Source organism: Triticum aestivum, chromosome 6D, assembly GCF_018294505.1.
Source record: "Triticum aestivum cultivar Chinese Spring chromosome 6D, IWGSC CS RefSeq v2.1, whole genome shotgun sequence".
Classification (NCBI taxonomy): domain Eukaryota; kingdom Viridiplantae; phylum Streptophyta; class Magnoliopsida; order Poales; family Poaceae; genus Triticum; species Triticum aestivum.
This window is the reverse complement of record NC_057811.1, coordinates 26980496-27050804: the sequence shown is the minus strand read 5'-3', so window position 1 is coordinate 27050804 and position 70309 is coordinate 26980496. Positions and strand designations below refer to the sequence as shown.

Sequence of the window (70309 nt, the reverse complement as noted above, 5' to 3'; positions counted from 1 at the left end):
TGCATCCCGAGAGCATGTATGGGTTGCATGCGACCTACCAAATATGACTTGAGTGGGCACAAGGTAGTTGCTATGACGAGAGATTCGAAGTATGTAATCATATAAATTATATCAGCAATTCATAGAATATATCGGGTGTGCACCATCGTTATAGTTTACATACAATTGACCTTTTTGTAACTTGTAGGTTCTATAACAAGTCATTCTCAGAGCCAAGGTATTTTCTCTACGTTGTTCCAAAGGCCCTTAGGTTGCAATGTCCATAACAATGGAACAAACAATAGGGAGGTGGCAAGCATGCATTATTGAACTTTCTGGGAGGGCCAAGCAATATTTTGTTTAATATGAACTTTTTTGGGGTATGTGGGTTTTTCTCAAAATCGGGGGAGGGGAGGGGGGGCATGGGTCCCCCCTCCCATGGCTCCATCCATGAGATTGCCCTCCGATGGGCCCTTTTCGTTGTGTAGAAACAATATTAAAAAAAAATCGATGAGTTAATTATTATAGTTATATTTTTCTTTACATAATAGTAATATATTTTTAAATCCTTCATATTTTTGATTTGATTATTCTTCTTATGCGCACTACGGTTGGTTCTGCCTTACCCTTTAAGCTAGATATATAGGGAGTCAGATGTTGGAGAAAATTGTGAGACTATGGGTACATACCATATGTCTGCCATTTCTGATAGATGACCGCTCATCGTTCATCGCAACATCACTTTGAACATTATCCTGCTTGAATCTGACTTTGAGCCACAGTTGTGTGATTTTGGCATCGCAAAGTTGCTTGGCTCTGCTTCGACAAATTGGACTCTTGTGGCAGGATCGTATGTCTACATAGGATAATCCCCCTCCTAACAGTAACAATTTTCCTGCTCATCTGGGTTGAACATCAACTATTACTCTAACTATTGGCGTCGTGGGCGCCGATATGTACCTGCGAGAATACATGGTTCTCTCCGTAGGCAGAGCTGCAAACTTGATCGTAAGTGTACAAATACAGCTCAATCAATCACTCTCACTGACTGGCCCAACCAACAATCTCTGATTAGGAGGGGGATTATCCTATGCCTTTGTGTTCCGGTACTAGGAACACGACCGCCGCATCACAATGTGGGCTTTCTTGTTGTCAGTTTAATATTCACGTCCATCGGTGCTCAGCAAACTAGGTCACGAGAAGTTGCCGGTCGAAAGAGGGGCGAAAGAAAGCACGAGAAGCTTATTTTAGTGCTTATCACAGTTGCATAGGCGCAACGTTCATTATTGCCACCGTGTCCATCGACGTGGTGAACATGTTCAGACTGACCACCTGGTTCACCGCGTCGATCATGCTCATGGCATTCTCCACAACAAACTTCATCCTGGGATCAGGCTTGTATGTTAGGGACAAGGGGTCACAAACAATATTCTTTGGGATGAGTGTTGCCTTTCTGGTGGCAATAAAGAAGTGGAGGATTCGGTCTGTGTTGGGAGGGTTGGCCGACGCAGTCAGTGCTGTGATTAGTGATGATGATGGAGTTCATACACACTGAGCATATTTTTATTGCTTAACTATGAAGGTGAGTGTGTGTGTGTGTGGTGTGTGTGTGGGGGGGGGGGGGGACTCCGTGCAATGAAAATGAATAGGACACAAAAGTGATTAGAGGAAAAAGGTGTCTGAAGTAAAAGGTAATGAAAGAAAGATGAATGATTAAAAGATCCAGTAGTCTTCATTAAAATGGCGTATTTATATCGGGGCAGAGGTACACATATTGCTTGAGAGCCAAGTAAACACATAGTTACTTGAAAGCCAAGGAGGTACTCCCTCCGTTCGGAATTACTTGTCTCGGAAATGGATGTATCTAGACCTCCGTTCGGAATTAATTGTCGCAGAAATGGATGTATCTAGACGTATTTTAGTTCTAGATACATCCATTTCCGAGACAAGTAATTCCGAACGGAGGGAGTACATGGTTGGCTTAAGAGAAGGAAGTACATGGTTGCTTGAGAATCAAGCAACCTATCTAACAACTAATAATTATTCCAATTAGCTTAAGCAACTATTCTATTCTTAACACCCCCCTTCTACAATGCCTCTTCTTGGTTATATGCATCATCTTGATAAATCCTTTGAATAATAGAAAACGGCCTCAAACTCATTTACACTATTGGAGAGTCTGTAGGTCCGCATGGAGGGTGTCACGTCACCTTTTTTTGTTGAAAACGAGAGCTTCCTCTCTGATTTCATATATCAGATACCCATTGACTTTCTTACAAACTACAAGCAAAAAAATAAAAACGCAACAGAACAACTAAAATATCCAAGAGCACATAAAGCCCCATGATCTTTGGGCATCCACAAACCGGACCCTCGAAACATCACCGGTAAACACCCCAGGAACTCCAATCAATAGTTAAGACGCTACCTTGAAAGACAACCAACTAGGACCAACAAAAACAAACTACACTATAATTGACCCGAAGACCAAAATACCTCGAACACTAGACCGCCTTCAAAAGAGATAACCACTCACTTCAGTGCTTGATTCTATTCAAATCAACTTGCTAGCCATGTACCATGGGGAACACCTCACTTGCTACTAGCCGTCCTCTGAGATTATGGTTATAACAAGGGTGAGTACATGACGTACTCAGCAAGACTTGCACGGACCTAAACTATTGTATGCAACATGGTTCAAAGGAAGGGGTAAAGGGGTTTAGCGGCGCAAGCACCTAAGTGTTCTAATACACGCTACAACGTCCGTTACAGAAGAGAAGAGAGAGCGTGTAAAAGTAAAGGCATGGTCAACTACTCTACTAAAAGTAAAGACACGCTACATGTTGGACTTACGGGCTGATTTTGGGCTGCCAACACACCTTCCTTGTGGAGGGACTTAGCCCAACAGTTTGAAATCCCACAGACAGTCCTCAAACTCAGGGGAGTTCTAGGGGAGTCGGGACATGGCCCAGGCACTACCAACTCTGCCTCAAACCTCACCACAAACCCAGTTTTTCCTCTCTCTTCCTTCTCTCTCCTCTGTCTGTTGGACAATGGACATACATTTGATGGATATGGTTGGATGACCGATGCCCTCCCGGCTGGACGTGTTTGTGAGCATTTGATGGTCTGCGTTGAAGATGCCCTCATTTGTTTTCTATGCACCTTATAAGTTACTATACAGATGTCCTCAATCAGCTGGGCTTAAATTGAAAACACCATCGGTTTTTGAAAAAAACTTCTACTGTTGATTGGTTTGTTCACAAACAGAATTCAGTCTCACCTCTTCCTAGGCTGCGTCGACCAAGAACTAGACAGATGTTGGGCGCGTTGCGTATGGTCACTTGTTGTGTGTTTGTCACTGACTTGCTGGTTATGCCGCCCCGTCCAGCGATGTGTTACTATTAATGCATACTGTACTCGGAAACAAGTCCAGATTATCACTCTCTTTAGGCTCATTATTTAGGAAAAAAATACTTTGTTATTGTCGATTCTCAAATGCTTTGATCGCCTCACAAAGAAAAAATATTTCTTCAAAAAACCTTTGAAGTTATCTGGCTATGTTGAGGAAGCCCTCGAAATCTCTGGCTCAGATCTGTTTCAGATATTTCTTGAACCAGACCCCCATGTTGAGGAAGCTCTCAAAATCCGACCGCGGTCTGCAAACCAAATTAATCCGAACCAAGGTGAAACGACAATGACAAGAATCCCAAAATGAGAGGGGGAATCAGTTTAGTCTGGCTTACATGTCGATTTCGTGCGTGTCCTCTGGGAACATGATGGTTTTGACCTCGCCTCCTCTTTCTCTCAGAGCCCTTGCATACTGAAATGGCCGGTAACAACACGGAAAGAAGGTATATATAAGCAGAAGAGCGGTTTTTTCGAGAGAAAAAAGAAGCAGAAGAGCGTTTCATATTTGTTGGTAAGTTTGTTAGATAGATGTAAAATGCTAGAAATATGTCGAACAATGGATGCGCGTACCTGTAGGCCATTGGACATGGGTACCCGGAGATCTGCTCCTCCGAGAAGCATAAGCAAAGGTGCTTTCACCTGCAGAATCAGAATCAGTCGAGTTTACCCTAACATGTTTTTCATCGTCCCACTGCTCCAGTTCCGACAACTACAGGGCATCAAGGAATGAAGGAAGGACATACTTTTGAAATATGGGCAATTGGTGATTTCTGGTGGAAGATTCGAAGATGATCAAGTGAAGGTGATTCAGAGGCGAGACGCCTCGCTTCAGTCCCGCAGGCCACGGCGTAGCACCAGTCTGGGATGTCTGTGGTCCCAATCATCAGTGACAGGTTACAGACCGGGTTTCGAGCCGCCGCCACAGCAAATCTCTCAGGAGCCTGGACAAGTGACAAATTAACTACGAAAAGAAGAAGAAGAAGAAGAAGAAATATAAATGCAAGTATCAAGCAGTCAACTGTGCCTCTCATGGTTGCTAGGATGCTCACCTGGCCAATCAAGTGGGTTGTCAAGAAGCCACCGTGCGAGATCCCAACAACCGCTACTCTGGATGCATCCACCAGTCCTTCCTCGATCACGTGGTCTAGTGCCGCAAGACAATCTTGGACATCCTGTTCAACACAGTTCAGAAATTTATTTGATTTTGTTGACAAGGACAACCATCAACAACACAATTGGAGAGGACCCACCCACCTGAGATCCAACCTTCCCAGGGAGTGATTGCAAAGCCTCCTCCCCGTAGCCCAGCGTACCTCTTTTTTATTTATACCAAAGCATGAGTAAGATGATGATGATGGCACACTAACACCCATTGGTTATCATTTACCAGAATTGCAGAGAAATTTCAAGATAAAAAAAACCCTGCTTACCTGTAATTTACAATCAGCAGATTAAACCCAAGTGACGCGAGAAACGCCGATGATTTCGAGTAGCTTGAGACAGATGCTGAGTGTGGGCCACCATGAAGAATTAAAACAGTTGGTTTCTGTGAACTATCCTCGCAGGACACAAAGATGGCCTCAAATGGAAGCTGACCACCTGAGGATAGGAAAAAGTATACATAATCTAGTGAAGGATGATGGTACATAATAGTAGCTCACAACATTTGTTTGCATGATGAAGCAGTACCGTCAGACAGTTCATCAGAGGGGTCAGGGACCGGGATTCTGAGTATGCTCAACTTGTGATGAGATAACAAAGCCTTCACCTGCGGCACACAAAAACCAGTGATGCATGTTTGAGTAAATTATTGAGCAAAGAAAATGTGTATACTACTGAGAAATTTGCAGCAGTCTGCAAGGAACCTTGTTACTGGCTGCTGTCAACGGACTCGTAACTTCGTCCCAAACCCACGCGCAACGGCCATCATGATCCTCTGTTGACGCTCGACGACCATACCTAATTTGAGGAGGGTCGATGGGGCTACTCGACACTAGTACGGTCAGGAGAGAAACATATGTTAGCACTGAAAATAAGAAGATTATATGCATACACACACTGCCTCTGATCGCAAGTAGAATTACCGGAGAGGACATTGTTGCCACTTATTGCAAGGGTGCTCCATGAGTAATCTGAGTCTTGTGGACTTATTCTAGTTACTTCCCCACTGCCAAATGAAACAAAAATAATAATATGAAAAGTGATCCTTTAAGGTGCATGCCGGCAACTTTTATTTTATTCATTTACCTTAACACATCTATTGACAGTATCACTTCAGTACTTCTCCAAGCAGATGTCAACACCATTGTGCAATGATCAGAAAGCCAAGGATCAGACAGCATGGCTGAGCAGTATAGGCCAGGAAAACATCCATCTTGAGGGCACATTACAACAGGAACCTGGCGTAATTCAAATATGGTTCAGAGCGCAGATCATATTGAGATAAGCAGGTTATATATGTGACCATACCACATCGGTCACGCTGAGTTGTTCATCTGCTTTCCAGTCAGAAGGCCAGTTGATTCTATGCAGCGAATCTGTGGCATTGTGTGCCCCACTATCTACTGCACATTTCGAAGATAGAAACACCAGGAGTTTTCCATCCTTGCTGTTGACAGAAAAGATGAGCATTATGTGCCCCACTATCCTCGGTGAAAAGCATCAGTTTGAATTCTTTCAAGAAGGTGCAAGAGTATTATTAATACAGGCATTACCTGAACCGTGGAAATAAAGCGCTGCTTATGCTTGGGGTTAAGTTCGTTGCTACTGAAGCAGGTACTGACTCACTACCACTGGAAGAACAAAAGGGATCCATCATATTACATACATAGCAGTTAAGAGTTGCTTTCTCCTTCCATTTGAATAAAACTGTAGTATATGCAGATACACTAAAATTCCAGAGTTACAACATGAGCTCACCTATTTGACGCGTTATCGGCATTTGGTTCTTCTTCAAAAGGGGAATGAATTGCATAGAGAGAACATGGCCTGTTAGAACAGTACTTGATGCCGAGTTTCCTAGCGGTGCTCTGAAACCCGTTGTGTTCTAACCATCCCACGAAGACCAAAAGCTTCTGATGACCGCTTGAAGATGGCGGAGCCCAAACAACTTGACCAACACTCATTGATTTCGTAACGTCTCTAGCAGCACGTACTTCTCCACTGCATGCACCAAAGATCAATACATGCTTGGTTTAGTAAGCCATACTGTTGGATCAAGGATTGATAATTGACATGTTCATTAGAAGGTGTGCTAATATAAGAGACCTAGCAATATCAAGAACAAACAATGAGGGTCTCCCCTTTCTGGAGTAAGTTTCACCCCAGTCCTCTTCCCAATCCCCCTGTCCTCTCCAGCTATTACAGTCTTCCTCAGAAGAGCCTCCCTTTCTATATCCAGCATTGTCGAAAGTTGGTTTTGGTTGAGGCGACTGTTCAGCGATGTATGCTATGAAGGTCTCTTCATGGTTCCAGGAAATCCCATGAAACCTGCAGTACCGAGAACAAACATAATGTCATATGTTACATATAGCAGTGAAGCAGAGACTGGAAATGCAGACTTCATGCTGTACATTTACCACTCATCGGTATAAAGTGGACCATGGATAGACTGATCAACATGTATCTCCTTCTCCACATGTGATTGATTAACAATCTGAAGTGTCGTACGCGAACCTTTCTCCCCGTTCCGCACCACCAGAAGCTTCGACCCCGAAGGGGATGGAACGACAGCCGACACTCCGGTCATTTCAATTGGGAAAGGAGACCAATGACACTCGAGAGGCATGGTTCCATGTGTCACTATATGGGAATGCAAAATATATTTCCTCTTCTTGTTTGCCAGCAGGTCCGGCTGACTAATGGAAAACATTGCTGTGGATCTGTCTTCTGCAATAATGTAGCGAGGAATGCTTTAATTAGACCAGCTCTGATATAGCTCCTGTTCGAGAAGAACTAGATGATGATTGTGAACGAGGTATAGATAGAAATATCAGTCCTACCATTGTTGGTTTTGAAAAGCCAAGCACTTTCAATGCTTGGGACATTGGTGAATTCTTGCAGCAACTTGGACTGCGAAGCAAATTCTTCAGATGACATTGCATCCATTCCCAACGGATCTTCTTTCTTAAAAGCAGACTGAGAGTCTTGCATGTCTGACAATAGGGAGACAGTATACTGGGCTAACCTAAAAATCTGCAATTCAGGCAAATATGTTCAGCACGCGGTACGAAGATCATGTATATTTTCTTATTGATTGCACTGACAAGAGAAGAAAATGAGAATCCTCACTTAAAACATCAGGACACATATGGTTAGGAATGCAAATGCGTCAGCTGGACGGGCCAATTGACCCGTGCTACTAAAATTGCTTGACAAAAATTCAAAATTCGATATACAATTAAACTGGGATGGAATTTAAACCAAGTGAAATCACTGGACTTGCATCCCTAACTATGATCTGCAGTTCAAGCACCTAGAAGCACACCACGCAACCAAATGTTCATCTCAACTCTTGCGTGATCCAAGTTTCAGGTGCAGGCAGCCATGGAAAATCTGGATGCATTAAGATCCCGAGCTAATATAGTTTCAGATACAAACAACAGTAGCTTCACTTGTTCTTCTGTCTTCACTAATTTCTTCGACAGTCAACACTCGACCCGTTCACAAAAGTATCACCACTGCCCATGAACCCAAAAAAATCAACAGAAAATATGCTGGATAATCTGAAAACAAGGACACTGGAAGCTGATTTGATTACTAGCCACCTCAAAACACTGGACTAAGGAAAAAGGAACTGCTTACCGTACCTAGTTCTTCTGCCTTTGCAGTGGAGTAGCAATGGCAGTGGCAGGTCCAAGCAAGACTCCCGGACGGTGAGCTCTAGAATGCCATCAGTACCTTGGAAAGACACCTCCCATCATGCATGTTACCTGATTGCCTTAAGATAACAACCTGGCAGCAATCGTTTGGTCAGATGGCACCAAGTTCTGTTTCCTTCTCTTTTGTCAGCATGTCACCAAAGTCTTCAAAAGTTACAAAAATAAAAGGAATCTTGAGCATGCGTTGCATACCACCACTAGGCAATAAGACAAAGGGAATCAAAAGATAATGTTGGCTCACATGTGCATACACCACTCATGACACCACCGAACAGCATGTTGCTGTCTTTTTCTCTCTCTACTCTGTTCTCTTGTCATTTTCTTTACATTAGTAGTTGCAATTTACGGCAGCATAATCATGCCATTTTGCTAGATAGTACTGAGAACCAGATGATCAAACGGACAAATTATGTGGTGTTGATGCAAATAGCAAATCTAGACTGCAGAAACACATGTGGGATGCACAGGGAACATGACATTTGGAAACATACGGATTATGCTATCTCAACATAAATAGTACCATATAGAAGCATGGAAATTTGAAATTGGGAAGGTAAGGATGTATGAAAAGTTTTGACTTGAATTATGAGCAACACAAATATGTGAGAAATGTAGGGAGCACAAACTTAGTGTTGAAAAGAATGCTTTGGACTATTTAAAACATCAACATGAGAAATGATAGAAACATGGCTCTGTCGATCAAAACAAACAAACTCCACCAAGGAAACAAATTTATGATGCCAACAAATTATGGATATCAGAAGCATCAATTTTGACAACCACAACATAACTGATACCGTGTAGAAGCATATGCATTTCACCTTAGCGAAAAAGCAATGCTTGCTGCCAACATTTGGATGCAGACTTATGTGATGTGCAATTACGTCAATATTCATAAAAAAAATGAAGCAATGACTTCAGTCTATGACAACAGATTCGATAGTTGATGGAAGCACAGAATATTGAACTCGCAAAGTAACATGTATGGTTGCACGATTTGGCTGGAAAAATTGTGAATCTTTAACCAATTTCACTGTTCTTAATTGAAGAGTATGTGAGCTTACATCAACAAAATATAGGGAAAAGTGTGATTTTTTTTGACGGTGCTACGGCGGGCTTACGCCGGCCTGAACCTTTTCATTAATAACCAGAGAACATTTACAGCAAAGAGTCAGACAGGAGAGGAGAAGCAGAAGCATCTAGTTTAGGTTACAATCTCATAGACAGGTGAAACAACATGGTACCCTAGTCGCGCAGCAGACCGCGTGCCTGCTCATTATTACATCTGCTGGACCAAAGCAGAACATCAGCAGCAGCAGAACGAGCGATTAGGTGAACCGGTTGAGTGTCGTCCCTGAAGACTTTTGCATTCCGTCTCTTCCAAATATTCCACAGAATGGCAATGATTATTGTAGAGCGAACTTTGTTCTGCATGGCATCGGCCCAAAGATCCCGAAGATCTGTGGGTATTCCTGTAGTGAGAGAAGAAAGTTCTCCCCACAGAGAAATCAGCTCTGGGCAGTGAAGTAGCAGGTGGTTTAGGGACTCCGTCCTCGGGCAGAGAGGGCAAGCAGGCGAAGTGGCGATGCCTCTGTGAAAACGCCTTTCGTTGGTGAAGAGACGATTCTTGTTTGCCAGCCAGAGAAAAATTCTACATTTGTTGGGGGCGTAGTTCTTCCAGATGGCCATTGCCAAGGGATCCCACATGCGCTCCCACCCACATAGCCTTGTATGCCGAATTCAAGTCAGCGGATTGCCATCAGATCGTCCTGTTCGTCGGTCTGGTTCCTGCAAATTCAAGGAGACAGAAGCCAGCAGGGTGCACAGGGAGCCCAGTTCATGTTCAACAGCATGGGTTAGACGAGGCGTGAGGTCTAGGCATAGATCTGGCGAGCTTAGAACCCTGGCAACAAAAGCCGAGCCGAGGCTCGGAGGACATGTGAGAACAGAGCAGGGTATCGAGAAGCTAGTGTATCTGTAGAGTTTGGAACGCAAAGGTCAAGCCAGAAAGCGGTGGAGGTGCCGTTGCCGGCGTCCACCTAAGTTAAGTTGCGAAAGAGGGGGATCCCCTTGGCGATATCATGCCACACATGGGAATCAGATGCATGAGTAGTGACCAGGTCATGGTCATCGGACCACCCATACTTAGCAGCCAACGGAGAACCACCGTGAGGCGTGGAGCGCGAGTGAAGCTTGGTTAAGTGAGAGAGTAGTAGGCAAGAGTTGAGGTGTTGAAGAGAAGAGAAACCTAGTCCCCCACGAGCGAAAGGCGCACACACAAAGTCCCAAGCAACTTTACATTGACCTCCCGAAACTTTGTCTTGACCCGCCCAGAAAAAGGCTCTATAGCGTTTGTCTATTTCAGCGACGACACCCATCGGAAGCAGCAGAGAAGTCATGGCGTATATAGGTAAGGCTCTAAGAACAGCCCGAACCAGGATAGCTCGCCCGGCAATAGTAAGAAGAATCCCACGCCAACCCGCCAGGCGGCGGTCGATCTTATTGATAATGAAAAAGAAGTCTACAATGTGAAGTTTGTGAGTAGAGAGAGGTAGGCCAAGGTACAACTGGGGGGAACGATGCAACCGGGCAACCAAAAACCTCGGCTAATTCCTTGGCTAACTCAGGAGCCACGTGGATGGGGGCAAAAGTGCTCTTATGAAAATTAATATGCAACCCCGTAGCTTAAGAGAACTGAAGCAGGATATGTTTTAAGGTCTGCAGTTGGGCAGCCTCCGCCGGCAAAATGATCAATGTATCATCAGCGTACTGGAGAACTGGGCACGGGAGCTCGTGGTTAATAGGGTGGGCTAGCCTTCCAGCATTGGAGGCCTGAGAAATCAGCCGTTGCAGGACATCAGCTACAATAATAAAAAGATGAGGAGACAGTGAGTCACCCTGGCGCAACCCCTGTTTGCAGTTGATCCATGGGCCAGGTTTGCCATTCAAAACAACTGCCGACTGACTGGAACGGTTCAGGCTGTCAACCCAATTGCACCAGATCATGGGGAAGCCCTTGGCAAGCATGATAGCTGCCAGAGCGGGCCAAGAAACCGAGTCAAACGCTTTTCTGAAATCGAGCTTAAGCACAATAGCCGGATTTTTTGCGCTTAAAGCACGTTTGAACAATATCCGCGGCATACATAAAATTATCCGCGATGCTTCCCCCCTTGATAAATCCAGATTGATCCTGATGGATGATAGAGTAGATAAAAGGCTGGACTCTAGAGGTAAGGCATTTGGAGCTTAGCTTCATAAAAGTGTGAATTTCATACATACTGATGATAGCCTCATCGTCATTGGAGGGGTGACTTTGTAAGACTGTCGATGGTCATGTCGTCGCTGTGAAGAAGGACCGTAGCCGGCCATCGTGAAGAACAACCTACACCGCACTTTGGTGAGGCACCCCAACACTTGTTGCGCCATTGTTAAAGGCATAAGCAGGTGGCTAGGTATTCAATGACGCTGTCGGGAGATGGCGATGGAGCAGCTAAAGCATGCCCAGATCGATGAGCTGCTCAACAAGAAGGCCCCCATGGCCGCCGCCTTGAGGGAGGCCGTCGGCACTGCATTCCAACACGATGGGCAGGATGGTGCCGTACCGCCACCGTCATATCCGGAGCTCCTTTTTGCCCGCGCTACCTCGCGCTCGAGAGTTAATTACCCAGTCAAGGTCACAACTTAGTACCACATCTCAAGCAAGGCACGAGGAATCACCAAATTTGTGCCTAACGAATAACGAAGAGCACCGATTGTGTGATAAGCTCGCGATATTTTACATCTCCATCTCCTTTTGTCCTGGGCATTTCAACGAACAGGCTATGGGCGCCCGGAAATCTCGTCTGCTCGCCGCCATTGGTGCCCTGCTCTCGGAGTAGACCGGGCATGTTGCTAGCCCTTGACCGCAGCCACGACCAGGCGAGGCCGCGCGGCGGCGCATCGGGGAACCGGCCAGCAGCCACGGAAGGAAGAAGCTCGGGCGGCGCCCATGGTGGCTCGGTCTGCTCGTGCTCGGCACCGCACCGGCTCGTCGAGGAGCTCCCCCGCAGCGTTGAGGTCATCCCCAAGTAGCCGCAGTGGCCGCACAGCCCGCCGCCAAGCAGCCGCAGTGGCCGCAACACGGGCGTAATCTCCCCACCACAGGCGCGTACACCAATGGCCTCGCCTGGTCTCCGCCTCCTCAAGCTTGCGAGCCGCCGCTGCTTTTCTTCCACGGCCGTTCCGCCGGGCGGCGCCAATGGTGGTCTTCTGCAGCTGTGGCAGATAGGTGGCGGCGCCCGACGGGCGCAGCGGCGACCTGAGGGTGGTTCGTGCGGCGGTACGCGCGTCGCCCGTGGCTCGCCGGGGTAGCTAGCGCGGCGGCTGGCGGAGCAGCTCGGCGCGCTAGGTGCTCTCATGGAGGTGCTGGTTCGCCACAACAGAGCAGTTCGTTGGCGTCAAGCTCCTCGTCAGTGCTTATAGAAGCTGCTCGATGAATTGCCCCATAGAAAGAGAGATGGGATGAAGATGAACATTGAGTCATTGACATGCATATTTTTTTTGCCACCAATAAGCTGGTCCAAGTTCTATTTTTTGTTTGATCTTTGCCACGCCAGCCTCACACGTGGGCCCAACTTGTCAGTTTAGCTGTTATCGCGAGCTTATCACACAGTCAGTGCTCTTCGTTATTCGTTAGGCACAAATTTGGTGGTTCCTTGTGCCCCGCCTCACATGTGGTACTAAGTTGTTACCCTAGCCTCAAGTGTGGTGGTTTTGGATAAATAACTCCACGCTCGAGATCAAGCTGGTCGCCTACAACAAGAAGAACCCCAAGGACGAAGGGGAGGAGGGCTCGTCGGGCGCCACGGTGGATAATAGAGAGCTAGATCGGAATAGTTATAGTCCAGGAAACAGCTGCCAGAGGAGAGGATGAAGGAAACTGGAGGACGGAAGTGGAGGAATGGGTCGTGGGATTGTGAGGATATTTCTGTTTTCCTTTTTCTTTGGCCAGTAATACGGGATGTTGGAACGGTAATCTAACCATCCCTCGACCGTGAGACGGAGAACAGAACAAATGTGGAGAAAAAGGTGGTCTAATGATTGAGAGTCTTTGGATGTCTAGCTTGAAGTGTTTCCCATTACATATTGTGTGGTGATGGTGCATGCACAAGTTTAGATGAGATCGGGGTGGCGCCCATCAACATTAGAAGTCGTTGCAGGAAAGGACCCACGAAGTGGCATGCTAGAGTGTCATGATCAAGCTCATCACACTTGGATTGATCACTTTCGTCGTGAATAGACCGACAATGTGACCCCTATCAACGATGGTGCTTTAGAGGACAAGTGACAATATAGATTTGTTGACAGGAACTGGACTTCTCCCGCTACAATCTTGAATAGTATCCTGATTGAATCTGACTTTGCTCCACAGTCGTGTGATGTTGGAACCACAAAGTTGCTTGGCTCCGCTTCGACAAACTGGACTTCTGTGGCAGGATCGTATGTCTACATGGTATTGCACTGATGATGTTCTTAGGTTAGGTGACAACGAGTAGAGATATCTAGTATGTAGTGTCGATTTAGTAGGCGATTGATTGTTTAACTATGCTATGCATGATGTTTATGTGTTACCTACAGGTCAAATTATGGAATGAACTAGTTTAAATGTGTGTTTCAAATGAATTAATTTTTAGGAGACCTGCTAGATGAGCAAATGGTTAACCCCTTAAAAATTAGGAAAATGGAATAGGAGGAAGGTTTTAAACTTTTAGGATAATGGATCTGCTAGAGATGACTTAACAACCAATATCCTTGAGATATTTTGTTTTACCACAAATCTCTGTGCGGGATATTTAAGAGCACTCGAATAGACGCGAATGTATATATATCACCGATGTGTAGAGGAGGATACATTGATGGTGTAGAGGAGGCAGGGTTTTTTAGTGGTCCTCAAAATAAATCAGCAACCATTTTCTTTGAACTGATGTTTATTATTTGTGCTAGTGTTTGAAATGGTAGCCATTATACACCTAAGCAAATATAGAAAAACCGAAAAACCAAAAAGTAAGAAAGTTTAATATAAATTAACGTTGTTTTTCTCCGCGTCAGCGTCATCCCACTAAGGTCCCGAAAAATTAAACTCCATGGTGTATCTTGTCCTTGGAGAGGGAGTGAACCCATTTTGTCAATGCACGACCGAGATGGGTTGGATGGGTTGACCAACGTTGCTTGCATATGTGTCTTCCTGTGTTGTGTTTACCCGAATGTCCAAGTCGTTAAAGTATTTGTGTTGATAATTTGAGGCGTTTTTCACCCTCAAAATATCCGTTCTGATATATTTTAAGTTTCCATGGTCAATAAATTGTGCGAACTGCATCTTAGAGCAAGTAGAAACATTTTTAAGTTATATCTTACAAACTATGTTCTTACAATAGTTTGGTTGAAGCTGGAAGATAGTGTTCGGCCGCAAGTTTTTGCAACTACCTCACGCCAACAAGCAGTCTAAAATGGTCGTTTTTTAGGTCTATGCATGTGTACTTTTGATATGGCTATGACTATATTTATTTATGTCCTAATCTAACCCAAGAGTTGATTATCTTTCTATAATTGCATGTGTATCGAAACATCATATTATTATGGTTATTTATTATTATTTAGGTGAATAGTGTTTGTGCAAAACATATATCACATGCTTGAGGTTAGGTATTAGGTTTATAGATAGTTGACATTGTTGAGTTGATACTCTGAAGTGACTAAAATTGACAATGACAAACCAATTTAACATAATTGGCCATCTACACCTTCCTGTTTAATGTAATGGTAGTCAGATGCACTTTTTTATACCTTCTGTTGTTATATCATGCTACCCGAGCTAGATATTTCTCAACTAGTTTTACTATTTATAGCTATAATATATTTGCATTGTTTTTTTTATCATGGTACATTTTCCTTGACATGATCTCCTTGATGCATATTTACAATTGATAATAGATTTTGCACCTACTTGCATTCTTATGCACCATGTTGTTAACTTGTGGGACAATCAGAAGAAGAAAAATTCTAACATGAAACGATGTATATTTCTTCATAAATTAGCAGTTTATGTTGTTTATATATCTAACTTAACTACCTTTTCAGTCCGAGAGGATGCTTTCGTGCGAGACATACCCTAGACATGCTGGAAGAAATCAAGTTAGCTTGCTATATGGTCATACTTGATAACAACACAAATACAATGTTGGGTTGATTGGCGAGGCATATCTGTTGGCTCTTTGCAGATGTCAATTAAAGCCTTGAATGTTGACTCCCGCATGAGTGTTACAAGAAGTACCAGTACTTATGGATCCATAGTCAAAAGAAGGCTACTCACAGGCGATCATGGTGGCCTTCAAGTTGACGGAGACGGCCACCATGAAGAATTTCCCCTCCAGCGGAGCTCCGGAAAAGGCCTCCAGATTGGATTGTCACGAAATAGAGGTGTGTGGCGTTGAAAAAATTAGGCTCTTAAATCACAGGGGTTTTCAGGAGTATATAAAGGCGTAGGTGTTGTTGACAGGCGATGGAACGGAGCACCAGGACCCCCCGCGGCCCCACCATGCACCCCTAGCCGCGTGGGGGCTGTTGGCCACCCCAGGCCTATGTCAGTTGCCACCGGGAGCTTCTGGATGCAAAACTTCTCCTGATTTATTTTGGGATTTTTTTAGCCTGAAAAAACCGGTTTTCCTGAAAATTCAAAAACATGTAAAAAAAACAACAACAATTGAATCACCCTGATCATGTCCTGAACATCACCATACATGTGCCATCTACGTCCATGGTTGCGGTTAATCACCAAGTGCTATGGCCATATGTCTCAGTTTCCCTGATCATGCATTGGCCTGTTACTGACGTCCTCCTCCTGGCGATGAGCTATTTACAATATTCCTTCTTATCCGTTAGGTGGATTTCGTCCCAACACTCCTCATGCCATGCCCTAGCACGCCACACAAATAGCCAATCTTTGCATATTTGACATTCAAGCAACCTCTCTTTTCCAACAACATTTAGTGGAACAAAATGGATGATGGATTTACTCACTTCGATGCTCGCTCTCGCCCGTACATAATTGCCTTCAAAGTACCTTATGGCGTTCATCTCTACACTCCTGATAATGTCACCCTCCAAGCTAGCTCATCAATAATTGCATGGTTGCAATAGAGGTCGGGGATGCTATAAATTTGTGTCCAAACTACCATACCGTCGAGCTTCACAGATTCAGGGTGGATCACGTCCACCATACTCTCCAATCAGCACCATTAGTCCATGGAAGATCCAAGGTTCTAGAACATCACCTTCTTCCAATTGCCAAGACACAAAATCTGGATGACAAATAAGTTGTCGTCAACCCCATGGATGACCGAATGATGGGCGAGGCTCCATGCAAACTTACGTGTCCTTCAGCACTGCCGCTAAAAAGGTCTCGTTGTATCAATGTTTTCAACCGCCGGCCAGCCATCGCGTTACATTCGCAAGCTCGCCTATCTTTCCTTCAGCGACAAAGACACCATCTAGCTCACCCACTTTCATATTCATGGTCTTCATAGTTGTCTCAAGTAGAGACGCGGCTAATCTGCACCCGAGCTCAAATGAGCTCGGGTGAACAGTAAAATCGAAAAAAATTCAAAAAATTTCAATTTTTTTTTAGAGAAACATTGACAAAAGTTCTAAGTGCCTGCAAAAATTCGTCATGAAATCACATTCCTAGAAGGCGTGGCAAAAAAAAACAAAAACAGTACTCTGAAAAAAGCTACTTTCAAACGCATTTTGAAGCACTGAATTTGTTTTTTTTGCCACACCTTACAGGAATGTGATTTCATGATGAATTTTTGCAGGCACTTAGAACTTTTGTCAATGTTTCTCTCAAAAAAAAATTGGAATTTTTTGAATTTTTTTTGATTTTTTTTTCGATTTTACTGTTCATGCGGGAGCATATGAGCTCGGGTCTAGAATGGACTTTTCGTCTCAAGTAGTCCTTTGTTAGCGCCGACAATGCTCTTGCCCTTCACCTAGCCTGGCCAGAAAAGAGGCGCGAGATGAGCCGGCCCAGGCGCGTGGAAGGCCACAACTTGTTTTTTTGTTTTTCTTTTCACCCTTTTTTGTTCTTTGCTTTCTCTTTTTCACTTGTTTTTATACCTCCAAATATTTAAAATAAATATATTACAAAAACAATCAACATCAAACATTTGAAAAATGTCAATCTAACATTTGTAAAATATTAATCCAACATTTGTAAAATATTAAATGTGTATATAAAAAATGCTTCTCATGTATACGAAAATGTGTACAAAAAAATACAATATGTCTGAAAACAAATTGATCATGTGTTTGAAAAATGTTAATCAGGCATTTGAAAAAACTGTTAAACATTTATAAAAAGATGTCCCTGATGTATATAAAAATTTAGAACATGTATAATTTTTTTAAATAATTGTGTATCAAAAGAATTTAATCATATATTTGGAAAATGTATCCTTGTATATAAGATATTCCTGAGATGTACCAGACAATGAAAAATGTGTATAACAAAAGTAGTCATGAAACACACAAGTTTGAAAAAAAAATGTTAATCATCTATTTAAAAAATAATAAATGTGTACCGAAAATATGCTCCTAATTTATATGAAAAATCTAGAACATATATTAAAAAACTTGAACATATTTTTCTAAAAATATATATTAAAAACTGTTAATCATATATTTTAAAAAATATTAAGCATGTATTAAAGAATATTCCTGGTATATACCAAAAATGTACAATGTGTATGAGAAAAGTCATGAAACATACATTTCTAAAAATGTTGATCATGTATTACAAAAATGTTAAACATGTATAAAAATTTCCTGATGTATACATAAAATGTAAAAATGTGCAGGAGGGGTTGTCGCTATTCGATGTGCCAGCTCATGTACGCTCGGCTTTTTCCTACCGGTAATAGGAAGCTTCCGAGCTTTTTCTTCTGTTTTTTCTTTCTTTGCTTTTTTTTGTTGCTCTGTTTTCTGTGGGTTTTTTTTTTGTTTCTTTGGGGCTGGGTTTTGTCCAGATTTTTACATTTTTAATTCCTGAACTTTTTCGAAAATTTTGAACATTTTTTGACTAGTCCTTTTTCCAGACAATTATTTTGACTAGTCGTGGTGTGGGAAGAGCAGACCATGGGCCGGTCCGTCGCATACCGCACAATCATCTGGAAGAAAATGAAATTATTTTGTCAAGAAAAAGGAAATAAAAAAGATCCCCTAAAAATTACTCGCACTTGGTAGCCCCGCCCGCCCGACGGCTCCGTCGCCGGCTCGAAGGTGAGTACAAAACGGAGCCAGAAACAAGGATAGACAAGGAGAGCAGAGCTGGATAGGAGTTGAGATCTGGAGGAGGGCAATCGAGCTGCTGCCAGATCCAATCCGAGGGAGGAAGGGTTCGTTCGTCGGCCACTCGCTCATTAGAGCTCTAACCTTTTTTGGCGCGAGGAAGCAACGGGGAGATTCAGGTGGGTGACACCCTGCCTGCATATATATAGGTTTACTCACGATCAGATCGGGCGCCTTCTCTGCTTTTTTCTTGTATATATCCATCCATAACGACCCCCTTTTTCCTTCCGTCGCAGCGCAGGTCGGCTCATGGCCTCAACGACAACGGGTAAAAGAAAGGGATCCACCTGTGGAGAACAAGGCGGCGTCGATGGCGATTCTCAGTCCGGCAAAGCAACGCGGAGCTCAATCCCAGACCTTCCCGAGGTACCCACTACCGATGCGTTGAATTCTGATTATTGCAACAACAATAGTAGCATGCATCATGACATCGGGACTACTCCCATCACTCTATCAGACTAATTCTCGATCGGGACTACGCTAAGCATAATACCGCCAATGCTAGATACATCCGCTTGAGCGACAAGTTTTTCCGGACCGAGGGAGGGATTTATAAATAGAGGAAATATATTTCTGGTCGCATCCTAACGTTGACACCAAAAGGACGGTCTTTACTGAATGAGTGAGAAATTCGACGATTCGTTCTAGTAACTGTAACTCTTCTATCTGCTAATTTGTACTCCTACTACTGTAACTCGTGTGTTTTTGTAATTACTCTTCTTTTCTTAGAAGGTGCAACTTCCGGAGACAAGTGACGTTGTTTCAACTAAAACAACATCACTTATTTCCGAACAAAGGGAGTAGTAAACTGTGAGTCATGTGCTTCAAAATTGATACGCCTGGGTTCGTATTCATAAGCACTTGCCGACCATTATGATTTTCTAACTGTCAACAGACGGAGCTGAAAAATGATGGTCAAAACTCTGATTTTGCAGGGCTTATAGAAATTAACAGAAGGAGCGACGACTAGCACTATATATGACGCTAGTGTTGTGCTGTCGCAAACTTCATGCGATCAATGATTGCATATTTATTCTAGAAGAAATTGGAAAAATGATTCATCTTTCCACCTGCTTCGATCACAACCCTCTCCAAAGCATTGATTCTGCTACCGTTTCGATCACGACCCTCTCCAAAGCATTGATTCTGCTACCGTGGTATCTAAAACCTGTAAAACCATAACAAGATTTCACAGCTGTGCTCTAGATGTTATAGATTTAATTGTTTTTTCCTTATGTGCAATTTGTGCTACCTGAATCCAGAATACATCATTTTATTTATGCACTGAACTCTGTATTTTTCGACTTTTTCTTTGCCCTTATGGTCTTGATCAATTAACCCATACCCTGCGCAACCGTGTGGAGGGCTACCTGGGGTACGATGTTACTCTGTGTGGTTATACTGATTTTCTTTTTCCAGTCGAGCTAATGTGCCTCACAATCTCAATCTTGATTTTATCCAATGCTTGTGTGTGCAGGACATATTGTTTCGCATACATTCCCTACTGCCAATGCGTGAAGCTGCTCGTACTGCTTGCATATCTCCCACCTTTTTCCAATCCTGGAGATGTCATTCCAATCTCCTCTTCACTAAGGATACGATTGGCTTGAAGAGAGGTGCGTGTGGAGAGAATTTTGACGACAAGATTGACCGCATTCTCAGGAACCACTCTGGCTGCTTGAAAACATTCAACATTGACTACTATGGCACGCGCGGGTTCAGCGGCACTAGTTATTTTGACCGTTGGCTTCAGATTGCTCTTAAACCAGGGATCGAAGAACTCACCCTCGTGTTGTCTGAAACGAAGCGAAAGTACAACTTCCCATGCTCGCTTTTATCTGCCGGGGTTCGAAACTCACTTCGGTACCTTAGACTCCAATTTTGTGCCCTCCATCCCACAGTTGAACTGGGCCCCTTGAGAAGCCTGAAAAGCCTGTATCTGTGGCGTGTGAGCATTACATGGAATGAGTTAGAGTGCCTTATTTTCAACTCTCTTACTTTGGAGCTACTGGATCTTATTAGTTGCCCTGAGATTGAATGCCTGAAGCTACCTTGTGCTCTGCAGCGGCTCAGCGCGCTTAGTGTTTTAGCGTGCGAGAGACTGAAAGTGATAGAGAGCAAAGCTCCAAATCTCTCCGGTTTATACCTTTGCGGAAACTGGTTAGACTTCTCACTTGTGGAAACATTGCCAATAAAGGAACTAGAATTGCAACAAACAAACCTTATCTGTGATGCTCGTGCCAAGCTGCCATCCCTTATGCCAAATATTGAAACTCTTGCCATACAATCATCGAGAGAGGTATATATTCTCCACAATGTAGGGTGTTGTAGGCCAGCGGTATATTTGGTTAAATTAGGCTAGTATCTGGTGTATCTGATACATGACATCGTTCTTGTGCAGGTGGTTGATGCACCAATGCTGCCTACCAAATTCCTCCACCTTAAGCACCTGACCATCACTGTGAGATCAGGAGCAATTGTTTCCCGAGCATATGACTACTTTTCTCTGGTTTCTTTCCTCGACGCTTCTCCTTCCTTGGAGACTTTGATATTAGATGTAAGGCGGTAACTCTATTCATTTATTTCAGCCTGCAAAGTCATCCGATCAGTCTGGGTCCGGTTAACTGAATCATACTATCCTTTTTATCGTCAGGTGACTCAGCGGCGTATGGTGCATAAATCAATTTTTGCGGATTCACAACTGAGGCACATGCCTGAACACCACCATGGCCACCTCAAGAACGTCAAGATTAGCGGTTTCAACTCTGCGAAGTGCGTGGTTGAACTAACATGTTATATTCTCAAGAACGCGGTGTCACTTGAGTGTCTTACATTGGACACCATATATGGGAGTAGGTGTGATGATCAAGGCGAGGACAACTGGTGTACTCCCATGACGGATGGCATTCTCATGGAAATTCCTTGGGCACTCTTGGCTATCAAAACACACATTGAGAATAAAGTTCCACCTACAGTTCACTTAACTGTTCTGGAGCCTTGCAGCAAATGCCATGCTAATGGACTAGAGCGGGTATTATCGCAGTCGTGACATGGTGTCATTTACATTTAGTTCTAAATGAGCCATGTTTTGTATCTTGAACTATTTATGTGTGACCCTACTGTACAACAAATTTTTAGTTCAATCTTGGATGGACATTTTTATATTTTTCCTGGTGTGGCATGTTGATATGGTTGCAAGGGTTTGTTGTGCTGTGCCCCAGCTGAACCTATTTTGTACCTTGTTGCACTCCTTGCTTTCCTTTGAACCTTGAACCTTTGATGTTGTCGCATCTTGGTGCGGTTGCTTTATAATATAAAGCGGTGGGAAACCCTTTTTCGTTGATATGGTTGCAAGGATTAGCTGGCCAATGTTGAGATACTCAGTTGCAAGATGTGCTGTGGTTTTTTTCTCAAACTATATTGTTACTGGCAGCCAAACTTAGTGCTTAATCTGCTACAACCAATTGCCAAGAGAGGCACAAGCTGCGGCAAGTTGCCAAGGAATACAACTCTTGACCCAAAAAATACTATTTTAAAAAGTATAAAGGAAAAAAAACAAGCCAATCTTTCATGTTTGAACATACCGTGAGACGCTTCAAAAGAGCACAAAAATTATTTTAAGAATAAGGTAAGAGGATACAATTATTTTCAGGGATTATCGTGAAAATGCTTCAAAAGAGTACAAATAAGGTATTCCTGTGTCCCATCGCATGAATTTGGCCTTGATTTTGAGATGGGTTTGAAGGATTATCAGGGACGACGGGGGCTTGTGGCTGCAGCTTATTAAAGCCAAGTACTTGCAAGGCTACCCTTTTCTCACTTGTGAGCGTAGAAGGGGTCCCATTATGGAAGTCTATGTAGTCAATGAAGGATGAGATTCGACTTGTTCTCCATCTCCATAGGCACTAGAGATGGGACCCCCTTCTGGTTAGATCCATCGCTGGCATGAGATTTGACTTGGACTTTTCATCTCCATAGGCAATGGAGACGGGACCCTCTTCTGGCTAGATCTATGGCTGGGACGATCTCCACTTTGTGCCGAGTTCCCGAATCTGTTTGCTATTTGCTTGGACCCGATGATTTTCGTTGCCTCGTGCGCCCACGATGGGAATTGGAATGTCTCGTTCCGACAAACATTTGGGCATGAGCAAACCGTAGCTGGCCCAACCTTCGGGCGGCCCTCTCACCAATACTTCCAGACTATCTAGACGTCATATCTTCGCACTTGGCCCCATCAGGGCTCTTCTCTGTCAGCTCGGCATATCATACTCTATACCGTGAGCTGACTCGTGCATGCACCACACCTCTGTGGAAAACGTCCCTTCCATAGAAGATCAAGATTTTCGTATGGCAGCTTCTATGTGGTCGCCTCCCATCGGGAATGGAAATGGTTAAGCGGCAAGGGCCTAGCTATGGGCTTTGCCCTCTTTGTGGCGTTCTGGAGTATGAAACCCACATCTTCTTCGTCTACCCGCTACATGTTTCCTTTGGAGCTTTGTCTATGAAGCTCTCGGGCCTGAGTGGGAGCCCAGGACCTGGCTGAGTTTCTGGAAACTCAGGCCAACCATAGTAGTACGAGGCGACACCTCTTTTGGTTAGTGTTTGTGATGATGACATGGACCCTTTGGATGACGTGTAACAAGACGAGTAGGTCTTCTTTCGACGTGTAACAAGACTTTATTTTCAAATTTCTAGCCTTTTGCAGCACTAACATCCGCTCTCTAGGCAACAAGGCCGAGATAGGTTAGGCGGCATGATGGGCGCTCTGATTGTGGCAGGGCGCCGCCTTGCAATGCCTTCTACCCATTGATTTGTTGGCCTCTTCGTGGCGTTTTTCCATATTTTTTCATTAGGGCATGTTTGTATTGTTGCCCTTGCAGGCCATTGTTTATTTTTTCTCAGTACCTAAACATACTGTATGGACATCGTGGTTTGTTTTATCTATAAAGGGTGGAGAAAGCTTTTTTAGAGATGAGAAATTTCAATACTAGTGGAATACATATCGTCTATCATGGAACGAGAGAGAGAGAGAGAGAGAGAGAGAGAGAGAGAGAGAGAGAGAGAGAGAGAGAGAGAGATGACCAAAATATGACCGAACCCAGTGACATAGGAATAGCCTAGTTGAGGCATCTCTGACCGAACTCCTAAAATATAACTCTTCAAACTTCTACTCAAACCTTAACTGAATTTGAGGAACTAAAAAACCGTGAACATGAACAAACTCCTCAAACGAACTAAACCCCACATGGAAAAGTCTCTCCTGTTTCTTCTTCCTTCTTCCTTCTTCTTTCCACATGGCCAACGACGACTTCACGTCACTATATGGTATCCATGAGTTAGCTAGGACCTAGGATAGATGTAGCACGGAAGCAATTTGACAGAATTACCGTGTGTGACATAAGTGTGCGAGGAAGTAGTCGAGAAAGTAGCCAAAATTCCTCCTACACGGGCTATGACTTGGGCGCTCATCTGAATGATTTCTTCCACTCATCTTTATCTTAGTGGCACAATGGCGTGGTCCATAATGAAATTCATCCGAATCGGCAAAGATGGCCGACGACCACTTTTCATGTACATTTTCTTAGTGTACATGAGCTTTTCCTTTGTAGGTGTTTCTTCGCGTGTGTTGCACCTTTGCTAGTGGAGCTTTGCCACGCCTATGTGAAATAGTTATGAAATTTAGTGTACGATATTATTTGGCAAGTTTTAGCGGAAGGGGGGCCACCCTGAAAATCAAGGGGAGGAGAGAGATTTATGAGACAATTTCCATAACTTAGTTACGTAGGTGTAGGAGTTTCGTTGCGTGTGACTGGAGATGACAAGGGGAACGCCGCCAAGCTAGGGACGATGAATAGAAGCGCCGTCGTGGGCAAAGACCACAAGAAGACAAAAGTGTAAAAGAAAAGTTTGCGGGTGTTCATCAAAATTTGGCAGCCGCAGGTTGGCGGGGCCACGGGGTGTCAACCGGGTGCGGGGTGGTCGTTGAAGGCAAAGAACACAACAAGGCGACGCCGTGCATGCAGCCGAATAAGAGAAAGAGGCGGTCGTGTAAGAGAGAGGAAATCTTTTGCTAAGGCTTGATTTTGCTCTCTCAACTTTGAGAGGCGGCAAACACTTTTGTTAAAGGTTCTGGGAGTTCGCCAACTTATTAGGGAAACGATTGTGACCGGTGCGCCGGCCGAATTTTCCGCCGGCCGCGAGCCTCGCTGGCATCCCACGCCCACCAAAACAGCACCCCCATGTGAGACGCGTTTTTTAGGCCCCACGTAGATCGCACCCTCCTCCCTTATCTTTTTCCAACCGCACACCTTCATCCCCTACCTCCAGCCGCATCCCTCCCGTGGCTGTGTTTTCTTCTTCCTTCCCCCCCGCGTTGTTGCCGGCCGTGGTCACCTATGTCGCCGGCTCGTCGCACCACCCATGCTCCGGTTGCACCACCGCACACCCGTTGTAGCAAATTTGGTCGCCGGAGGTAGCTTTTTCCACTGCCGGTTGCAACAAATTCGCAACCGTCGTCGCCGGCCACACTTTTGCCGTCTTCGTGTTTGTAGCAAAAACGGAAAAAGCTTCAACCAGTGCATGAAAAAGATTCATCCGGTGAGTGAAAAAGCTTCAATGGCCATGAAAAAAAGCTTCATCGGCGACCATTTGTTACAAACTTTGTTAGTTTTTGCTACAACCGACGACCAATTTTGCTGCATCGCCGATGGCCGGAGGTCTTCAGATAAGGTGCATGTCGACGATGGAGCTCTGATTTGTTGCAACTGGCAACTTGCAAAGCTTCCACCAATGAGTTATTTTGCTTCGATGGCGATAGATGGAAGTGGCAACCAGGGAGACGATGACGATGCAAGCGGGATGCACCCGACGGCAAGCGTCGTCGGCGAGGGTGTCCGACGGCGCACCTAGCGTTGCAACCATTGGGGTGGTGAACTGCAGCCGGTGCTACAACGGCGTGAAGTCGAAGCGGCGACCCGTCATGGCGATGAGCTGCAAAAACACGACGGTCAGCGATGAGGGGCCGGCGATGAGGGATGCGAACGACGGAGACGAGTTGCAAGCACGGCGCGTGAAGGCCGGTGGTGCTCGCTTTCGGCTTTTCTTCTCTCCGCGCACGGTGACATGATTTGGGGAAGAAAACCACAGATCAGGCGGAGGATCTGATCTGGCGGTTGAAGGGACTGCATCGCACGCTGCATCGAACGGCTGGGGCTCGACCGGCCCAACAGTTGGGCCAGCGCGCCGGCGCACATAGCTGCCCAACTTATTATCTTATAAAAAAGGGAATTAAAAAAGAACACATGAATTTTGAGGAGTCGAAGCCTTCTAGGAGTTCGGCTGGAGGCGCTCTTAAAGATCGTGACAGTTCGAAAGAGAGAGCAATCCTGACAAGAATCCCTGGGAAGAAGGTATCTTGGGCAGGCCTCATCGCAGCTGTCCATCACCCGAAGGAAAGAAAAAAGCATATACTCTCCGTACTTACTAGCAGTTGATAGCCCCGCCGCCGCCCGCCCGTCGGCTCCGGCGCCTGCTCGAAGCTGAGTTCAAGAACAGAAGTGATTTCTCGACCAAAAACAGAGATTGATAAGGAGAGCTCGAGAGGGAGTTGAGATCTGAAGTGCTTTCTCGGCCAGATCCGATCCGAGGGAGGAAGGTATCGTCGTCTGCTCGTCCATGGGGATGCTAGGGCTGAACAGGCTCGTGTCTCTGCAGAGCGACCGGCCGCGGCGTCAGCAAGGGGGAGTTTCAGGTGGGGAAAAGAAAAGATGTCGACAGATTGGGTGAATTTTATGCTTTCTTCTATCCATGTCTAGGCCGCTAGGGTACCGTGAATCCGTGACCATACTCCTTTTTTTTCCCTGTCGCAGGTCGTCGGCTTACGGCCTCAAGGACGGGTAAAAGGAAGGGATCGCCCTGTCAACAAGATGACGATGGCGATGATTCTCAATCTGGTAAAATTAGGAGAACGGTAATCAAGGCGCTTCCTGAGGTACGGAGGCGGTGAAGTTTTGATGATCGCAAGCATGATATCACTGCGACTACTCTCATCAGACTAATTAATTCTCGTGACTATGCTCGGCTAGCTGCATGGTATTACGATTTGCAAACAGAGAAAAGATCCTTTTGGTCACATATATACTGATGTGACAGAGAAAATTTCTTTTTTTGGTCGTCTTGTGCTGTAACAAAGTTCGAGCGATCATTGATTGGCATAGTCATTACAGAAGAAATTGGAGAAATGATTCATCTTTCCACCTGCTTCACAACCTCTCCAAATCATCGATTCTTCTATTGCGGTGCCTAAATAAATAAATCTATAAAAAGATAACAAGATTTTTCACAATTGTTCTATATATAGATGCCATAGGTTTGATTTTTTAGCTTTTGTGCAATTTTGTGCTACCTAAATCCATAACAAATTTTGGATTTATGAATTGAACTCTGCATTGCTTGCCCTTTTCTTCATCTTTATGGTCTTCTTGAACAATTATCTCTTCATCTTAGTTACCCCGGTTCTGGTTTATCATAGGATGTGTAACTGCTAGATTGGCAGATTCTGTTTAATGGTGTGCCATTCAGATATGCTATCTTTGCCGTTTGTTTAACACTGTTAGCAAAACTTCTCTATGGGTTGCTGAGTTTCCCTAGCAAAGTTAGTGCCTTTGCACTGCCTACTATCTAAAGTAGCGCACCCTGTGCAATTGTGTGGGGGGCTACATGTTCCTTTGCACTGCTCCATGTGGTTCTACTGTTTTTCTTTCTCCGGTTGAACTAATGACCTTAGGTTCTCAATGTTGACCTTTTATTATCCCATGCTTGTGTGTGCAGGACATATTGTTTCGTATACACTCCTTAATGCCAATGCGTGAAGCTGCTCGTGCTGCTTGCGCATCTCACGCCTTTTTAAATTCGTGGAGATACCATCCCAATCTCATCTTTGATAAGGATACAATTGGCTTTCCCTTTTTACATTCGTGGAGATACCATTCCGGCCTCATCTTTAATAACGATACAATTGGCTCGAAAGAAAGTGCGAGTGGAGAGAATGTCCACCACAAGATTGACTGCATTCTCAGGGAACACAAAGGCAGCTTGAAAACATTCAAGCTTGACTACGCTCGAATGAATGGGCTCGATGACTTCAGTTATCTTGACAGTTGGCTTCAAATTGCTCTTAAGCCTGGGCTTGAAGAACTCACCTTCATGTTGTCTGCATCAATGTCTCAAACAACTGGAAAATACAACTTCCCATGCCCGTTGTCTGGAGCAAAGAGAACATACAACTTCCCATGCGCGCTTTTATCTGACAGGGTTGGAAACTCGCTTCGGTGCCTTAGACTTGGTCTCTGTGTCCTCCATCGCATAGTTGAACTTGGCCCCTTGAGAAGCCTAACACGCCTGTACCTCTGTCATTTGAGCATCACATGGAATGAGTTAGAGCGCCTTCTTTCCAACTCGCTTGCTTTGGAGCTATTACATCTTACTGGTTGTGATGAGATTAAATGTCTGAAATTATCTAGTGCCCTGCAGCGGCTCAGCGGGCTTCATATTTTAGTATGCCAGAGATTGGGAGTGATAGAGAGCAAAGCTCCAAATCTCTCTAGTCTCCGCCTTAGATCAGGATGCAGGTTAGACTTCTCACTTGTGGAAACATGGCAAATGAAGAAACTATACTTGGTACAAAGCAATCTTATCTATGATGCCCGTGCCAAGCTACCACCCGTTCTGCCAAATATTGAAACTCTTTACATAGAATCACAGCGTGAGGTATATATTCTCTACAAGATAATGTGTTGTAGGTTAGATATATATATATACATATTATATTAGTCATAATATCTTGTGCAGAGTGTATCTGATACATGAAGTTTTGTGCGCGCAGGTGGTTGATGCACCAATGCTGCCTACCAAATTCCTCTACCTTAAGCACCTGACCATTGTTTTGAGATTAGAACCAAACGGTTCCGGGGCATATGACTATTTTTCTCTGGTTTCTTTCCTGGATGCTTCTCCTTCCCTGGAGACTTTGACATTAGATGTAAGTCTGTGGCGCTGTTCATTTAATTCGTCCTGCAACGCCATCCGATCAGTCTGGGTCCAGTTAACTGAATCATATTATCCTTTTTATTGTCAGGTGACTCAGCGGCGTATGGTGCATGAATCGATTTTTGTGGATTCACAACTGAGGCACATGCCTGAGCACCACCATGGCCACCTCAAGAGCGTGAAGATCAGTGGTTTCAGCTCTGCGAAGTGCTTGATTGAACTGACATGTTATATTCTCAAGAACGCGGTGTCACTTGAGTGTCTTACATTGGACACCATTTGTGGGAATAGGTGTTATGATGAAGGCGGCGACAATTGGTGTGTTCCCATGGCGGATCCTATTCTCGTGGAAACCCCTAGGACGCTCTCGGCTATCAGAACATACATTGAGAATAAAGTTCCATCTACAGTTAAGTTAACTGTTCTGGAGCCTTGCAACAAATGCCATGGTAAAAGACTAGAGCGGCTATTATCACTGTCGCACAATGTCATTTCCATTTAATTTTAGATGGCCCATGTTTTGCTTCTTGAACCATTTGTGTGACCTACTGTACAACAAAATTTTAATTCAAATCTTGGATGGACCATTTTTTTTATCCGGATTAGCTGACCAATGTTGAAATATTCTGTTGCAAGATATGATGTGCTTTTTTTAGCAAAGCATATTGTTACTGGCAGCAAGCTTAGTGCTTAATCTGCTACAACCAATTGCCAAGGGAGGCACAAGCTGCGGCAAGTTGCCAAGTATACAACTGTTGACCAAAGAATCCATGGAAGGAAAGAAAAAAATAACATAAGAATAGACTAGTAAAAAGTAAAAGGAAAAAAACAAGCCAATCTTTCATGCTTAACCATACCGTGAGATGCTTCAAAAGAGCATAAATTATATTAAGAATAAGGCAAGATTATAAAACTCTTGTTTTTTATTTTTCAAATTTTCCCCGTAGAGCTAGGCAAAGTGTAAAATATCTATTTTTCTTGGAACAAAAGCACTTAAAAAAGAAGACCTGGCACTTAATACTTTATTAATATGTTATAATTCAAGTAAATCATAACAACATGCATATTCAGTGTTATTAAAGCATTGAACCTACAAAAATTACGAATACATTTAAGACGTATCAGCGGGCTTAAGCTTTCGCGTACTTACTCCTTGTCAAATAGCTTACGTACTTGACATAGTATTTCCTTTGTTTCGTCTTAACACGTGGTAAGATGGACGGTTCGGAAGTGGAGTGACGGGTATGAGGTCAATCTGTTGTTCGATGCCTCGTAGAGGAGGAAGTCGCGGTGGTATCTCTGATGGGAAAACTTTGGTGAACTCCCACAAAACATGAGATATAGAGCTAGGCAAAGTGTGTGAGGGGTTTACATGAGTACAAAATGAAGGATTGATGGGTTCTCACTAAGTTTACTCAACTCGGATTTGGTAGCTAAAAGGCCCTTTTCTTATGAGCACTCATCATGGATGCACTCATGTTTGGCTTGTGGCACCCACTTACTTTGAAGTGGCTCGCTCCCTTACTCATCTTCTCTCAATTTCTTGTGTAGTTCTTCTCGACGCTCGAGTCTTGTCGGCAATGAATATGGGTTGGTGACATAGGACGGAGGATGCACTACTTTGTGCTTCCTTCAAGGCTATAAAGTTGGTGCGTCCATTTTGGATGACTCCTCGCTCATATTTCCATGGTCTTCCCACGAGTAGGTGGCAAACAACCATGGGAAACAACATCACACTTGCCAAGTTGTGACAACTTCCGCCATCGATTATGGCTTTGATGGATTGTCCATTAATGCAGGCTTTGGGGTGGAAGAGGTTGCAATGTTGTTTGGCTTGATATTGTTGTTGGATGGTCAAGGTCTTCAAGACAACAAGAGTTGGGCTCAAATCATTTTCGCAATAGACTTCATAATCTTCTTATTTGTTGACATCTTGGTGCCTAGCAACATCTTTCAAAAGCTTCCAATTCACCTTCACTTACAGATTCTTCCTTTGTTGATCACCATGGTGTGCTTATTGGGGGACACTTATAGGTCTTGTGCCCACAACCGTTGCAAGTGAAGCATTCAATCTTGCTTTTATTGTTGGTGGAGGCCATGGTGGCACTTGATGTTGAACGTTGTTTGTAGGTATTTGTAGGTTGACTTGATTGAGTTGTCGGAGTTTTGGAGATTGAGGGATCACTACTTGAGGGTGTATCGAGTATCTGAAGTCTCCTTGCTCTTATCTCTCTACCTTCGTGGCTTGATGGGCCAACTCAATCAAATTGGTGTACGGTTCAAAATCCGAGGTTTGCAATGGTTTGTTCCTTGGCCATGGTCATGTTTGCTCGGATCATGGCAATTTTCATTTCTTTGCATTACTCTTTGACACTCTTCATTCCTTGCTTGAGCAGTTGGAGTTTCTTGAAGAGGTCTCGTGTGTAGTGACTAGGAACAAAACAGTCTCACATGACGTCCATCAAATCATGTGGAGACTTGGGCAACTCATGTGACAATGAAGATATGGAACGTTTCTACCCCCACCACGGGGGGGGGGGGGGGGGGGGGGGGGGGTTGGCAAGCTTTTGGAACATGCCATGGTTGACGGGAATGCGTCCGAAAGACTCGCGCTGGCCATCTTTTAGATCTCCAAGAGAAATTGGTGTGTCCACCAAGCTTGCGGAACAACACGTCTATGCAAACGGCCAACAACACGTACTCCTCCTCGGCCTACATCATCCAGTTCCAAAACATTGTGGTTTCCCCCATAAAAGAGGTCATTTGGAAGAACTGGACGTCTGGACGCACTATTTTCTTGTGGTTGATCATCCAAACCCGTGTTTGGGCGGTGGATAGGCTTCACCGTCTTGGCCTCTTGGGTGGCATGTGCCCCCTTTGTAGGCATGTACAATTTGAAAGTACCTCACTCAGATGGTTTGCCAGAGCATCACACCAAGCAATAATTTTACAAAAATGCGGGTATGTATAGGGCAAAAGAACACAAATACAAAATATTGGAAATAATTATTTCAGTCAACTTCGATCCATTCTGAAATCTGGGCAACGATCCATAATAGCATCAAGATATATCTCACCAGACCCGAATTTTATGCAAACGATTGGTTATGCTGTTATATTTGGAATAGCTGGGACTTTACTGAATTCATATGCAAACGATTGGTTAGAATAGCTTTATTTTACCCTCAGCTATCACTTTCTACAGCAGCAATCTGAATCCCTCTCGGCGGCAGTATTGTCCTGTCGGCTTACATAGGTCTCGTAGATCTCCACGAGGATCCTCGGGTCCCTCTCGACGAGCTCCTTGTACTCTTCCCGCTCCGCCAGCGTGGGCATGCTATCCATGAGCGCCGACATGGAGGCCTCAAGCAGCTGCTTCGCGCCGTGCCGGTGCGCAAACGCGTAATGGACGATGGCGTTGTCGTTGTTCACCTTGGACGTGATGAACTTCTCGCAGTAGGTCTTCAGGTGCTTTACCTCATACTTCTCGGCCAACACCAGGAGATCGCAGGCCATTTGCTCGTCCAGGAGAGCCTCCCCCGTGTACATGTAGTGGACGAAAGCACGGAGGACATCATAGGACACGTCGTACATCTTGATGACGCCGCTCCGGCTCTCTTCCATCTCACTGTCAAGCATTGCTCTGAAAACTGGAGACCTGCTGGCCTGTTCGAAAAAGAAACTCGGTTTAACAAAGAGATACATTCATACTGTGGCAAACTAGCATAAGCAAATCAGTAATAATTCACAAATGTGAAATGTGTCGAGTAATAACTAGTTAATGTGGACTTAAGGTGGCAGGGAAATAAGAGAATGGTGACAATCTTCAAAATACAAGACAAATAAATCGGAGTTAAAGCAATTTGCTGCTTGCTATCAGATAGCTATGCATCTCACTAGCACGAAAGTTAAGTACTGTACTGGAAAACATCATAGACTGACGAAGGATTCTGCTGAACAAAAAGCCAACAACAAATAAATTTAAACATGCCATGTGGGTTTAGTCTAAAACCATTTATACTGAGAGCAAAGTTGAAAATTTGAATAATGGTGCAACAATGGCTGTTGATTCAAGTATTTCGGGTTTTAGACCGAAGCAATTTTGGTTGAAAGTTGAAACTCGCACAAAAATGAGAAGACGTAGCCAAAATGGTTGACAAATTGACAAAGGAGCTACCATGGAGAACCTTACAGCGCAAGACAAAATATCCTACTATGACTGAATAGTGCACGTCTCAACTCACAATTTCACCTGGTGGTATAAATATGTATGTTGTCTTCATATAATTATTATTTGTTATATAAATAGTTTTGTTCCACTTGAAAAACTCAAACAAGCATGCATAGGACAAGGATGCTATACAGTTGGGCAGAAGCTGCCTAGACACCTGATTTGCCTCTCTTCCTATACAGGGCTAGATGAGGTGACAATTTAACAGATAGTGCTCACAAAGTGCATGGGGCCGCCGGAAGCAGTACCGAGCAATAGAAGGGTGAGCAGGGAGAGACGTACTGTTGTGAACTTAGATCGACATGGGATTATTACCATGCTGAAGATACCCAGACAGTGGCCGCAAGGGATTGGGTAGACATAGGTTGAGACATGAGAATAACTGGGAAGATTAGATTGATTCTTCTTGCTAGATTAAACTGAGAGACAACGCATACTTTTTTTTTTACCAAATAATGTATCCCCTTTTACCGAATAATGCAACCTTATATACTGGATGTTTTGCCTCTGGACCTATCCTAATACAATTAGACCCCACCCCATAGACAATTCTACATGAACTCCTCTCCAAAACCAACTCAACAGCTATCCTACCACATCTGCTAGCTGATTCCCTCTGGTTCACAACACAGAGATAAGTTAGATGTGTGTTACTCTTAGTGTATCCTAACATTTCAATATTTCGCTGCTTCCAAAACGCAAGCCATATCATGCAAATCAGTAATCATCCAGCATAAGGAAATTGCAATTAAGTGAATGGAAATAAACACAAGTCAGGAAGCCGCTCTAAATATCATCCCATTTTCAACTTTGCGAAGTCATTCCTATCGTTTTGTCTATGTGTGCAGAACTGCAGATGGTAAAGTCAGAATGCATTATCCTGCAGTGCAAGAAAAGATGCTGCCTCTACGCACACAAATTCATATAATCACCACACCGTTCACGTACCCATCACACATACCACATTGATGGCATGGCTAGGCGAGAAAGCCAGTGTGATTGTTCATTTTGCTACCATGGCCACCAGGAAAATAAGTCCTCAAGACGGCGTGGTCAGTGGCAGAAATACGTTGGGGACGACCTGAGCCGTGGCTTTCCCAGCCCAGCAAAAAACAGTGGAAGGTGAGAGCAAAACTGGGCCTTAAGGACAAATACTGTGTGTTATTACTTAGCCTCGCCTGCCCAGGAACTTTCTTGTAGCTCTGCTGCTGCCGTGTAGTGACTTATTCCAGATGCAGGCTTACCCTTAACCTGGAATCTCATCACATGCACCGAATGAAAAAGATAGAAACGTTGTGTCAAGTTCAAACTAGAATATGGCTTGGTCTTTGGAGCGGTTTCTTAGCTTACTGATTCTGCTTCCGTTTAATTGTCTTTCTAATATGCCGCATCATTGCTGATGTTTGAGAGGCCTTTATATGAGCAACAACATGCCCGAAAAGCCAGAATACTATATGACACACACACCTATCTCTATCTGTTGCTTTCGGCCGACTAATCAAGAGGTGAGGACTGCGTCCTGCTGCGCTGACCAACCAACCACTCGACTCTGCCAAGCCCTCTGGGTGGGTGAGTTGTGTGTCTACAGAGTCGGAGACTGATCTGTTCTTCACGGCAGGAGCTAAACAGGGTTCACGAAGGCACTGAACTCAATGGCCCTTCAATAGCTTTATGGTCATTCTACTTGGATCCATGTTCCTATTTTCAACCTACTATTTTGAAATTAAAAAAAATCCCCATAAATATTGATGAGCACAAGAAAAATGTTGCAGGCTCCGTTTTGCCTCAAGCTGTCAACAACGTATTTCCTCTAAACCATTTTCGTTAGTCAAATACAGTGAACTACAGAGCAGCCCCTGGTGACTGATGTCACATTGGACAAGCTGGTCAGCAGCACATCATGCGTCATACAGTAGAACACATGTTTCAATTCTAATAAAATTTCACATAAAACGTGTCAAAATTCTATCGAATATGTTCAGAGAAGATGGTGCTCACTGCTGAACACATGGAAAAAAGAAACTTAACATACTACTAGAACACTGACTATTGGAATTTTGGGCGTCTTGGCAGCAGCAGTTCAGACTAATGATACTGCAAATTGTTAGAGAACACCCGCCTAGACTCAAATTCAATTTAATCAAGAACTATCCTGGCAAAATCTGGTCCAAGGCTGAATTGAATGGAATTGCATCAAGAAAACATATAAATGGCGGAAAGATGGGGAAAGGGGGGAAATGGCTCACGAGGATGACGCGGTGGGCAGGGACGGCGGGGGTGTCGAGGCGGGCCCCGTCGGCGTCGCCGGAGGGGGAGGGCGAGGACGAGGAGGAGGAGGCGGGGATGGCGTGGAGGAGGAGGTCGGAGTGGCCGGCGGCGGAGGCGTCGAGCGTGGGGGAGGGGAGGCGCAGGAAGAGGAGGCGGGAGCGGAGGTCGTCGATCTCGCGCTTGAGCTCCTCCTCCGTCTCGCTGGCCTCCTCGTAGCACTCCTTGCAGGTCCCGGCGTCCTCCTCGTCGTACACGTTCTTGCACGACTGGCAGTACATCTCCTCTGGCCTGCCTGCGGCGGCGGGCCGCTTCCGACGGCGAGTCCCGCGAAGGTGCCTGCCCCCTGCTCGCTTGCTCCGGGAGGAACTTCTGGTTTGGCTGCTCGGGCGGGCGGGTGGGTGGATGGAAGATGGTGGAGTCGGTTGTCGCGGCCGCCGCCGCCGCCGGAGATGGTGGTGAATCCGAGGATCTCTCTGTTTTTTCCTTTTGAGAACCGGTGAATCCGAGGATGGCTTGGGCTTGCAGAAGTTCAGATGGGCTGGTTGACGCCCATTGATGTCGTCAAATGGTCAGAGCTGGCCAAACGGGTCGGCACGGTGCCGGCCTGCGTGCTGCGCCTATCAGCCCAGGCACGGGGCGATTCTTATTCGGTGCTTTATTCGGGAGCAACTAGTTAACGAGCGCTCCTTCGGCAGCCTCGCAACAATCAGCATCACTTGGCGCGCTCTCAGCCATTCGCCACGTGTCGCGCTCTGGACGCTTCATTCGGATTTTGTTTTTTATTTTTCCACACGCGTTTTCGGCTTTTTAAACGGTTTTTTCGGGGTTTTTTCGACGTTTTGGTTTTCCCCGGTCTTTCTTAGCTTTTCGATCAAAAAAATGTCAAAATTTTATTTTTGCGCGAAAAAACGCGTTTTTTTTTCTTTCGCGAAAGTCACGGTTTTTCTTCCGCGAGAGGCACGGTTGTGCTTTAGCGAGAGTCACGGCCGTGTCTTTCGGAAACGAAAAAAACGCGTTTTCTGTTTTTTTTTCTTTCGCGAGAGTCACGGTTTTGCCGTGCCTCTCGGAAAGGGAAAAACAAAACGCGTTTTCTGTTTTTTTTTCTTTCGTGAGAGTCACGGTTTTGCTTTCGCGAGAGGCACGGTTGTGCTTTCGCGAGAGTCACGGCCGTGCCTCTCGGAAATGAAAAAAATGCGTTTTCTGTTTTTTTTCCTTCCACGGGAGTCACGATTTTGCTTCCACGAGAGGCACGGTTGTATTTTCGCGAGAGTCACGGCCGTGCCTCTCGGAAAGGGAAAAACAAAACGCGTTTTCTGTTTTTTTTCTTTCGCGAGAGGCACGGTTGTGCTTTCGCGAGAGTCACGGCCGTGCCTCTCGGCAAGGGAAAAACAAAACGCGTTTTCTGTTTTTTTTTCTTTCGCGAGAGGCACGGTTGTGCTTTCGCGAGAGTCACGGCCGTGCCTCGGAAACGAAAAAAAAACGCGTTTTCTGTTTTTTTTCCTTCCACGGGAGTATCGATTTTGCTTCCACGAGAGGCACGGTTGTGATTTCGCGAGAGGCACGGGCGTGCCTCTTTCGGAAAGGGAAAAAATCCATGCTCCCGGTTCAGTTTTTTCGCCCCGGTTTTTTTCATAAAAAAAGTTCGTCAAAACCTATCAACATGGGATCTATTTTTGAAGATCTCAACGTGAGGAATCCAATGGTGAAAACGGTTCGAGATTTGGACGCACGGTTTAAGAAATAAAACGTTTTGAATAAACGGATCTACGAAAAAAGTGAAAACTCTCAGGTTGCGACAAGTGGCGCGCTGCATGTGCGTCACTTGTCGCGACCTGGGAAAGTGGAGTGTTTTTTGCAATGAGTACTCCTTAATTAATAATTTCGGCTTTATTCTCGTGATGATAGAGGTCAGGAAGCTTCTGTTCGGCGCCTTAAGCACCCAAACGGATAGCTGGTGCGCTTTGAAGGAGATCCAAACCTGATGTACACGGTTTCAGGCTAGTGAATTTAGCCACGAACAGCGCATATGTAATAAGGAAGCACATCACATACCTAGATTATTTTTTTTTCAAGAAAAAAACTTTCGATTTATTCATCAACTATCAAGGCAGTACATGAAACACCATAAGTAAAAAATACATTCAAATCTATAGATAGATTTGCTACTAGTTTACATCCTGGGCGCCATCTTTGGCTGCTCGAGCCACCTGTTGGCCTTTGTATTCCTACCAACAATGCTATTTATTAGATTTTCAAATTATTTGAAAAAAATTGGGACAATTGATTTTTTTTATGAAAAGGAGTTCACCAATTTTCAAAAACATACAAATTCGAAAAATCAGTTCATTGATTTTTTTAAAGTTCCTCAAATTAAAATAAAAGTTCATCGACTTTGAAAAAGTTTCATCGAATTAAAAAAAGTTCATCGATTTGAAAATAGTTCATCAAATTTTAAAAAACTTCATCCATTTTGTAAAAAAAAATCATCAAATTTGAAAACAATTCATCGTTTCTGAAAAAGTTCTTCAGATTTGAAAAAGTTCATCAAATTTGAAAAATAGTTCAACGAATTAGGAAAAAGTTATCGATTTTGAAATAAAAGTTCATCAATTTTGTAAAAAAATCGTTCAATTTAGCAAAAGAAAAAATAAAAATAATAAAAGACCGAACAAAAATAATAATGAAAAAAGGAAAGAGAGATACGAAGAAAAGAGTGAAGAATATATAATTGAGCACATGAGGTGAGGCCGGTGGGATGGTTAGCACAGTGAATGAAAGACCGGGAGGTCGCTGATTCGAATACCATAGGTATTTTTTTGTTTTATACCAACAGAAAGAAAGAAGAAATGAGCCGACCCCAAGTAGTCGCGCCCTTCATGCGTCTGTTTGCGAACGGGCACTTAAGCGTCAAATAGGATCCACCCCTGTTACAAGCATTCATGTAAACGGGCGCTCACGCTCCTCCCTTCCTCCGTATCTACATTTTTTGTTTTATACAAACAAAAAGGAAGGGGAAATGGGCCGACCCCAAGTAGCCACGCCCTTCAGGCGCCTGTTTGCGAACGGGCGCTTAAACGTCAAATAGGATCCACCCATGTTACAAGCATTCATGCAAACAGGCGCTCACGCTCCTCCCTTCCTTCGTTGTTCCTGGTTTTGGCAAACATCCAGAAGCTCTCACAACGGTTTTGGGAAGCTTCTGATCGGTTTTTTTTAGTTCAGGTTTTTCTGGACCTGTTTTATGCGGTTTAATCTTTTTTCCTTTTTCTTTTTTGTTCTTTCATTTCCTTTTCGTAAAAGTTGATGAACTTTTTCATATTCAATGAACTATTTTTCAAAATTGAGGATCTTTTTACAAATCGATGAAGTTTCTTTCATTTTTCGATGAACTTTTTAAATTTTGATGTACTTTTTTATAATTCAGTAAACTTTTTTCCAAACTCAGTGAGCTCTCTTAAACTCGATGAACTTTTAAAAAATGAATGAATTCTTTTGAAAATTGATGAACTTTTTCAAATTGAATGAACTTTTTTTCAAACTCATTGAACTTTTTTAAACTCGGTGAAATTTTCTAAAATTGATGAACTTTTTTTTCCAAATCAATGAATTTTCTCCAAATTCGATATTTAAAAAATCGGTAAACTTTTTTAAAATTCATTGAACTTCTCAAAAAATTTCATACATTTTTTAATTCACAAAGTCAGCGGTTGACCGGTCAACCGTGACAAGCTAGCAACGAACCAGGCGACCCGTCAACACCGAAGCTACGTGGGCAGCGAGGGAACGCTCATGTTTTGGGCCGGGACCAATAGCGTGCCTGCATGAGCGTCGAGACCCCTAGTTGGTGCCAAAGGCGGCGACTAGGAGCTCCCTAGGCATGCCCCCTCGGTTAATCAGGCTGGCATACCGGCCTACCAGGCACGGTGTGTTGTTCGGCCTGCTATGCTATTTTTTGGCCATATATATAAAGAAAATTCTAAATAAAAAATAAAATAAATAAACGGGTCGTGTCGTGCCGGCCCAGGTACGGCCCCTAGCGTGCCACATGCCAGGTACGACCCGTTTAGCCCATGTCGTGTCGTCCCCAGGCCGCGTCGTGCCCAAGTTATGACGTACCTGCGTACTACCAGGCCAGCCCAGCTAACACCGCCTGTTTTGCCAGGTCCGACTCGGCGCTCCTTCTCAATTCCTATTAACGTGCATTTTGTTATCTAATGCTTGAAGGCGTTCTGCATAAGCCGAACCATATAGGGTTGCTGCGGGGTTCGCTGTTCCAGTTCAGTTATTTGGGGTTTCTTTCTTCTTTGTCATTTAGGTTTTTCTGAACCAATTTTGTTTTGTTTTGTTCCTTTTCTTTTTCCTTTTTCTGTTTTTCTTTTTTCCCTTTTAATGTTTTATTTTCTAAAATATGTGAACTTTTTTTTAAATTTGAAGTTTTATTCACAATTTTAAAATTTTCAAATTTGTGAACTTTTACAATTCCATGGACTTCTTTAATAATCTTGAACTTTGTTTTTCAAATTGATGGACTTTTTTTCAAAAAACCGACATTTTTTTTCAAAATCATGTTTTTTTAAATGGGCGAAAATTTTCAAATTCGTGATTTTTTATTTCAGGATTTTTATGAACTTTTTCATTCGTCAACTTTCTGATTTTTTGAACTTTTTCTAAATTACGAACTTTCTTAGTGATGAAATTTTTCTCAAATATGTGATTTTTTTTCCAATTTTCAAGAACTTTTTCCAAGTTTTGTTGAATATTTTTGAACCTCTTAAACTTTTTCATTTTATGAATTTGTTTTCAAGTTCTTGAACTTTTGTCAATTCTGCAAAAGTTTTTTGAACCGTGTGTTTTTTGAAATTCGTTAACAATTTTGTAAATTCATGTTTTAAAACACTTTTTTAAGTCAATGGTCAATTGGTCAAGGGTGGACCGGTCAACCCCGCCCAGTCAACTGTGAACTAAATGACCAGAGAACCAGAAAAAAAAACATGCATGACGAGTGATCGCTCCCCTGCTTGTTTGGTCGGCCGACGAGATACCCCCTTGAGCGCCAGTTTGCATAGTGGTGCATATGGCGTTGATGAGGAGCTCTTGCGCCCCTTATAACGAGACCAATCTGTCGACTGCGGCGACTATATCTCGTTTATAGCGAGACCCGTGGTACACTTGCCTGGACAATTTTCGCTTCTGGTTTTACCTAGGTCAGCCTAGTTCTTCTTATCGCTTCGTATTTTAACTCATGCTTGGCTCGATCGCTCGCTGGCCTGGTTCGGTGGGTTGGCTACTGATGGTTTAGTCCATTTTTCCTTTTTGTTTTGTTTTCTTTGTTTCTTCAAGGTTTTTTGTTTTGTTTTTTTTGGAATGAATACCATGTGTATCTTTCCATGTCCTCAAATAGAGCCCTTGTTGTTTGGCCCGCGATTTAACATTGTGATTGCAAGTGATGCTACTTTTACCAAGTACGTAGCACGATTTTATTCAATTGTTGAATTAAATAACACAAAAGGCATATCTGACCATTAAAGTACATATGAACAAGGAATGTCTATTATTTGAGGGAAAATACCTGCTAGACACCTTTTATAATGTAGAATTTTCTACTTATATCTATATGGAAGATAAGACAACCATGTACTATTGTAAAACATTCAAGATATTTGTTAGATTGAGGAGTTCCCCATCAAAATATATAAGAATACTGAAATAGAACTGGACACATACATTTCATCAAAGTGGCACAAACTAATCCAATGAGGCATGCAGTCTAGTTCTTTGTTGCTTTTCTTTGGTTTAGGGTAATACAATTTAATTACGATTTTTTAGAAGAAGTTTCTCGAAAAGGGAAAAAGTAATGTTACTTCCTTGCAAAATATAGTTTGAGATTTGTGCACTTTTTTGCAATTGTAGATATTTGTATTTTCTAAGGACATCTCTAGCAATCCATGTCAAACATTATTAGGGGTATGGCTTTTCAACATTCTGATTTTGTGAATTAGAGAGTGTAAGGAGAGAGAGGGGGGTAAAGGTTTTATTGCGAAAAATACCAGATTTATCATTGACAACCTAATTGTTTCCTCCACAAACTAAAACCTGATCAACATCAAACACACATAATATTTTATGATAATACTAACAAGATTTTGTATATATTTAAATAAAAGTCGGTCTTCTCTCTCCTAGTAACAATGGAAAGAATAATTTGTTCAAGATGCCCTAGTGGATGTATTACCTAATAATATTAAGCAACAGTTTGATATAGTTATTTCTAAATAGTAGGAAAAAATATTGCTTAAGATAATGAGTTATAAACAAGTAAAATTGTTTCGTATAAATTTGCCTTTATTTTATTCACTATGCAACCAGTAAGTTCCTATGCAACCTTGATAACAAATAGAAAATCATATATAAGATAGAGCATCACTTGCCTACTTTATTAGTAGAAATGAATGGTTAGGTGTCGAAAGATGATGATCATCAAGTCGTCCTTGGTACACTTGCCTCAGTTAAAGCCTTAGTTAACCTTTTCCTAGATTGGATCAAAAAAATTAACATGTTCTTGCTATTTTCTTTTTCATATACATCAAGTATACTTAGTTACAGTCAATGGCCATCCTTTCTTAGATTTCTAGGTAACTATGTGAATCATGTTGGACTGGCTCCCTCGATTTTAGTTCTGAATTTGCTTGCTTAAATAAGAAAACAAGCATATAACATTTTGATGTATAATAACCACTAGATAGTTGAAAAAGAAGATAAATAGAATTGCATGGTAACTTTTTGATAAATTTATTATATGACCAAGAAAATACAAAATAATATAAACGATTGTACCCATATGAAGTCCTCTTGTTTAGAAAGATGAAGCTTTAATAGATTACTCTTAAGTTACATGTCATTTTTGTCAAAAATGATACTCCCTCCGATCCATAATAAGTGTCGCAGTTTTGAACTAACCTTAGTTCAAAGTTAGTTCGGAACTGTGACACTTCTTTTGGATCAGAGTGAGTACCACTTTTAGTTTCATGCGCTTGAATTTTTTCTTTCAAGAGGTCATAAATTTTTGCTTGCAGTATCGATGGAGTCGAGATCCCAAGAGTAAAATAGGCAACGTGGTAGGGGTCGATGCATGTGGGATGTGCATGAAGATCCTAAAGGTAAATATATATGTGACACTTAACGTTGAACCAATCGAATATGTGTGCCCCTGTTGCAACACACGGGCAATTTCCTATTAAGTATGAACCCATGAGATTCTCCACAAGCATCATGAGAAGCTGATATCGCGTTCAATTTTTTGGAAGTGCTAAATTTATTGAACATTGCTACAAGGGAACAAAATTTTGATTTGCATATGTATGCTCATGTAATTGTAAATGATATCAAAGTTTTATGAAGTGGAAAGGCTACACATTTGCAAGTTGGATCCGACAACATGGTGTAAATCATTCGGCTGCACCTGTAATTGTTAAAACTTATGTAAGAAATGCAATAGAGGAACCATTTTTGCAATGAACATATGTTCTTGGATAATATGTTGTAAATTCAAAACTTATTTCACTGAGATACTTTACTTTTCATGGGGACAGTGTAACGTGGATTGATCGTACATCTTCATTCCACATCTTTCACCTCCAAACTTAATCGACAAAAATACTTACGAGGAAGGAGAATAACACACCATCAAATACATGACAAAGAGAAATGTTACAGAGAAAACGGTGCGGCAAAGCGCGCGCCCTCTTCTAGTAATATAATATAGGGTGGTGTTTGTTCCCATCGTATTTGATTTGTTTCCTCTTGGAGGATTTTAGAAGTGAAGCTAAATCATATATGCATAAAGACATTCAATGTTTTTTTATTAATATTCTCGAGATGCCTGTTCACAAATCACAAAAAGATAGTGGCAGTCGTGATGGTGAAGTGTTAAAAAAATAACATGACCCGCCGACATAACGGGATCAATACATGAGTACAGAAATAAGATAATGAGGTAATGAGTTGGGATTATCTTTGAAAAAAGAGTTGTGTTCTCAAAACTAACTCTGTTTGGATCATATGGAAGCTTAAGATCGTCCACTCGAGTTAAGCGACCCAAAACACCCTATATCCGTCTATGGATAGGATATCTGACAATCTTGGGATTCATACTACTTGTGAAACGAACATTTCTCGAGCAACCTGTTGCTCGGATAGGTTCACATTCTCCAGTTAAACGGCCAAGAAATCAGCCGCTCCACCTATGAGGATAGGACATATAGGATACTGAGCACAATAATTTCCTACTCATGGAATGAAGTATATTATGGATAACTTTAACAAAACAAAACCCAAGAAAAATGCGGCAAGGTTGATTTATCTACAAGGGACCAATGTATGGCATCCAAGGGATGGGCACATGTCCTATGGCTAGGGAAATACAACCCTAGGTCGTACAAAGGCCATGGGCCCAAGTGGGGGTGGTGAAAGGATCGAGATGGACCTAGAGGGGGGGTGAATAGGTACAATTACAAATTTTAATTGTTACTTAGCAATTTTAGGCACTAATGCGGAATATGAAAGTGAGCCTAACAATTGCAAGTGTAGTACTAAGTGCTAAGCAATATAAACAAGTAACACAAGTATGTAAGTAAACAAGCAAAGATAGAAGTGATTTCGAGGGGTGGTCATCTTGCCTGCAAGGTTGTCAGAGTTGTCGAAAGCTTGATCCTCGTAAGCGTACTCAACAGGTTCCTCGTTCACGAACTCGTCTCCCGGCTCTATCCAAACAAGAACACAACCAAACGAAATCACAATCAACCACGAGAAATGCACAAGCAACATGATGCAATACATGAATGATATGCAAGATATGATATGCGATGCGTATGCGTGCTCCGGGAGGAAAATGATGAACAAGGCAGTAACTTGGCAAACCAAGCATGCCACTGGAAAGATGAGATGATTTCGGTCGAAATTGATATAAAGATCACCGCAAACGGATGCACGGTTTGCAAATGGCAAGCAAAACAAGAAAGACACGAATCTGCGATTAACAGTACGATAGCACTTAGAATGCAACAAGTAACAATGCTACAGCACTCCAACATAGCAACAAAGCATATGACAGTAATCTACAGGAGATGCTTGACAAAAGATGAACACTGAGCTACGGCTAAATCACACCACAGCAGGTTTCAAACAAGCATGGCAAAAGTGCAAAAGATAACAGGTTCACAGACTTGATGAAATTACTGGACATGACAGAAAACAGCATCAGGTAGCAATGTTCAGAGCATGAAAATAACATGCTACAGGAACTTAACATGGCAAAACAAGGCATGGAAGTGTTCTACTAAATACATATAACAAAAGTCCCTTACTGACCATAAGCCAAAAAGGATCAGAAAATATGATCGCAACCATGTAAATATAGCAAGTTTCGTTAACAGATCTCAGACTTAGCAGAAAACAGAGCATGGCAGAAACGATAATATGAAGGCATCTTGGTGAGCTTGATGCACTCACTACAGAGCTATGCATGACAAAAAAAGCATACCTACAGCAAGATGGCATGTTTATGAAGCTATCCATGGCAATAACAAAAGCATAGCATGTATGGATCAACTACAACAAGCTTGGCAAAATTGAATAACACGTAAACAATCTGCCAGAAATATTTTCTAGCAAAAGTAGAGCAAGATTGAGTCATGCTATGGCACTCCATAATTGCAAACAAGGGCAGGAATGGATCAATTACAATAATATTTACAAAACATCCTTACTGAACATCTCCAAAATATGCATGGATCTCTCTGTAGCATCAAGTTTACATGGCAACAAAACAACAGCAGACAAAGACTTCGAGAAAATACTAAGTCCCTGAAATCAGAAACATTACGGAGCCTAGTTTGCATGCTTGTGCTAGTCACCACAGAGATCAAAAAAATACATGGCATACACCTCTGGAAAAACGGCATGTCATACAACAAAACACATGTAGAGCTCATGCCCATAAGATACACAGATTAAATGATACAAAAATAACAAATCTCCAAGTTCTGCTAAGTAACAGCAGATAACAGCAAGTAGCACTCTTGCACCAGAGATTTGGGCATCAAGATGGCCTCTAATGAACATCGTGCAATTTAACAAAATGTGGAGCATCACGAGGCGAACATTTTCATATATTACACACGCGAAATGGAACTATATGCAGAGAGTTACGATGCTATGAACAGGTGCACATAATGTCAAACTAAAATGACTTGAGAGAAATATTTCGGGGTCTCGGGGTCAACCTTAGTTGTTGACCAGATCGGATCGGGCTAGGGTTCCGACGGTGGCCGGAGCTGAGCTGCTTCCGGCGGCGGCGCGGAGGAGGAGGAGGCACCGGGGCCCGGGGGAGATGGCGGCGAGGAGGAGGAGGACGGCGGCGAGCAGGGCGGCGGAGGCGGGCGCCGTGTCGGGCGGCGTCGACGGTGGCGAGCAGGGCGGCGGCGGCGAGGCGGCGGGGCCGGCCGGCGCGGGTGCGGCGGCGGAGGGAGGCGAGACGACGGCGCTGGAGGGAGGCACGGGCGGCGGGCGCCGCCGTGGGATCTAGCCCGGGGCGCGGCTCGGGCGGGCTCCCCGTGGGCCTGCGGGCCTGCGGCGGCGGACGGCGGCGGGGGCCACGTGGCGCAGCGTGAGTGGCTGGAGGCGGCGGCGGGATTGTCCGGCGGCGGTACGGACACGTCCGCCCGCGGAGAGGGGAAGGGGACTAGGGTTGGACTACGAATGTATTTCGGGAGGGTTGCATATATATAGGTAGAGGGAGCTAGGAGAGTCCAAATGAGGTGCGGTTTTCGCCCACACGATCGTGATCGAACGACCTAGAGCATGGAAGAGAGTTTGGTGGGTTTGGGGCTGTTTAGAGAGGGGTTTTTTCTGCACACACAAATGGACTTTGCGGATGCCCGGTTAACCGTTGGAGTACCAAACGACCTCCAAATGGAACGAAACTTGACCGGTGGTCTCCCGGTGGTATACCAAGGCCACTTGACAAGCCTCGGTCCATTCCGAGAACGTTTGACACCCGCTCACGAAAGAAAACAAGAGGGGTGCGCCGGATTGCAAAACGGACAACGGGGAAAATGCTCGGATGCATGAGACGAACACGTATGCAAATGCAATGCACATGATGACATGATATGATATGCATGACATGAACAAAATGCAAAACGAAAGACAAAACCCGACCAGGGAGGGAATATCATAACACATAGCCGAAAATGGCAAGAGTTGGAGTTACAAATATGGAAAGTTACATCCGGGGTGTTACAACACTCCACCACTACGAGAGGATCTCGTCCCGAGATCTAGGACTGAAAGAACTCCGGATATTTGGAACGGAGATGGTCCTCGCGTTCCCAGGTGGCTTCCCGGTCGGAATGGTGCGACCACTTCACTTTCAGGAATTTGATTGACTTGTTGCGAGTCTTGCGTTCAGTTTCTTCAAGAATAGCAACAGGGTGCTCATGATAAGACAAATCTTCTTGGAGGTCAATCTCTTCGAAGTTGATAGTGCGCTCAGGCGTCTTGAAGCACTTGCGAAGCTGTGACACGTGGAACACATCGTGCACATTCGCGAAGTTGGAAGGAAGCTCAAGTTGATAGGCGAGGTCGCCTCTTTTGCCAATGATTTTGAAAGGACCCACGTATCTAGGGGCAAGCTTCCCTTTGATACCGAAGCAACGAGTGCCTTTCATTGGAGAGACGCGGAGGTAGACATGGTCTCCGATCTCGAAAGCCACATCACGGTGCTTACTATCATAGTAACTCTTCTGGCGCGATTGCGCTGCTTTGAGATTATCACGGATGACTTTACACATATCTTCAGCTTCTGTGATTAAGTCATTGCCAAGAAGTTGGCGTTCACCAGTCTCTGACCAATTGAGAGGAGTACGGCACTTTCTGCCATAGAGAATCTCGAATGGGGCCTTGCCCGAACTCGCTTGGAAGCTGTTGTTGTAGGAGAATTCGGCATATGGAAGACAATCTTCCCATTTCATGCCAAAGGAAATGACACAAACCCTGAGCATATCTTCAAGAATTTGATTGACTCGCTCGACTTGGCCACTAGTTTGAGGATGGAAAGCTGTGCTGAAGCGAATATTGGTACCCATGGCCTTCTGGAAGGAGTCCCAGAACTTAGAGGTGAAGATACTTCCACGATCTGAAAAAATCAATTGTGGAATGCCGTGCAAGGAGACAATTCTAGAGGTGTATAGCTCTGCCAACTGAGCTGCTGTGATGGATTCTTTGATTAGAAGGAAATGGGCCACTTTTGAAAGCTTGTCAATGACAACGAAAATAGCATCATTTCCGCGCTTGGACTTTGGAAAACCAGTCACGAAGTCCATTTCGATATGATCAAACTTCCACTCTGGGATAGCAAGAGGTTGAAGGAGACCAGCTGGTCGTTGGTGTTCTGCTTTCACTCTTCGACAGACATCACATTCATTCACGAACTGAGCAATTTCTCGCTTGATTCGAGTCCACCAATACGACTGCTTGAGGTCATGGTACATCTTCGTACTTCCAGGATGAATGGAAAGAAGAGAATTGTGCGCCTCGTTCATTATGACTTTCCTTAGATCACCTTTAGGTACCACAATCCGGTCCTCGAAGAATAAAGTGTCTCTGTCATCAATGCGATAGCACTTGTATTTGGAAAGACCCTTGTCGATACCACGTTTCACCTTCTTCACCATGGCATCAAGAAGTTGTGCCTCTATCACTTGATCGGACAACTTCTCTCCAAAGCTCTCAAATCCCTTGGGGATCTAAGATTTGGTGTGGAGGAATGAGAGAGAGAGTGAGAAGTGTTCTAGAGTGAATGGTCAACTCTCTCCTGTGAAGAAGAAGGGCTATATATAGTGTGAGCACAAATATGGCCGTTGTAGTGCAAGTGAACGGGCAGGTCGGACATCCGGGCTAGGGGCCGGACATCCGGCCTGGCAAGCCACTTGAAGAACAAGGCAGAACAGAGCAGGGAACAGAGGGGCCGGACATCTGGGGGTCAAGCCCGGACATCCGGCACAACAGGAAAGCCCGGACATCCGAAAGATAGCCGGATATCCGGGGAGCCCACAAGCGTTTACAAAATCATATCAGTTTTACGGGCAGTAAGGGGCCGGATATCCGGGATAGGGCCCGGACATCCGGCGAGACAGGAAGGCCCGGATATCCGGCGAACACCCGGACATCCGGCGTAAAATAGACAACCTTCTGTAAAGGGGAAAGGCAAGAGCCAGATATCCGGGGCATGAGCCGGACATCCGGAGAGCGGCCCGGACATCCGGCACTCCCAGAGACAGAATGATTCAAAGATAAGGATGGATAAAAAGAACTATGTGAAGGAGTATTTTGACTAGAGCAAGTCTTTTACGAACCCAATCGATCCCCTCTTAATAGTGCGGGATCCTATACTCAAGGAAGCAAAATGTAACATCATTTTAGCACTTCATCCTTGAGAGAAACCACTTCGTATGCTCTTGATCCACACACAATTTGACGAACCGGGGACCAACACCTGAGATTCACTTGACAACCATTGTTAGTCCCCTACATGTAGATTGTCATTAACATCAAAACATAATGTAAGGGCATGATTGCACTTTCAGGTGGTGCATACCTTTTGACTCGATTTCTGTAACAAACTCCAACTACTTTGGAAATTGCATCATGGAATCAACCACCCACACCAATAAAATCATTAAATCAATGAGATGCTATATATCCTCATAAAGAATGGGCAGGGAATGATTTGGGGAAGGACATGATTTTCAAACATATGCGAAAGAAAGGCAATACATTCCCCAAAGTGCTCTTTTGATATCGAGCTCACATGCTCCCGGATGAACAATAAAGTTGATTTTTTTTTAAAACAACTGAATTTCAATGTGATAAACACTGACGAAGGTTTCAACCATGTGAAATTTTGTGATGAATTGACATTCGTGGAGCTCTGGGCAAACACATAAATGATGCTCCAAAATGCTTCCGACAACAGTCTTTTCGGAGCATCGATTTTGCTTTTTTGCCCATACCTCCATGAATGTCATTTCACCAAGAAATTTTCTATGTATGTGAAGGATTCATCAATGTTTATCATAAAAAAAATCAGAATTTTCGAAACTTTTTTACTATTCGCCAGGGTGCATGTGAGCTCAGGATAAAAAACTCCATCTCTAGTTACACATTTTGTAATGCCCTGACCCAAATTCGCTCAATGCCTTGCCGACCAGTGGGTGGCCTACACATACATTGCAGTCCTCTTACATTTTCATTCTTACTTTGTGTAAAATTGTTAACCTGTGCTACGACTGGAACGCACACGCATGCGCGCGCGCGAACACACACACTATATTATGTTACTACTCATAGAATATTATTTTGTTAATCTCATTGAACTCTCTCTGCTTCTGTACCTGAACTGCATTCAGAGAAATTTTGACTTTGCTTTTTTTGTCGGAGTGAGGTGTGTAATATTAATATACCATAGGAAAGCCGTGGACAAGAAGATCGGTTCTCATGTTGAACATCTTTGCAAAACCCTCAAGGTTTCAGATCGGTTTTGAAAAGGGAGTTTTTGTATTAAAAATCATGAATTATATTTTTGACTGTGGTACATCTTCTGGAATGTCTTCAGTGACTCCTCTCCTTCTAACCCTACCTCTTGACATAGCAGTTGTAACCCTGGGAGGGGGTATATCATTTCTTGCTTGTGCAACAAATGTTGATTCTGGAAGAGGTCCATGATCCATGCTTGGTTGGTATGCTCTCCTCTCCTAAGTGGAGAAAAATGCACAAGATTCAAAGAAAAATTCAGAAACAAAAAAATTCAGTAACCCAAAGAAAGATCAAGACAAGGTTACCATTTGCTGCATGAGGAAAACCATGGACCCTGGGGTTTGACTTGGATCCATGTGTGCATGGACTGTGTGTGGCATTATGTTCTAACAAAGCATAAAGAACGTGTTAGTGTATGTTGCCACATTTAAAATATAGAAATAATGAATATAACTACTGGCTCTTCAATTAACACTTCTTACTCCCACAATAGCAGCAAGCAAAGTGCTTAAATTTGCTAACTTTCATAAATCAACTACTGTACGCACACCCAGTGTCGAAAAATTCAGTTAACACTACTTAAAACAGTAAGATGTTCACTTCAAAGCGTCAAAAACAGCATGCGTCTACAGTACTAAACTGCCAAGAATAGCAGAGATCTATAATATACACAGCCAAAATAATTTCAGTTTACAATGCACAACTACATTTAACACTGTTGTACATTTCCATTAGGATTCAGTCATGTCCAGTCAGAAATAATGAATCTAACTACTGGATCTTCAATTAACACTTCCTACTCCCACAATAGCAGCAAGCAAAGTACTTAAATTTGCTAACTTTCATAAATCAACTACTTTACGCACACCCAGTGTCGAAAAATTCAATTAGAAACTGTCGAAAAATTCAATTAGCTACTGTCGAAAAATTCAGTTAAGTACAGGTTCATGAAAATTAGAAACTTTTGTACCCACAACCAATGTTTTGACATGAGCAAACTTGTTCTAATAATCTAGTGCAGCGGGTGGTTAGTTTTTGAGATATCTGAATTTTCAGTTCAGAAAACAGAGCCTTTTTAAACATGGTAGACACCATGTACACAGCCAGCACTACAGATGAATGCCAAGCGGGTTTCTTCCATATCGGCATTTAACAAGCATCCACCAACGAAATCAAGACCTAACTAAAAATTTCCACCGATTCGAGCAACTGACAAAAACCCTAACATAAACAAGGGAGAGAGACGTCGCGGAGAGAAAAATCGAGGGCATGCTCACCATATACAGGGGCTGGCTCCCCAGGATCTCGCCGGCGGGGCTCCATCGTTGTCGGCGTCGTCCCAATCCATGCCGTCGTCGGCTGGGAACGATCGAGAGGAGAGACAAAGGAGGAGAACTCGAGGCGAGGCAGTCGAAGAGGCAGGGTTTTGGTACACTAATCCAGCCATATGCGGGGTCATATGCGCATAACTTAGGTGCCACACCTCTCCCGCCTCTCCAGTGGCTTTTTTTGTGAGAAGTAAATAAATTCCAGGGGCTTTTTGCAAAAACCCGGGCGACGCGCGCGCGCCTGCACGGTCCAGCCACTGACAGTGAGTCCCGCGCCATGCTGGCGGGCCTCGCCAGCACCAGTTCGTATCCAAACGTGATTTTGAAAGCATTTGCACGACGAAGCCAAGTTTTAGCACCAACTGAATTTTCTTGTCAATTTTAGACACATGTGATGTAATTGATTCAAAGAAAAACGTTGGAAAAGCGCAAAAGCAAATCGCCTCGGCCTCTCTCCACCCGTTGGCCTCATCAGGAACTGTTACCCAACCTTATCTCCCAGCTCGCGCCACCACCGCCGCGCAGCCATGCCACTCCTCCCGCCGGCGGCGCCGCCGCTGCCGCTCTCCTCTCACCGCCTCGGCCTCCCCTTCCTCACACTCCCCTCGCCCGCCGGCCGCCCCCTCCGCCGCGGGGACCTCGCCATCCGCATGGGCGGCGGGCCGCGCACGTTCCCGGGCGGCGTCTCCAAGTGGCAGTGGAAGCGCATGCAGGCCCGGAAGGCGAAGCAGCTCCTCAAGGCCCGCCTCGCCCGCGAGCGCCAGCTCTACGAGATGCGCAAGCGCGCCGAGCTCCGCGACGCCGTCGTCCACCTCGAGCGGCCCTGGGACCCCGACTCGGCCCCCGTCTCCGCCGCCGCGCTGGCGCCCAACCTCCTCTCCGTCGCCGCCGACGACCAGCTCAGGGGCCTCGCCGACCGCTTCCACCGACCCGGCGGCGTCGACCTCTGGAACGACCGCGACGGGCCCCAGGTCTTCGCGTCCCCGGGCACGGGCACGGCCTCCGCGCGCTTCTTCCCCAGGGACGCCGTCCACAGCGTCCAGCCCTACGCCCGCCTCGGCGCCGGCGCCGGGGCAGGAGCCGAGGGCGCGCAGGGTGTTCGGGGGAATGACGCTGTGGAGGACGCGTATGGTTACAGCGAGCCTGCAGTCCAACTGATGGAAAGAGATGGGATGTGGGAGCCGGTGATTGCTTTGGAAGGTGGGGATGAAGACAATTCGAGGGTCAGGAGTTGGATTCATGATGATGATGATGCTATTTCTGATTCAGAGAACGACGAAGAGGATCTTGATTTTGGACACCAACGACGAGCAGTCGTAAGACGAGATGGAAGGGGGAGCGGTGAAACTGCAAGCACTATGCGTGTTGGAAGTGAGAGGGGCAGGCAATGGAGAGGTCATGGTTCCTTTTCAGATTCAGAAGGCGCAAGAAAAGGTCCTGATCAAAGATGGTCAGACAGAAGTAGTGAGAGCAGAAGGAAGCCTCCCGCCGCAAGATGGAAGCCTTGGAACGCCGAGGGCAGTAACGCCATTGGGAAGGACCGAATAGGTGGGGGTTCTTTCTCCGAGTCGGAGGTGAGCCGCCGTGGTTTTGAGCCAAAATCAAGAGCAAGGAATAGAGAGGACACAATGGACGCCGTGGTGAAGTGGAAGCTCTCGTACGATACCCATGGCAATGTGATACGAAAGGTTCGCGTTGGTGGTGAATTTGATTCCAATTCAGACAATGGAAGGGATGACAAACTGGAACCAAAATGGAGAGCCCCGAATAGGTCTAGTCCAAGTGAGAACCGAAGAGGTCGAGCAGGGCTGAAACATAGACCTAAGGCCAACAGTGGCGAAAGGCCAGGAGGATACACGAGGGGTCACAATGCTGATGAAAGGGGTCAATTTGGTAACGGCTTTGCCTCGGACTTGGAGGAGCCGACATGGAAGCCAAGAAAAAAGAACGAAGCTAGGAACAGCAATGGCAGCAGAGAGTACAACGGTGATATGAAAAGTAGATTCAGGAGTGGTGGAAGTGGGGCTGCAAGACGGCTAGATAATACTCGTCCTGTGATGAACGCCAACAGAGAAGATGGAGGAGGGCGGCGGTCGAGGGGCGATGGATACTCACTACGACCAACATCGGAATTGCACAGCTCGATGGACCGGAACGGGGGACGGCAATTCAGAGGAGACGGATATTCACTCCGACCAACATCAGAACTTAGATAAAATGTACTGTATGTTAAGAGTAAAGCTAATGTAGTCTGTGTGCGTGCTAACTAATGTATGACCAGACGTCAAATATAACGTACTTGTATGGAGGATTTGCTTCGTTCAGCTCGTGTGATATTTGCTATTCTTGCTGAGTGAGTGCCTATCAAGGAATACCAGGAACTTTTCCATACTACATATCCAGCTTTTTTGCCAAATGGTAAATTAACTTATATGCACCACATGAATATCTTCTGCAACTACACATTATATGTTCTTCCCTACTAATTTTATCTGGCTATCGTTTTCTTCTTCTTGCTGCAGATTTGGATTCAGCCGGAACATCCGAAGCAGCTCACTGCTATATTCAGAAACCTGATGAATGTGTATCTATCTGATATCTTTTCTGAGTGTGATCCAATCTGGACCCTGTTTATCCTTGAAGCTGCACCATCCCTGCAGAATTTTGGAGTATGGCATGTTGCTTTCTCTTCTTTTAATTTATTCAGAAGCTGTGACTCATTCTAGTATGGCATGTTTCCAAAATATTCGGCATCAATAACATACCATACTGCATCTCCAGTTTTTCTGCCAAATGGTAAGTTAACTTGCACGCACCACATGAATTTCTTCTGCATCTACACATCATATGTTCTTCCCTAATTTTATCTGCCCATCGTGTTTTTCTTGCTGCAGATTTGGACCCAGTTTACCCTTGAAATTGCACTATCCCTGTAGAATTTTGGATTATGGCTTGTTACCTTCTCTTCTTTTAATTTGTTCAGAATCTCAGAGGCTGTGACTTATTCTAGTATGTCCTGTTTCCAAAATATTCGACATCAACAACATACCAGGCAGTTGATCTGATTTTTAATCACTCACCAAACTCTAATCTATCACAGTTATTAGAAGTAGTGCTGTAATTTCATATGAATCCTATAAGAATATTCACGTGTTGTATTTTACCTAAGATTTAGTTCATTGCTAATTCCTCCAAACACTCTCTACAGGGTCCTAAACCTATATTTGATTGAAATTGTTGTTACATTGTCCTGCATGGATCTGGTGGCAAGATTAATTGACATGTGGTATCTATTTTCTTTGCCCTTGCATGAAGTTATCTCGATCTCGGCATTTATGTCTGAGAACTCCCGAGGATATTGCCGAGAAGACCAACGTGGTGTGGGAGCCATCCAAGGATTTTAAGCACCTGAACTTGAAGTTTCTCCAGATGATCGGGTTCTTGGAGGAAGACAAGGTGACAACCTATATAAGGCTTGTCATGGAACGAGCTGTGGGGTTGAAGAAAATCGAGCTGCAAGGTTACCGCCCATGCAGGGGCTACAATGCCTCCGACCCTAACAGGAAATCCCAGGTGGATGAAGCTAGCAGGCGTCGGATTAAGGAGCGACTCGAGCATGGATCCTCCTCATCTGTGGAGATAGTAATCTGTTGACAGGTATGGTCAAGGAATTTAAGTTTCAGAACGATCGCAGGTGCTAGATCGACTACTGTGTGCAGTCAGTTATAATTTTAATTTTCAGTTATTGATAGGCCTTGAGTACTTGATTGGTCTGAACGTCACAATGTAGCTAGATTATGTGCCTACTCCAATCTGGGATCATGGTTTTCTCTTTCAATTTACCGAGTAATTGCCTACCCATCACTGAAATTCTCAACTTGCTGAGGCTCTCTTTTCAGAACATCAACCAGCATTTGACTGAAAATTGTGCAGATTAATTCAGTTCTGCTTCAGTCGAACTATTCCCAACATGCCAACATATTGGAAATGACCGGCAGTAGAACGGGGTAGCAAGCCTTCGACAACATATTGGAAATGGCCGGCAGTTTGGTCCAACATATAGTTACATACAGCATCAGTCGAACTATTCCCAACTATGGCAACATGCATTCAGCAGAGATACGCAGCAAGTGCAGATGACCGCCCAAGAATAATACTAGTACAGTACATCAGAGTCTGCATTTCACCACCGGACTGCCATCACAAACTCCATTATTAAAGCTCAAAAAATCAATAGTATATGAATCGACTAAAGTCGCGTAAAAAGGACGTATCAAGAAATGGATCATGTAGAAGAGCTTGTGCGATGGTATCTAGTTCTCTCAAAGGAAATCTGAGAATTCTCCAGCTGGAACATACCAGTCTTTTATTCCATCATATGCTGTTATTCCCTCTGTAAAGAAATATAAGAGCGTTTAGATCACTCTTATATTTCTTTATAGAGGGAGTACATGATAATACCTGCGTTTTTTATATGAAATAAAATCAAGAGGATAGCTCAACCAAACAAACAGCACGTAAGGGCATCTACAACAGCATGCCCAAATTTCCTTGGAATACCCCAAAACAGAAAATATGGTTATTTTGGCTAAAAACGTATCTCCAGCAACATACCCAAATGTGCATGGGTACCCATATTTTTTGGGTAGGTACCTATATTTTGCTACCAGATACCTGAAAATGGGTATTCCCACCTAGAGTACCCAAAAAGATGCAAAACGTGGCAGGAAGGGCCCCGAGCGGAAGTTCCATGCACGAGTTGCCACCCCACTCGCCGACTCATTTAAACATTTTAAATAAAATTCATAGAAAAATTGTACCCTAAATACACCATAAACACTAAATTGGTTATCTCTCTTGGTTAGATATTTGCACCTTATAAGTTATTTCTACCTTAACCCGTCACTACATTATTGTTGAGTTACCATTCAATTATAAATTATTGAGACAATATGTCGACCGTGTAAAAGAATATTGAAATTTATTGAGGTTCTTTCCATTAGTTAGTTGTATAACGTTACATAGGTAATTAGGCTCATCAACCCTTAGGCTCCTACGTAACGGAACATGCTACGCGAAACAAAACGAAAAATCCACGCAAGATCCAACCAAGATCACTATTGAGGAGCAGGTAACGAGATTTCTTTGCAAATTACATTCTTCTACAAAACTTTGATGGTATGTAACTCTTGTTGCATGCATGCAACTCTACTTTAATTCTTCCAGTAATTTTGATTACGGATCATTTTATTCGGAAGCAAACGATTCCTCATGTCTCCACGGATTAAGTAAGCTGAAGTATCTCGACCCCAGTGACAACAATTTCATAGGGAGTATCCTAGGATCTGTCAGCAAATTGGTTTCACTGGAAATCTCAATGGAACTGACATTGGTGGGGCTCTTAATAGTACATGCACTGAAACTAATCAATTTAACATTGCCATTCAGTTGGTGCGATTAAATGTGTTCCTCTAAGCTACAAAGCTCCTGCTGAATGGGCTTCTTTTTCTTGCACCAGATCGTCAAAGCACCTACAAGATTATTTGTACGAGCAGAAAAACATCTATTTCTAGCAGAGTTCCAAGCATTTTTCTTTTTGCAAAGGATTGGTAATCATTCTCTTGCAACCACTAATTGTCAAATTTGAAAGTTTGCTTTGGTTTTTTAAAGCCAAAAGTATACTTTTCGTCCCTCGACTCTTGACAGAGTATAGATTTGATCCCTCAACTACGGAACCGGACAACTTGCACCCCCAAGTCTTCAAACCGGACATGTTTCGTCCCTTCTCTTAATTTTGACCGGTTTTGGTGCAGTTGACCCTGGTTTTGACCGGTCCAAGCTGACGTGGCAAGAAGACCAGCAAATTGGCCTCCCATTTCCTCTCGCTCGTACAGAGAGGAGCAAACTGGCGTTTTTTTTTTGCGGGTGTGGAGCAAAGTGGCGTTGATGGTGGTCTCGACGGCATGAGCGCGGCGCCAGGAGAGGGTGGATCGCCATGGCTCAACCTACTCGTCGCTGGGCTGGAGAACGTCACCGTCGTGGACGGGCTGGGGCACCTCATGGTTGGTTGTGGTGGTTCTCGCCGTCGTCGCCGACCTTCGCGCATGGGGCCACAGCTTGGATCCAGCAGCGTGATACGGAGGCGGAGGTGGAGGCGCTGCCGCTCGTCGTTGGCATGCGGGCGTTGAGGTGGGTGCTCTCCCGCGGCCAACACCCCTACTATAGCCCACCGAGTTCGTCTCCGCCAACCTCCCGCAACACTCGCCCACAAGCTCACGCTCGACATGTACCTCGCCGTCGAACGTAGCCCAGACTCGTCCATCCCATCGTATTTCGTGTTGCTCAGCGCTTGGGACCCCACGCGCCGGCGGCTCCGCATCACTCCCGCGCGCGTCTTCACCCCAACATGCTTCGTGGCTGCGTGCTCGGGCTCCCGGCCCTTCAAATTATGTTGGCGTTGTGTGAGCGCAGCTCTGGTGGCATGCTGCGAGTACTTGCACATGCAGAAGCCACACGGACCCGGCCTCAATGAGCTACGTCCTGATCTTGTCATGCTTCGAGTGCAAGTTCATGAGGACGCAACTGTTGGCTGCAGTTCCTGCCATCCTGCTCCATTGGAGAGCTACGGCACGGCTAGGTGTGCCAGCCAGCAGGTGGTTGTGCCTGCGGCCAGAGGCGCGGAGTCACACGACGGCTTGGAGCGGCGTGTTTAGTGGCCAGCAGGGCAACCGGCGGTGCATGCTAGTTAGCAGGGCCACCGATGGTGGCGGTACTGGCTCGTCGACTGACGGGCATGCTCGGTTGTTGCGCAGTGCGGCATTGCACGGCAACTGTTCGACGAAACGTCTACACCAAAGATTGATGAAAAGAAATAGAAATATTGCCACGTGGACATGCCCCGTTCGAAACCATGCTGATACTGCTTCGGTTGAGTCGAGGGATGGAACTTGACCGGTTTCAAGAGTTGGAGGTGCAAATTGTCTGGTTTTATAGTTGAGGGACTAAATCTAGACTCCGCCAAGAATTGAGGGACCAAAAGTATACTTTTCTCTTTTTTAAATTGGTTGTCAATCTTCTAAGAACATTGGATTAGACAACTTGTGGCAAAAAAATTACGTGACTCCTGCTCGAGACTCCTGCTCGAGGTGCAGCGCGTTGGTCTCCAGCGGCATTTCACTGTTGAGCGATGTGGGACATGTGTGTGAAGGAAATATGCCCTAGAAGCAATAATAAAGTTATTATTTATTTTTTTATTTCATGATAAATGTTTATTATTCATGCTAGAATTGTATTAATCAGAAACTTAGTACATGCGTGAATACATAGACAAAATAAAGTGTCCCTAGTATGCCTCTACTTGACTAGCTCGTTTATCAAAGATGGTTATGTTCCCTAACCATATACATGTGTTATCATTTGATGAACGGGATCACATCATTAGAAGAATGATGTGATGGACAAGACCCATTCGTTAGCTTAGCATTATGATCGTTACAGTTTCATTGCTACTGCTTTCTTCATGACTTATACATGTTCCTTAGACTATGAGATTATGCAACTCTCAAATACCGGAGGAACACCTTGTGTGCTATCAAACGTCACAACGTAACTAGGTGATTATAAAGATGCTCTACAGGTGTCTCCGAAGGTGTTTGTTGAGTTGGCATAGATCAAGATTAGGATTTGTCACTCCGTGTATCGGAGAGGTATCTCTGGGCCCTCTCGGTAATACTCATCACTATAAGCCTTGCAAGCAATGTGACTAATGAGTTAGTTGCGGGATGAAGTATTACGGAACGAGTAAAGAGACTTGCCGGTAACGAGATTGAACTAGGTATGATGCTACCGACTATCGAATCCCGGGCAAGTAACATACCGATGACAAAGGGAATGACATATGTTGTTATGCGGTTTGACCGATAAAGATCTTTGTAGAATATGTGGAAGCCAATATGAGCATCTAGGTTTCGCTATTGGTTATTGACTCGAGATGTGTCTCGGTCAAGTCTACATAGTTCTTGAACCCGTAGGGTCCGCACGCTTAACGTTTGATGACGATTTGTATTAAAGAGTTATGTGATTTGATGACCGAAGATAGTTCGGAGTCCGGATGAGATCATGGACATGACGAGGAGTCTCGAAATTGTCGAGACGTAAAGATCAATATATTGGAAGGCTATATTCGGACATCGGAAAGGTTCCGAGTGATTCAGGTATTTTTCAGAATACCGGAGAGTTACAGGAATTCATATTGGGCCTTAATGGGCCATACGGGAAAGGAGAGAAAGGCCTCATGGGTGGCTGCGCCCCTTCCCCATGGACTGGTCCGAATTGGACTAGGGAAGGGGGGCGCCCCCTTCCTTCCTTCTCCTTCTCCCTTCCCCTTTTCCTATTCCATGTGGGAGGTGGAATCCTACTAGGACTAGGGAGTCCTAGTAGGACTCCACACTTTGGGCGCACCCTATGAGGGCCGGCCTCCTTCTCCCTCCATCCTTTATATATGTGGCCAGGGGGCAACCCATAGACACACAAGTTGATTTCTTAGCCGTGTGCGGTGCCCCCCTCCACAGTTACACACCTCGGTCATATCGTCGTAGTGTTTAGGCGAAGCCCTGCGCCGGTAACATCATCATCACCGTCACCACGCGGTTGTGCTGACGGAACTCTCCCTCGGCCTCAACTGGATAAAGAGTACGAGGGACGTCATCAAGCTGAACGTGTGCTGAACTCAGAGGTGCCGTGCGTTCGGTACTTGGATCGGTCGAATCGTGAATACGTATGACCACATCAACCGCGTTGATAAAACGCTTCCGCTTTCGGTCTACGAGGGTACGTGGACACACTCTCCCCGCTCGTTGCTATGCATCACCATGATCTTGCGTGTGCGTAGGAATTTTTTTGAAATTACTGCGTTCCCCACCAATGGTATCAGAGACAGGTTTATGCGTAGATGTTATATGCACGAGTAGAACACAAAGAGTTGTGGGCGATAATATAGTCATACTGCTTACCAGCATGTCATACTTTGATTCGGCGGTATTGTTGGATGAAGCGGCCCGGACCGACATTACGCGTACGCTTACGCGAGACTGGTTCTACCGACGTGCTTTGCACACAGGTGGCTGGCAGGTGTCAGTTTCTCCACCTTTAGCTGAATCGAGTGTGACTACGCCCGGTCCTTGTTGAAGGTTAAAACATCACATACTTGACGAAAAATCATTGTGGTTTTGATGCATAGGTAAGAACGGTTCTTACTCAGCCCGTAGCAGCCACGTAAAACATGCAACAACAAAGTAGAGGACGTCTAACTTGTTTTTGCAGGGCATGTTGTGATATGATATGGTCAAGACGTGATGAGATATAAATTGTTGTATGAGATGATCATGTTTTGTTAAAGTTATAGGCAACTGGCAGGAGCCTTATGGTTGTCTCTTTATTGCATAAGATGCAAGTGCCATGTAATTGCTTTACTTTATCGCTATGCGATAGCAATAGTTGCAAAAGCAATAGCTGGTGAAACGACCATGTGACGACACGTTGATAAAAGATCAAGATGATGGAGATCATGGTGTCATGCCGGTAACAATGGAGATCATGACAGTACTTTGGAGATGAAGATCAAAAGCACAAGATGATGATGGCCATATCATGTCACATATTTTGTTGGCATGTGATGTTTATCTTTTATACATCTTATTTTGCTTAGATCGGCGGTAGCTTTATAAGATGATCCCTTACTAAAATTTCAAGGTATAAGTGTTCTCCCTGAGTATGCACCGTTGCGATAGTTCTTCGTGCCGAGACACCACGTGATGATCGGGTGTGATAAGATTTACATTCACATACAACGGGTGTAAGCCAGTTTTGCACACACAGAATACTCGGGTTAAACTTGACGAGCCTAGCATATGCAGATATGGCCTCGGAACACTGAGACCGAAAGGTCGAGCGTGAATCATATAGTAGATATGATCAACATAGTGATGTTCACCATTGAAAACTACTCCATCTCACGTGATGATCGGATATGGTTTAGTTCATATGGATCACATGATCATTTAGATGACTAGAGGGATGTCTATCTAAGTGGGAGTTCTTAAGTAATATGATTAATTAAACTTTAATTTATCATGAACTTAGTCCTGATAGTATTTGCATAACTATGTTTTAGATCAACACTTCTAGGGAAAACCTTATACACAGAAATTTAGCAGTAGCGCTTGTCAAAAAAGCACGCTAGTGCTAAATAGCAGTAGCGTGTGCAGGATAAGGGCGCTACAGATACAAACGTAGCAGTAGCGCGCCTAACTATAAACGCGCTACAACTAAAATTCTCATGACTAAGCCGATAAACTACACATAGTGGTAGCGTTCTTATTTAAACCGCGCTACCGCTATGTCTATTGTAGCAGCGCGTTTACGTAGAAAGGCGCTACTGCTAACGAAAAGAAAATAAATCGAACAACAAATAGAAAAGTAAATGAAAATGAAAGAAATAGAAAAAGGAGAAAGGAAAAAATAAAATGTAAAGAAAAACAGATGAGAAAGGGAAAAAAAGAGACAGGCTTAGCAGTAGCGCGTTCTGTGAAACGCGCTATAGCTAACTTAGCTATAGCGCGTTTCATTTAACGCGTTACCGCTATGTTTCACTTAACCAGCGGTTTTCCCTCCACCCGGCCACCAGTTCTCCCCCAAATCCCTCGCCCCCACTTCGCCGCCGTGTCCCCAATTCGCCGTCGCCCCACTTCGCCGCTGTCTCCTGCCGACGTCGACGCCCCTGGAGCCACCAGAGCCGCGCGCCGTCGACGCCACCAGAGCCGCCCCCAACGCCACCGGAGCCGCGCGGCCTCATCAACGCCACCGGAGCCGCCCTCGGCGCCACCGGAGCCACCCTCGACGCCCCTGCCTCCCTCGCCACAACTGCCTCCCTCGCCGTCACCGGAGACGCCCCTGCCTCCCTCGCCACCACCGGAGCCATCGTCTCTAAGCACCCCTCCTCTCTCTCTCTCTGATGCATAGCACAAACATTGGACATACTAACTAGCTAGGTTAACTAGTTTAATTAGGTTAATTTTCTAGGTTAGTGCAAAAATGTAGTTAGGGCTTTGACAGAGAACTAGTTAGGTTAACTAGTTTAATTATCTAGGTTAAGAAAAAAATTATTTAGGGCTTTGATAGAGAACTAGCTAGGTTAACTAGTTTAATTATCTAGGTAAACTAGGTTAACAAGCTAGGTTAACTAACTAGCTAGGTTAATTTGGTTCGTTAGGTTAACAAGCTAGGTTAACTAGGTTCGCTAGGTTAGAGGAAAAATTTATTTTCGACCACTATTTTTCTAGGAAAGGAATTTAGGCAAGTTTTATTTTAAAGATGATCCCTTCCTAGACTTTTATTGTTGATTATATCTTTTCGTTGAAGTGGTCATGTTATATCTTTTCATTGAAGTGGTTCGATTGTGCCCAAGTGGCCTTTTGTTGTTTCCAGGGAATGAAGCTGAGTGGCCTATGTTTTGCCGGAATGTTGATTCATTTCCATTCCGGCAAATTTCAGGTTCTCGATTTGTCCACTTTTTAGCAAAGGTCATGCCGAAATTTTCCGTGAATTTCGGCATGACTTGTGCTACAAACTAGGACATATCGAGTGCCTGGGATTTGCCGCACCGGGAAGGAGTCAACGTTCCTGCAAAACATAGGCCTTTTTATGTCATTATTCATTTTATTAGGTCTAGAATTAATTGACTAGATTTAATCGTAGGAAACATGGCTAGCAACGATGAAGGACAGGGTTCTGGTTATTGCGACGACGTCTACCTGGCGGCAGACGAATTTTTGAGCCTTGCCGACGTTCAACCGATGTTGTTGCTGGCCCCACCGGTCGCATCAGGGACTGAGACCGACACGCAGACCGGCGCTGAGACTAAGACCGGCGCTGAGACTGAGACCGGCGCTGAGACTCAGACCGGCATCGAGACCGGCGCTGAGACTGAGGCTGGCGCTGCCTCGGGGAGCGGAGCTGGTGTAGAACCGAAAGCAAAGAGGCAACGGCTTCCTAACAAACTCAGGACTACTAGACTGGTGGTCATGGAGGTGGACGACGGCAATTTTGAGCCAACCGCGCTCGAGGAAGCGCGCGCGTGCTACGGCAATCAAATAGAATGCATCGTAGGACAACCGCCACCATCAACGATGAGAAACTAAAGAAGATAGATAATATGAGGCCCTCCCTCCTAAAGAAGCTGCACCAGATATTCTTGTTCCCGGGCCGGAATGAAAAGGATTATAAAGATCCAGATAAGGACCCGGCAATGAAGAAGATAAACAAACACGCCATGTCCAAGTTTAGCGACGCGTTGGTCGCCTGGAAAACAAGGGTGAAAGCAAGGATCATCGACAAAAAGGAACCCTACTCCGAGATTGTAAAGGATAATCCGACAATCACGGCAGAGCACTTTGAAATATTGAAGGCGGCTTGCGAGGCCGAAGATGCCAAAAAAGTCGAAGTACATGAAGGGGGTTCAACAGAGGAACATTGGGTGCCACCACCTCGGAAGCCGTGGTTACGGCGAGAAGAGGTCCATATGGGCCAAGGAGGACGCGGAAGCCGCGAGTCTGGGCATCCCAGACCCCTTGGCGGAGTTCACCGTCCCGCAGGAGTGTGACGTCCTCAGGGCCCGACACCATTGGGACCCAGTGAAGAAGGTTTTCGAGACGAACGCGGTCACGATGGAGTTCATGAGACTGCTGGTAACTTTAGTTTCTGATCAATTCGACTACACGTTAGTCATATTTGTAAACGATCCTTGTGCCTTTTGCAGAGAGAGCAGCACAGGATTGCGGCCGAAAGCGACTCACCGTCTGAGGCGTTGGCGAGGCCCAAGTGGGACACTCCATTCAACCGGCGTTGAACATATTGAAACGACTCCCGGTGGGGACTCGACCGTCGTATGGACGCGTGCACGGTGTCGGAGACGGCGCCACATGGAAGAAGTACTACCGTGAGACCACGGAGGAGAGAAAGGAAAGACGGAGGTTAACTGAAGAAAACATCGACAAGTAGGTTGAGATTGCGGTTGAGAAGAAATCATTTCAGACAGTTGCAACAGCGGTAGCTGCCGCAAAACAGGTGGTTGTAGATATGTCTACTTCCTTGGTTCCGGCCATTTTCAATTGGACCAGGCAAAATCCAGAAAAAATGCAGCGGACTTTCCCCTTGGTGACTTCTTGGGGAGCAGCTCGACTAGCGTTGCACCAGCACCTGCAGCTGCAGCTGCTCCCGCACCGGCTCCCGCACCGACTCCCGCACCGGCTGCCGCACCGGCTCCGGCACCGGCTCCGGCGCCGGATGCTACCTCTTGAGCACTGCGTTGGTTTTCCCTTGAAGAGGAAAGGGTGTTGCAGCAAAGTAGCGTAAGTATTTCCCCCAGTTTTTGAGAACCAAGGTATCAATCCAGTAGGAGGCCACGCACGAGTCCCTCGCACCTACACAAAAAAATAAATCCTTGCAACCAACGATAAGGGGTTGTCAATCCCTACACGGTCACTTACAAGAGTGAGATCTGATAGATATGATAAGATAATTGAAAGGACATGCGGTGCCCCCATGTGTGGTTTTGGTAATTGATGACATTCTCTATGGACTAATGGTTGCATTGAGTTATATTTGAAGGATTTTTCCATAGGCATTTCTTGAAGTCCATGTGTTGGTTTCAAGGAGTTTATGGGTTGACCAAGGTGCTATTAAGGAATTATCCAAAGATTGGTCATGTGAGTGTTGAGCTTATTGCAAGCATGTCTTGAATAAGAAGATTGTGTGATCATTCATGTTTACCTTCAAGACATCATCCAAACGAAGAGAGTTGGAAAGATTCAAGGTTGATCAAGACTAAGTCAAGAGTGAATCAAGTTGATCAACTCACAAAGCGTAGAAGATGTACCGAGAGGGATCAAGTGATCCCATGGTATGGTAAGCATTGTCCATTGCACTTTGTGTACTAACCCATGGTCTATGTGAGAGTCTATGTGGGGTTAGGTACGTGTCCATGGGCTTGCGTCAAGAGGAAAATATCATACAACCCATGGAAAGGATGACATCAAGTGGTGATCGTCATCAAGATTGCCGTGTGCAAGTTCAAGTGGAGCATCACGAAGAGATCAAGTGCTTGAAGCTTGCCATCCATTGTGGTGTCAATGGACTTGTAAAGATGTGCCGAAGAGTGGCTCACCCATAGTGGAGTATGGGGGATCAATCATCTAGTCTCCATCGACCCAACGCAATCAAGAAAGGTGGTCCATCTTGAGGAGGACAAGATCGTCATCATCTAGCTCAAGTGGATCATGTGCAAGGCAAAGGTTTGCCCTTGATAGGTTTTCTGTTTTACCGGTCTCATGGTGGTAGTTGGGAGACCGGGTTATAGGATCGATAGCCATACTATCAAGGGGGCTCTCAAGTGAGTAGCTTGATCGTATCGTTCGTCGAGAGCTCAAACCATTGCATCCTTGCATCATGTTTCTTGGTTCTTGTTTGGTTCTCTTTGCGAGTCTTAGAGCTTATGGTCATCTTGATGACAAGCTTGAGTTCATCGAAAATGGTGTTTGCATGTGTCTTCTATGTGTTGGAAATATGCCCTAGAGGCAATAATAAAATGGTTATTATTGTATTTCCTTGTTCATGATAATTGTCTATTGTTCATGCTATAATTGTATTAACTGGAAACCATAATACATGTGTGAATACATAGACCACAACATGTCACTAGTAAGCCTCTAGTTGACTAGCTCGTTGATCAATAGATGGTTATGCTTTCTGACCATGGACATTGGATGTCATTGATAACGGGATCACATCATTAGGAGAATGATGTGATGGACAAGACCCAATCCTAAGCATAGCACAAGATCGTGTAGTTCGTTTGCTAAGAGCTTTTCTAATGTCAAGTATCATTTCCTTAGACCATGAGATTGTGCAACTCCCGGATACCATAGGAATGATTTGGGTGTACCAAACGTCACAACGTAACTGGGTGGCTATAAAGGTACACTACAGGTATCTCCGAAAGTGTCTGTTGGGTTGGCACGAATCGAGACTAGGATTTGTCACTCCGTATGACGGAGAGGTATCTCTGGGCCCACTCGGTAATGCATCATCATAATGAGCTCAGTGTGACTAATGAGTTAGCCACGGGATCATGCATTACGGAACGAGTAAATAGACTTGCCGGTAACGAGATTGAACGAGGTATTGGGATACCGACGATCAAATCTCGGGCAAGTAACATGCCGATGGACAAAGGGAATTGTATACGGGATTGATTGAATCCCCGACATCATGGTTCATCCGATGAGATCATCGTGGAACATGTGGGAGCCAACATGGGTATCCAGATCCCGCTGTTGGTTATTGGCCGGAGAGGTGTCTCGGTCATGTCTGCATGGTTCCCGAACCCGTAGGGTCTACACACTTAAGGTTCGGTGACGCTAGAGTTGTTATGGGAAATAGTATGTGGTTACCGAAGTTTGTTCGGAGTCCCGGATAGGATCCCGGACGTGACGAGGAACTCCAGAGTGGTCCGGAGGTGAAGATCGATATATTGGACGAAGGGTATTGGAGTCCGGAATTGTTCTGGGAGTACCGGGTGATGGCCAGCATGTCCGAAAGGGGTTTCGGAGGCCCCGGCAAGCGTTGGGGGGCCTTATGGGCCAAGGGGAAGGGGCAAACCAGACCACTAAGGGGCTGTGCGCCCCTCCCAACCCCTCTCACGTAACCAGGAGAGGTGGGGGCGCCACCCCTAGGGCAGCCGCCCCTCCTGGCTTGGGGGGCAAGTTTCCTAGGGGGTGGGGGCGCCCAAACCCATCTAGGGTTTCCCCTGGCCGCCGCCTCCTCCCCTAGGGAACCCTAGGGCGCCTCCTCCAGCCCCCCTTCCCCCTATATATAGTGAGGGAGAGAGAGGGCAGCCGCACCCCTTGCCTGGCGCAACCCTCTCCTCCTCCAACTCCTCCTCTTCCTCCGTAGTGCTTAGCGAAGCTCTGCCGGAGAACCACGAGCTCCATTGCCACCACGCCGTCGTGCTGCTGGAGTTCTGCCTCAACTTATCCTCTCCCCTTGCTGGATCAAGAAGGAGGAGACGTCCCTGGGCTGTACGTGTGTTGAACGTGGAGGCGCCGTCCGTTCGGCGCTAGATCGGATCTTCCGCGATTTGAATCGCCGCGAGTACGACTCTATCAACCGCGTTCTTGTAACGCTTCCGCTTAGCGATCTTCAAGGGTATGAAGATGCACTCCCTCTCTCTTGTTGCTAGCATCTCCTAGATTGATCTTGGTGACACGTAGGAAAATTTTGAATTATTGCTACATTCCCCAACAGTGGTATCAGAGCTAGGTCTATGCGTAGATTCTATGCACGAGTAGAACACAAAGTAGTTGTGGGCGATGATTTGTTCAATTTGCTTACCGTTACTAGTCTTATCTTGATTCGGCGGCATCGTGGGATGAAGCGACCCGGACCGACCTTACACGTACTCTTACGTGAGACAGGTTCCACCGACTGACATGCACTTGATGCATAAGGTGGCTAGCGGGTGTCTGTCTCTCCCACTTTAGTCGGATCGGATTCGATGAAGAGGGTCCTTATGAAGGGTAAATAGCAATTGGCATATCACCGTTGTGGCTTTTGCGTAGGTAAGAAACGTTCTTGCTAGAAACCCATAGCAGCCACGTAAATCATGCAACAACAATTAGAGGATGTCTAACTTGTTTTTGCAGGGTATGCTATGTGATGTGATATGGCCAAAAGGATGTGATGAATTATATATATGTGATGTATGAGATTGATCATGTTCTTGTAATAGGAATCACGACTTGCATGTCGATGAGTATGACAACCGGCAGGAGCCATATGAGTTGTCTTAATTTATTGTATGGCATGCGTGTCAATGAAAAACGCCATGTAATTACTTTACTTTATTGCTAACCGTTAGCCATAGTAGTAGAAGTAATAGTTGCACTAGTAGAAAACTGGGCTTTGGTCACAGGGCAATATTCACATTAGTCCTGGTTCAATCATGAACCGGGACTAATGCGAGCATTGGTCCCGGTTCGTGCGGCTAGGGGCCTGCCGGGCCTCGTGCGGGCATTGGTCCCGGTTCGTCCGGCCCCTTTGGACCCGGTTGGTGGGACAAACCGGGACCAATGGGCCACGCTCCTGGCCCACCACCCTTTAGTCCCGGTTCATACCACAAACCGGGACTAAAGGGCTGGTCCTAGTTGTGGCCAGTGTTTAGTCCCACCTCGCCAACCGAAGGGCGCTCACACCAGTTTATAAGCCCGTCCCTCTCTGCCTTGTTGAGCTCCTCTCAAAGTGAAAATAGATGCCCTTATACAGGGAATTTGACCTAAATTCACAGTAAGTTTCTTTGAATTTCATAGAAATTTATTATGAATTTAGGTTGAATTTTCTATATAGGCGTATCTATGTTCATTTTTTTATAGTAAATAAAATAAATAAACCTTAATAAAATAAAATAAAATAAACTATAGTAACTAAAATAAATAAACCTTAATAAATTAAATAAACATAGCAGCAGTAAAATAAATAAAAATAGCAGCAGTAAAATAAATAAAAATAAAATAATTAAAGTAAAATACATAAGTAATTAGAAATAAAATAAATAAGTTTTTTGTTGTAAGTAGAAACAAAACAAAACAAATAAAGCAAAGGCCTTTGGTCCCGGTTGGTGCCACCAACCGGGACTAAAGGTGGTCATTGGTCCCGGTTCGTGGCACCAACCGGGACCAAAGGCCTTTAGTCCCGGTTGGTGCCACGAACCGGGACCAAAGAGTTCCCTATATATACCCCATCGCCACGAACCGGGACCAAAGAGTTCCCTATATATACCCCATTGACACACCTCCGAGTACATTAAGGACGTGCATGATTTTCTCGAAGTGGCTGAGGCAAACAAGCAGAATGGTTTTATGTGTTGTCCATGCCCTATATGTGGGAATACGAAGTCTTACTCTGACCGGAAAATCCTTCACACCCACCTGCTTTACAAGGGTTTCATGCCACACTATAATGTTTGGACGAGGCACGGAGAAATAGGGGTTTTGATGGAAGACGGCGAAGAAGAAGAGGACGATGACAACTATGTGCCCCCTGAATACGGTGATGCTGCAACGGGGGAAGCTACTGAAGATCAAGAGGAACCAGACGATGTGCCCAATGATGCTACAAGGGGGGAAGCTGCTGAAGATCAAGAGGAACCAGTGCCCGATGATGATGATCTCCGCCGGGTCATTGTCGATGCAAGGACGCAATGCGAAAGTCAAAAGGAGAAGCTGAAGTTCGATCGCATGTTAGAGGATCACAAAAAAGGGTTGTACCCCAATTGCGAAGATGGCAACACAAAGCTCGGTACCGTACTGAAATTGCTGCAGTGGAAGGCAGAGAATGCTGTGCCTGACAAAGGATTTGAGAAGCTATTGAAAATATTGAAGAAGAAGCTTCCAAAGGATAACGAATTGCCCGACAGTACATACGCAACAAAGAAGGTCGTATGCCCTCTAGGATTGGAGGTGCAGAAGATACATGCATGCCCTAATGACTGCATCCTCTACCGCGGTGCGTACAAGGATCTGAACGCATGCCCGGTATGCGGTGCATTGCGGTATATGATCAGACGAGATGACCCTGGTGATGTTGACGGCCAGCCCCCCAGGAAGAGGGTTCCTGCGAAGGTGATGTGGTATGCTCCTATAATACCACGGTTGAAACGTCTGTTCAGAAACGAAGAGCATGCCAAGTTGATGCGATGGCACAGTGAGGACCATAAGAAAGACGGGAAGTTGAGAGCATCCGCTGACGGGTCGCAGTGGAGAAAAATCGAGAGAAAGTACTGGGCTGAGTTTGTAGCTGACCCAAGGAATGTATGGTTTGGTTTAAGCACGGATGGCATTAATCCTTTCAGGGAGCAGAGCAGCAATCACAGCACCTGGCCCGTGACTCTATGTATGTATAACCTTCCTTCTTGGATGTGCATGAAGCGGAAGTTCATTATGATGCCAGTTCTCATCCAAGGCCCTAAGCAACCCGGCAACGACATTGATGTGTACCTAAGGCCATTAGTTGAAGAACTTTTACAGCTGTGGAATGGAAATGGTGTACGTACGTGGGATGAGCACAAACAGGAGGAATTTAAC

General features: G+C 44.6%; 6 protein-coding genes across 9 annotated transcripts; 4 read left to right on the top strand and 2 right to left on the bottom strand.

Annotated features, from left to right (window-relative positions):
• Positions 1-3414: 3414 nt before the first annotated feature.
• On the bottom strand, positions 3415-8423 carry LOC123143221 (acylamino-acid-releasing enzyme 2). Of its 2 annotated transcripts, none has more exons than XM_044562064.1 (18): positions 8199-8423; positions 7392-7584; positions 6969-7278; positions 6658-6879; positions 6310-6552; positions 6105-6182; positions 5860-5998; positions 5638-5789; positions 5475-5557; positions 5256-5383; positions 5080-5158; positions 4821-4989; positions 4645-4705; positions 4440-4562; positions 4134-4331; positions 3961-4029; positions 3726-3802; positions 3415-3638 (listed from the first exon to the last, which is right to left on the bottom strand). In XM_044562064.1, exons 2-18 carry the CDS (start codon positions 7540-7542, stop codon positions 3569-3571), a joined length of 2352 nt encoding a protein of 783 aa, XP_044417999.1. In that variant the 5' UTR covers positions 7543-7584; positions 8199-8423; the 3' UTR covers positions 3415-3568. The 2 variants fall into 2 exon arrangements, with proteins under 2 accessions (XP_044417999.1, XP_044418000.1); XM_044562065.1 differs by having other exon boundaries at positions 8194-8413.
• A 10111-nt stretch (positions 8424-18534) lies between these two features.
• Positions 18535-21950, top strand: LOC123140884 (uncharacterized). Of its 2 annotated transcripts, XM_044560147.1 has the most exons (5): positions 18535-18769; positions 18892-19016; positions 20128-20949; positions 21052-21207; positions 21304-21950. In XM_044560147.1, exons 2-5 carry the CDS (start codon positions 18900-18902, stop codon positions 21697-21699), a joined length of 1491 nt encoding a protein of 496 aa, XP_044416082.1. In that variant the 5' UTR covers positions 18535-18769; positions 18892-18899; the 3' UTR covers positions 21700-21950. The 2 variants fall into 2 exon arrangements, with proteins under 2 accessions (XP_044416082.1, XP_044416083.1); XM_044560148.1 differs by lacking the exons at positions 18535-18769; positions 18892-19016 and adding an exon at positions 19605-20025.
• Positions 21951-25990: 4040 nt separating this feature from the next.
• On the top strand, positions 25991-29318 carry LOC123140883 (uncharacterized). Of its 2 annotated transcripts, XM_044560145.1 has the most exons (5): positions 25991-26400; positions 26519-26640; positions 27480-28418; positions 28534-28689; positions 28786-29314. In XM_044560145.1, the coding sequence occupies exons 1-5, from the start codon at positions 26325-26327 to the stop codon at positions 29197-29199; spliced, it is 1707 nt and encodes a 568-aa protein (XP_044416080.1). In that variant the 5' UTR covers positions 25991-26324; the 3' UTR covers positions 29200-29314. The 2 variants fall into 2 exon arrangements, with proteins under 2 accessions (XP_044416080.1, XP_044416081.1); XM_044560146.1 differs by lacking the exon at positions 27480-28418 and having other exon boundaries at positions 28786-29318.
• A 2373-nt stretch (positions 29319-31691) lies between these two features.
• On the bottom strand, positions 31692-35642 carry LOC123143220 (BTB/POZ domain-containing protein At4g08455). Its single transcript, XM_044562063.1, has 2 exons — positions 35175-35642; positions 31692-32363 (listed from the first exon to the last, which is right to left on the bottom strand). The coding sequence occupies exons 1-2, from the start codon at positions 35472-35474 to the stop codon at positions 31890-31892; spliced, it is 774 nt and encodes a 257-aa protein (XP_044417998.1). The 5' UTR covers positions 35475-35642; the 3' UTR covers positions 31692-31889.
• Positions 35643-51563: 15921 nt separating this feature from the next.
• LOC123143218 (uncharacterized) lies at positions 51564-53450 on the top strand. Its single transcript, XM_044562061.1, has one exon. It carries the CDS (start codon positions 51644-51646, stop codon positions 53330-53332), a length of 1689 nt encoding a protein of 562 aa, XP_044417996.1. The 5' UTR covers positions 51564-51643; the 3' UTR covers positions 53333-53450.
• Positions 53411-54867, top strand: LOC123143219 (uncharacterized). Its single transcript, XM_044562062.1, has 3 exons — positions 53411-53534; positions 53639-53785; positions 54432-54867. Exons 1-3 carry the CDS (start codon positions 53532-53534, stop codon positions 54768-54770), a joined length of 489 nt encoding a protein of 162 aa, XP_044417997.1. The 5' UTR covers positions 53411-53531; the 3' UTR covers positions 54771-54867.
• The last annotated feature ends 15442 nt before the right edge of the window (positions 54868-70309 follow it).

Excerpts from the sequence above, each read along its gene's own strand:
- LOC123143221 (XM_044562064.1), bottom strand. The coding sequence starts at position 7,542 with ATGCAAGACTCTCAGTCTGCTTTTAAGAAAGAAGATCCGTTGGGAATG. Across the intron at positions 4,990-5,079 it reads CTCTGATGAACTGTCTGACG|GTGGTCAGCTTCCATTTGAG; the intron begins GTACTGCTTCAT and ends TCCTATCCTCAG. Across the intron at positions 4,563-4,644 it reads CTGGGAAGGTTGGATCTCAG|GATGTCCAAGATTGTCTTGC; the intron begins GTGGGTGGGTCC and ends TGTGTTGAACAG.
- LOC123140884 (XM_044560147.1), top strand. The coding sequence starts at position 18,900 with ATGGCCTCAACGACAACGGGTAAAAGAAAGGGATCCACCTGTGGAGAA. Across the intron at positions 19,017-20,127 it reads CAATCCCAGACCTTCCCGAG|GACATATTGTTTCGCATACA; the intron begins GTACCCACTACC and ends TTGTGTGTGCAG. Across the intron at positions 21,208-21,303 it reads TGGAGACTTTGATATTAGAT|GTGACTCAGCGGCGTATGGT; the intron begins GTAAGGCGGTAA and ends TTTTATCGTCAG.
- LOC123140883 (XM_044560145.1), top strand. The coding sequence starts at position 26,325 with ATGGGGATGCTAGGGCTGAACAGGCTCGTGTCTCTGCAGAGCGACCGG. Across the intron at positions 26,641-27,479 it reads TAATCAAGGCGCTTCCTGAG|GACATATTGTTTCGTATACA; the intron begins GTACGGAGGCGG and ends TTGTGTGTGCAG. Across the intron at positions 28,419-28,533 it reads ACATAGAATCACAGCGTGAG|GTGGTTGATGCACCAATGCT; the intron begins GTATATATTCTC and ends TTGTGCGCGCAG.
- LOC123143220 (XM_044562063.1), bottom strand. The coding sequence starts at position 35,474 with ATGTACTGCCAGTCGTGCAAGAACGTGTACGACGAGGAGGACGCCGGG. Across the intron at positions 32,364-35,174 it reads CTGCCCACCGCGTCATCCTC|GCCAGCAGGTCTCCAGTTTT; the intron begins GTGAGCCATTTC and ends TTTTTCGAACAG.
- LOC123143218 (XM_044562061.1), top strand. The coding sequence starts at position 51,644 with ATGCCACTCCTCCCGCCGGCGGCGCCGCCGCTGCCGCTCTCCTCTCAC.
- LOC123143219 (XM_044562062.1), top strand. Across the intron at positions 53,786-54,431 it reads CATCCCTGCAGAATTTTGGA|TTATCTCGATCTCGGCATTT; the intron begins GTATGGCATGTT and ends CCTTGCATGAAG.